Source organism: Rattus rattus, chromosome 11, assembly GCF_011064425.1.
Source record: "Rattus rattus isolate New Zealand chromosome 11, Rrattus_CSIRO_v1, whole genome shotgun sequence".
Lineage (NCBI taxonomy): Eukaryota > Metazoa > Chordata > Mammalia > Rodentia > Muridae > Rattus > Rattus rattus.
The window spans coordinates 12,255,340-12,327,428 of record NC_046164.1 but is presented as its reverse complement, the minus strand read 5'-3'; the positions used below and the strand labels follow the sequence as shown (position 1 = coordinate 12,327,428).

The 72,089-nt window shown below is 44.5% G+C and overlaps 1 pseudogene; it reads right to left on the bottom strand.

The window, feature by feature from the left end:
* Positions 1-26,726: 26,726 nt before the first annotated feature.
* LOC116912675 lies at positions 26,727-32,777 on the bottom strand (annotated as a pseudogene).
* Between the last annotated feature and the right edge of the window lie 39,312 nt (positions 32,778-72,089).

Below are 72,089 nucleotides of genomic sequence, written 5' to 3'. Positions count from 1 at the left end.
AGAATCACATACAGAAAGGAAAGAGTTGCTCGTGAAACCACGAGATTAAACTAAGAGAGGCCCATAGAACCATGAAACGTCAGAGATCATCCCATTCTACGTTCTTGGACTCTGTCAGTCCTCCTTTGTATGTTAAGATGGCAAAGTTAGCCCTTAAATATTGTGTTAACCATTAATACATTTCTCTGGGAACTTAGAACTGTTATATATATATATATATATAAAACGGTTACTACAGAACTGATGGTTTCTACCGAAATACCTAAGCGCTGTGAGGTTTAGGAAAATAACATTAGAAGGCATTGTTCTTTATTTTTTGTGTGTGATCATTTCTGAATTTATTATTGATGCCATACAAGAATAAACTGATCTTTTATACAATTAAGGAACACAAAACAAGCAAACAAAACAACAACAATAACAAAACCTCTAGTCCCCTAGGGGAATATAATGAATCGAGAAAGCATTGTTCTATTTCTACCACATGGCACAGTTATCACAAGCAAACAAAAAAGGGAAAATCTCCAGTCACGGCCTGGAATTACTCATCATGTTAAAGGAAATTCTCAGACTTTTAAACGTTTAAAGTGTGTGTGTGCACGCGTGCCTGCGTGCGTGCATGTGTGTGTGTGTGTGTGTGTGTGTGTACATGTTTGTATGGCTGTGTTCATGTATGATTGTGGTACAAAGGTTGTTGTGAGGTATTGTCTTAGCTACAGTTACTGTTGCTGTGATGAAACACCATGACCAAAAGCAACTTGGAGAAGAAAGGGTTTATTTGACTCTCAGTTCTACAGAATAGGTCATCATCAAAAGCAGTGAGGGCAGGAACCTGGAAGTAGGAAGTGACGCAGAGACCTCAGAGGGGTGCTGCTTACTGGCTTACTTATCACCGCTAGCTCAGCCTGCTTTCTTATTGGACCCAGGACCACCAGCCTCGGGGGTAGCCACACCCACAATGGGCGGGGCCCTCCCCTATTGATCGCCAATTAAGAAAATGACATACAGGCTTGCCTATAGCCTATCTTAGGGTGTCATTTTTTTTTTTTTTTTTTTTTTTCGGGCTGGGATCAACCCAGGACCTTGCGCTTCCTAGGTAAGCGCTCTACCACTGAGCCAAATCCCCAACCCCAGGGTGGCATTTTCTTAAGTGAGGCTCCCTCCTCGCAGATGACTTTAGCCCGTATCAAGTTAACATAAAACGATTCAGCGTCTTTGATATTCATCTTCAAAACAAAAACAAAAAAAACCCAGGATCTGCAGCTAAACTGGAGTTTATCAACTCAGCTAGGCTTCTAGACCAATGAGTTCCAGGGATCTGCTTGTCTCTACTTCCTGCCCCCTCAGTGCTGGGTCTACAGGTATGGGAGTCACCGCTACCAGCTTTTCCTCGTTTATTTTTCCCATGGGTACTGACGCTCTGAACTGAGGTCTTCATCCTGTGTCTCAAACACTTCACTGAGTCATCTCCAGTTCCTAGAAACGTGGAGTTTTCTTTCTTACCCAACAAAGGACTATCAAAATCTGTTAGGCTGTTCTGAATTACCCATCTTCACTTGGCTAGGGGGGTTTACAAGACATTGTCATCATTGCTTTTGTACAAGTCTTTTTCTGTCCTTTTTGCATTCTGTATTTTCTTGGAGATCCCCGGGTGGCCTCTATAGGAAAAGGCTATTTTTGCTTCTAGCAAGAAGACTGAAAGGTAGGATGTTCCTGAGGTTTTGAGTTTACATCAACTGTGCATTGGAATGTCATAATTAGTGTTAGTCGTCTGAGAAGGGAGTCTCAATCAAGAGATTGGATGCGTTTCGCCTGTGAGCCTGTCTACGGGGACTTGCTTGATTGACAGTTGATATAGGAAAGCCCAACCCACTTTGGGAGGTGCTGTTTCTTGGGCAGGTGGTCTGGGTTATAGTTTGGGCTACCTTTGAAAGCCACCAAGTTGTTTGAGTACAAATACGACTCCGGAATACCGTGAGATCGATCAACTGTAGAACCCTATTTTACAACAGGGCAGTCCCATTTTTCTTCCAAGCATTCTGTCTATAAGATTTGAGGTTCTTTTCAACCCATTTACTCTCTCATTGATTAAACAGCAGAGCGGGGAGCTATGCACAGCCTAAGCTATGACAAATTGCTTATTAATACCATCCAAATTAATGAGGTGTGTGTGTGTGTTTTTTCTCAGGGCAAAACGAATATTAAGAATTGAAATGCCCAAAGATGTGTAAAAGCGGTTTGCATTTAGCAATCAGAAAAGCAGATATCTCAAAACCATTTAATATTTTTCTTCCTGTTACCATGGAAATGCATTTGAGTCCCCTTAGACAAAAAAAAAAATCCTACCGCTGTGACAATAAATTTTTATAGTTTTAGAGTAGAAGTTTTAAAATTTCAAATCATCAGTGAATATCTTTTGCACAACGTAAAAATAACCGACTGAGTAGAACTTCGATTAAGAGACATAAATGAACAGCGTCCCTGGGCTTCTTTTGTGTATCCATCAAAGCTACCTCTGGGAAGCAGAGACCTTCACGATGTTACACTCATTTACCAAACCTACAAAGCAATGACAAGAACAAAGTGAAAGACGTCCCTCTCTTCTGCTAAGGAAGATGTAGTTGATCTCCTATGGGTGCAGATTTTGTCCTAAGCTAAGAGTGCATCCCGCTAAGAGTATGACTGTAATAATTCACCCATAACAACAACATTAATAACAGGACGCTGTTTATGAATGGGATTTTGTTTCCTCATAGGGCTTTTCCCTGTCCCACAAGTAACAAATGGTCCCCCAGGCCACCTAAAGTACGTGCTGGAGATGACAACGGTGGTAATGGAGGATTGAGGGTGAAGCTTGGCAGACTCCCTTTCCCCGGCAGTGTGTCCACACACAAAGAAAAGCGAAGCCCTAAAACAAAGCGGGCAAACTAGTGGAGGAAAACACTGGTTCCTGGGCGTGTGTAGCTGAACGCTTGGCTACCCACGCCAGCAGAGGGGCTTCTCTGAGGACAGAGTGAAGTGGCGGTGTGTTCAACACACAGGAGGAGAGAGAAACCAAATGCAGGGCCCCTGAGGCTCCTTGGGGTAGATGAGCATTATGGCAGCCCACCCGTGGGTCCCCTTCTTTCTCCTTTTGTGAGCTAGAAAAGCATCTGAGCAGAAGCAAGTGAAGGTGCCTCTTGCCTTGCTGCTAATTCGTTTGCAGGTTGGTAAGAGAAAGTCAAAAGGAGGTGGTGCCACCTCTTCCAGCCTTGACAGATGGGATCAATATTGATGGTTTTGTTGGCCACGGGCTGTTTGTCCAGCTGTTAATAACTGTTCCGTCCCCCATTCAAGTTCATGACTGCACCTAAAGCCTCTCCAACCAAACCCTTAGGTGGCTCTAAACTGGCTTTTGACTCTAGCTTTTGACTGACATAGTTAACTAAGAGTTAGGGCTAGGGATAGGATTAGGGTTAGGGATAGAATTAGGGCTAAGGCTAGGGCTAGGGTTAGGGTTAGGGCTAGGGCTAGAAATAGGGCTAGGACTAGGTCTAAGGTTAGGGCTATGTCTAGGGTTAGGACTAGTGTTAAGACTAGGGTTATGGTTAGGGGTAGGGCTAGGTCTCTGACTAGGATTAGGGGTAGGGCTAGGTCTTATGCTAGATTTACGACTAGCGTTAGGGTTAGGATTGCTTTCATCAAATCCTTGGGTTGGCTCTAAGCTTTCTTTTTAAAAAAAAAAAAGAGATTCATTTTTATGAGTACACTGTCACTTTTTTTCAAACACACCAGAAGAGGACATCAGATCCCGTTACAAATGGTTGTGAGCCACCGTGTTGCTACTGGGAATTGAACTCTACCTCTGGAAGAGCAGTCAATGCCCTTAACCGCTGAGCCATCTCTCCAGCCCTGCTCTGATCTTTCTTTTGCCTGACTTTGCAGAGTGACTTTCCAGGACCTCATAACCACTCAGAGTGAACCATCACTCTCTTCTTTGAAGGTGCCACCGTGACATCCACTTCTCTAACTGCTGATGTCCAAAGCTAAGCAGACTCTTTTTCTTTTGTAAGTGTAAGTGCTTATAATACATACAGGGAAACATACATGTGTGCTGTCCAATTATAATATATTTCTTTTTGAGTAAACGCAGACTTATGGGTGATCATTCGGTTTTACATGTGTTTTTAGGCAACATTTTCTAATTCTGAGGAATGATGAAAATTTTAGTTTTCTCTGTGAAAGAAGTCTTGAATTAAAACATGTTTGAATGGGATGTCATATGTTTCACTCCCAAACGTCATTTGCCAAGTATTCTCATAGTATTTGAGACACCCAAATAGGCACTTCCTGCAGCCAGGAAAAAAAATGGCAATACTCTCTCTTATTGGGTTTCAGTCTAGAAATATCACCATCTGCTATTTATTTTCCTTATTTTGAACGCAGCTCCACGGAGACACAACAAGTCTAGTTGGGTTTGAAAGACTCCGTAGTTTATAGATTCCATCTGGTGAGCTGGGAGAGATTTTAAGGGAGATGAGTCCTTTCCTCTCACTTACACTTGTGAGGAACGGCAGGACTCTGAGGACAGGCACAGTGAAGACCATCCCAGCTTGAGGGGAACTGAACCTAGGCACCCCAGTTAACTCTTCATTTTCCCATGCACAGAAGGAAATCAACAGGCATCCCTAGTGTTGTGTTTAAAGATGAAATGAGAAGCTGTGTATGAAGACCAGGATCCATGTAGCTATCATGGCACAGTAGTCATGATGCGTGAGCTGGGATACAGCCGCCAAGCTACACGCCAGCACCCCAGTGTTTGATCTACCCAGCCACTGTTTATATCAATCTATATATGGCTCAGTACAGTTGAAATCATTGAGATGTCAGTATGGCTTGGGGATGTTGCTCGGTTGGGAGGCACAAATCTGCGTTGGGTTGGAACTCCAGCCGTTCATAAACCACATACAGTGGCAGATGCATATAGGCCAGTACTCAGGAAGTAGAGGCATGAAGAATAAAAGTTCAAGGTTATCTTCCAAATAATACAGAGAGTAAGGCTAGCCTGGGCTACATGAGACCCTGTCTCAAAAATTATAGATAGATAGATAGATAGATAGATAGATAGATAGATAGATAGATAATGATGATGGATGGAGAGAGATGATGGATGGGTGGATGGATAGACAGACAGACAGATAGACAGATAGATGGAGATAGATAGATAGATAGATAGATAGATAGATAGATAGTGGGTAGATAGAGATAGATAGATAGATAGATAGATAGATAGATAGATAGATAGATGATGGATGGGTAGATAGGTAGATAGATGATGGATGGATAGATAGATGATGGATGGATGTATAGATAGATAGATAGATAGATAGATAGATAGATATAGATAGAGATAGATAGATAGACAGAGAGATGATATAGATAGAGATAGATAGATAGATAGATATAGATAGAGATAGATAGATAGATAGATAGATAGATAGATAGATAGAGATAGATAGATAGATAGATAGATAGATAGATAGATAGATAGATAGATGGATAGACAGACAGACAGAGGCTTCTGAAGCTGGTGATTCCTGTAGTGACCCATATACCAGAGAAGAAATGAGGTTGTTAGCTACTGGCACTCCAAAAGCATGAGAGTCATGGCAGACAAACAACAGAGCAAAGGGGATTCATGTCTCCCCACGTACAGTGAGAAGGATAGCCTGTGGTACATCCTGGGGAAGGGATAGCCTGTGATGAACCCTAGGAAAGGCTGCTTCCAGTGTGTTGGAAGACTACGACATCCAGGTTACTTCTTCCCACAGGTCCTGAGCTTGCTTCTGCCGTACTCTACCTGCGGCCACTTCTGCACCCAGCACCACATTGTCCCTGTCCTCATTGATGCCGCCTCACGACTCAGGTGCTGCCCCCCCATGTCTGTCACCCCAGTTGTGGGGTTAAAGAGAACTCAGTGGGCATGAGAGGAGGTGCTAGAACACAAAACCACAGATGTTTTCCCTTCCTTTACCACACTGTCTTCTGCAGGCTGACGTCATGATGCAGGTGAAGGCAGACGAGATAAAACGAGGCCTGTCATTGGATGAGAAGGAAGGGAGGCGGGAGTAGAGGTTTTAGAAGGGAGATCAGAGTGGGGGCCGGAGGGAGGAAGAAGCTGGGAGAACATGGCGGCGGATGTCAAGATTCTTCTCTGCACATAGTTACAGATTGTTATGACTATTTTTAAGGGATGGGTTTTTGTGTTGTCTAGATGGGCAAATTATGCCTTATCAATTGGATCAGAGGCTATTGTGTGGTGTGTTTTTTTCATGTGGTGACTTAATTGAGTTCAAGAGAGTGTATGGTGGTGGGATGCACTGGTCCGCCATAGAACTGGTGTGGGTATGCATGGCGTAGTAACAACCCGCCCAGGGAACTAGATGGGTAGAGAGATTGCTGCCTGGGTCACAGAGTACTTGGAGGCAGCATGGAGCTGCTGAGATGAATTAGCACTAATTCCAACGGCCCTCTGGAGCCTGAACTAGCGAGAGCGCCCCCGCCAGGTATGTGTGGGAACTGGTTCTGCCCTTTTTTTTATTTTTTACCTAAACAATCTTCTGTAACTGGAAAGCCAAAAAACCATACGACCCGTCCCAAACTCCAAGAAGAGGAGAAAGTACAAAATGGAGATCCTGGACCCAACATTGATTGGATTAAGATTCCCTGAACCAAAACCCAGATAGGTTTAAGTGCTATACCTGTTCCCTCTGTAATAAAAGCCATGGGGCTGGGGAGGTGGCTCAGAGGTTAAGAGCGCTAACTGGGGGTTGGGGATTTAGCTCAGCGGTAGAGCACTTGCCTAGGAAGCACAAGGCCCTGGGTTCGGTCCCCAGCTCCGAAAAAAAAAAAACCAAAAAAAAAAAAAAAAAAAAAAAAAAAAAAAAACAGAGCGCTAACTGCTTCCAAAGGACTCCGGTTCAGCTCCCAGCACCCACATAGCAGCTAACAACTCTGGGTAACTCTGGTCCCAGGGGATCTATTACCTTCCTCTGGCTTCCACAGGCATTCCACACACATGAAATAAAAGTGAGTCTCATGGAAAAGGAAGCTGTTCGTGTTTGGGGTTTATATTTTTCATAGCTTCTGCACCTATGATCGTAGGATGTTTTTCTCTTTCCACATTTTAAGATGTTTTTCACATAGAGTCAGTACAGCCGTCCTTGCTGGGAGCCGCTCTGCACCTTCTCCTGTTCTAGTACTGATAATTACCCAGAAGCCTCTCCGCTTCTCCCCTCACCAACAAAACCTCGCTGGAAGTGTGATGTTATTAGTGATATGTCCAGATTGAAAGAAAGGAAGGGAGAGAGAGAGAGAGAGAGAGAGAGAGAGAGAGAGAGAGAGAGGAAGGAGGAGGAGGAGGAGGAGGAGGAGGAGGAGGAGGAGGAGGGGGAGGACTCATTTCTAAGAATCCAAATCAGATGATAAGATATCAATGAGACAAAATTCTGGCCAATGAGCTACAGATGGAAGGCTTTGGTAAAGACAGAAATCTCCTTGGAAGGAGCAGGATTGTGCTGGTGTGGGGTTCCGCACTGGTTACAGAACACACGGAAGAGGGAGCATGGGGGAGGGGGATTCCTGGAAGCTGCCGCCCACGCAGTCTGGTGAGCCTCAGTTCAGTGAGAGACCGTATCTCAGCAAATAAAATGCAGGGAATAATTGAGAAATCTGACATTGACCTCTGGGCTCTGCACTCACACACACACACACACACACACACACACACACACACACACACACACACACCCCCTTACCTCACACCTCCCAAGGATGGTTCCAAGGGAGAGCAGAAAGAGTCAGGATGGCAGAGAGGTTCACTCATCTATCTGGAACGTCTCTTCCAACTATCCTTACATTAGCAGGTTACGGTCAAGCTCTTTTCTATTTAAACTCTACTTAGGGTTTCCATACACTGAGCTAATCTCAGTGTCTAACTGATATATGTGGGTGTCTTAGTCAGGGTTTCTGTTCCTGCACAAAACATCATGACCAAGAAGAAAGTTGGGGAGGAAAGGGTTGATTCAGCTTACACTTGCACATTGCTGTTCATCACCAAAGGAAGTCAGGACTGGAACTCAAGCAGGTCAGGAAGCAGGAGCTGATGCAGAGGCCATGGAGGGATGTTACTTACTGGCTTGCTTCCCCTGGCTTGCTCAGCTTGCTTTCTTATAGAACCCAGGACCACCAGCCCAGGGATGGCACCACCCACAATGGGCTGGGTCCTCCCACCTTGATCACTAGTTGAGAAAATGCCTTACAGCTGGGTCTCATGGAGGCATTTCCTCAAGGGAGGCTCCTTTCTCTGTAATAACTCCAGCTTGTGTCAAGTTGACACACAAAACCAGCCAGTGCAGTGAGTATCAGTGTCCCCAGTCACACATAAATGTAAGGGGCACCATGTAATGACACAGTCCAGCAGAGAGTACGATGTCTAAGCAGGCATGTTTAATTATATAGTATTTGCATCTTAAAAGAATACAGACGGAATTTGATCGGGGGAATAGTTCTTTTTCTCCGACATTCACACTCTTACCCTGCTGGACCATTCCCTTTAGACTCTCAACACACTGTACTGGACCAATGAGAAAGCACACTGAGAAGCTTAGCAATAATATCCTTCCTCGCCTTCAGAGAAATCCACAACTTCAGGGAAATGGATGCATCTATGCAGTCAAACGGTGCACATAGGAAAAACACGGCTATGTGGATGATACAAGAGACGTCATGGGAAAACAAAGAAGAAAGCTCCTCTACCAGTTCTCTGATTTCTTTTTAAAAAATCTTGACTAATTATCAAGACATACAGGAAAACAAACTCCAGGAAACAGAGCTACTGTGTTTGAGTCATCTAATCGATGATTTTCTCCTCTGGGAGTGGAGGGGGAGCCATACCAATGGCCTCTGGCAACCTGACCCTCTCTTGGTGTTCAGTATGCATCGAGCCTGTGCCTTGCTTATTATACTCCTGATGTACAGAGGCAAAGTCTATCCCCCAGGTATCATCCCTACATTTAGTCCCTTCTGTGTCTGCCCACAGTCCTGCTACTTACTCTCAGCGCTGGACACCATGCCTCTGAGTCCACTATGTAATGAGGCTGTCTCTGCAGCGCCCTTCTTCATTTCTGGCCCTCCTGGGTAGGATGGCAGTTAAACTGACACAGTGAGTCCTTCTACTTCTCCTGCGTGGACCCAGGAACAAAAAGTTCCTTCTCTCTAACTGCACTCGAGGGTCCACCTCCAATCTGTGAGCCTAAAACATGAAGACACCTTTTGTTATTGCCAACCAGAAGCTCAAGGAAGCGAATAAGCTGGTTTCTTTCGCTGGCTGCCTGGATGTCCTTTGCTTTCTGCGGAAGGCCATGTTTCCTGAGATTCTGAAAAGGAGAACACAATGGAGACTGGGAGACCACAGAACGCTGCCCTTGATCTTCTTTTAGCTGGCTAGTCGTTCACTCACCTTTCGCCTCCAACTTTGCATTATGGATCCATCTCCCTGCTCTTGGGAACATCAAGCCTTGCTTTGGTGCCTCCCACCAGTGACCATAGTCAATGCGGAATCACTTGACACCTGAAAAGGCCAAGACAGGTTTCCAAGAGGAGACACAGCACATAACAGTGACAAGAGAGGCAAAGCTACAGCTCGCTTTGCTCGTCCCCAGTGCCATTACATCGTAGTGTAGACTACGATGTTTCATGCACACATGATAGCCCCCTTTGTCTTCGTAACTTCCGCATCAAGGATTCCTACTCCTACCTCACTTCTCAACACAGCGTCTCCAGCTATCCCATTTGTCACCATAGCTATGTGACTTGAAGGTCACTAGTCTGTGGAAACAAAGGCTTCGAATTCCTATCCTGGCTAAGCCAATAACTTCTGATGTGACCTTGTAGGAATTAGCCAATCTCCACACGCTCACTTCTAGAACAGCAGAAGCCATCGCCCATCTTGTCCCCGTCGGAACAAGGACGGTTTTTCAAATAACGATGAAATGCTTTTAATAAACAAAGACGTGTGAAGCTGTGTGACTGCCCCCAGACATGCTGTATTTCCAATTACAGCGTGAGTCATTGATTAAGCACTGTGAGAGCAGCGGTGCCCTCCTGGGAAATGCAGCCGTGTGTCACTCTGGGATGAATGTGCACTGAACTCACACTCATATAACCTGATTCAAAGTTGCCATTCGATGTTTTCATCATCACGAAACAGGAGCTCTTGTGTCTGCACATTCAGAAGCTTGGTGGAGAGAGGGCAAGGGTGAGAACACAGGTCCCACCATTTTCCTGGCCGTGTTAGCGTCGAAGAATCACTGATGAGCCTGTCACTGATGTTGCCATCTCCTGTCCCATCCATCTGTGCTCAATGCCTAAGGTAGCGGGCTTAGCATGTTGTATAAGAAATCAGGTTCAAATGGCAAATGCCTGCTTGTCACAAGACCCCGGTGTGCTAGCAGTCTTCATTCTCATATGGCAGTCCTCGCTCATCCCCAAGAGACCAACTACACTTTTACGCACTATAGTTCAGGAGTGTTCAGCCTTCATGCAGCCTAGTGTAGCTTTGAATGCAGCCCGACACAGAGGCATAAACTCGCTTAAGCATTGTGAGATGGGTTTCCAGAACCTCATTGTCCAGTTCTTGGGAATAAACATTGTAGACTGCAATGTTATATGTCGACATTATATGGTGCTGTTTATGTGCATGTGTGGTATGGTATCTTGAATGGGAATGGCCTCCAAGGGCTCATATATTTGAATACTTGGTCCGCAGTTGCAGGAAGTGGGAAGGATTAGAAGATGTGGCCTTGTTTAAGGAGGTGTGTCAGTGGGGGTGGACTTTAGGATTATAGTATCCTCTCTCTCTCTCTCTCTCTCTCTCTCTCTCTCTCTCTCTCTCTCTCTCTCTCCTTCACGCACGTGGGTCGAGATGTAAGCTCTCAGGTACTGCTCTAGCACCATGCCCACCGACCCACTGCCATGTTTCCCACCATAATAGTCATGGACTCGTCCTCCTAAACTCTGATCCCAGCAAACTCTTTCTTCTATAAGTTGCCTTGGCTGCGGTTTCTCTTCACATCAATAGAAAAGTAACCAAGACACGAGGCCCCAGCTTTATGGCGGTACGTGGCTTCTAGCATGTTATCTTCCAAGGGCGAAGAATCAGGTTGGTACCACCAGACTTGATGTGCTCCTGTGAATGTTTATCAAGTAAAACCCGTGACTGTCAATAATATTCCAGCCTACGGTTGAGACAAGAGGTCCTAAATGTTATTTAGAACACAAGAGTTGGTTGTATTCTTTTTCTTTTTTTTTTTTTTAAGCTTCCATATGGTTGCTGGGAATTGAACTCGCGTCCCGTGGAAGAGCAGCCATTGCTGAGCCTTCTCTCCAGACCAACAGGTTGCATTCTTATTCCGTTGCTAAGGGTACCTCCACATGTTAGCCGTGCTTCAGCACTGCCCACTGTGCTTCACGGTCTACCTCTCGCTCCACACTGCACCGGCAGATGCGACGCAGAAGAGTCCGGACCCTGCTCTTTCCTTTTCACCTGTGACTCCCATAACAGAAAGAAGCATAGTCCCTTGTCTCGCGTTATTTTCTTAAGCCCAACACGGCTTCAGCAACATCTCAAAGGAAAGAAAATATAGGAAAAGTAAGGTTACGTGTCCGACGCGTGAACAGATGACTTTTTTCTTTTTTTCCAGAGCTGGGGCTGAACCCAGGGCCTTGCGCTTGCTAGGCAAGCGCTCTACCACTGAGCCAAATCCCCAACCCTAAGGCTTCAATTTCAGAAAGCATCCTATGCCTGCTGGTCGCCAATTAGGATGCTGGCAAACCCAGTGCATACCAAATGTTAAGTCATAGAACAAAACTTTTTAAAATGTACAACTTTTTAAAGTGGGGCATTTTTTTAGCCTAAACTTTGTAGATGGCGACGTCACGCTGCCGTGTCACGTGATGCTGTTTGCTCTTTGCATGACCTGTGGTCTGAACCACAACAATAAAAGACCCTTTAAAAAAAAAAAAATGGCGCCTATTGTAAAAGCCAGCTGTGTGCTTGCATATTTAATATCCTCCCTAAAAGCAAAGCTGCTATTGACTGTGAGTGTGTTGAGGAAATACGGAGACCGCCACAGATACAATACGCCCTGTAAAGGGTGGGGAGGAGGGTGTTTTAAATCAGTGTCTCAGCAGGCCAGGGACCGGCAAAGTGAAGAAGCTGGAAAATCTATCGAATCAATCCGGAGAGCGGAGCTGCTAATTTTAGCTGCCGCGCCTTGGCGATGGAAGCCAGCACAGATCTGCATCTGTGGCTCCGCTGACGTTTATATTAGAGGCACTGGTTACAAGTCCAGCGCCCCTGAAGGAATGGCTTCTTCCATCCATCCGCTAAAAGATAGAGCTGGATCAAAGGTTCAGACGAAGCGGCAGGAGAGCTGTGAACGTGGCTTTTCTCTGTCCATTATCAGCCTGTCTGGTGCAGCTACCGATGGATGATAGCGAAGAGAGACTTGCAAAATTAACAGAGGACGATAGCACCCCAGACTGAGGCCTAAGGAGGTGCTGCTGCATGGTACATCAAGAAAAGGCGAGCACCCACGCGATGAAAACCGCCGCCATGGAGAAAATCCCAGCAAGGCTGAATTTCCTAAGGACCACGTGATTAAACCATAGCCGGTTCCAGAAATCCCTTAGAGTGTTGATGCTTAATATGACCACATTATTGACGCATGAGGGTTGCTAAGTCCAGGCTGAATGATGAAAACACTTCTTGGTTTATGACCCGTCAGGTCATTTAATGGTGCCAGAACCAAAATTAACTTGATGATGGGAATCAGCTTGCATATCTCGCATGTATAGTAAACGTAACTGCTCATTTCGGCGAACTAATCGAGCCTTGAATACAGTGTCTCGAATCATTCCAGCTGGAACCAAAACTATGTCAGGATCAAAAGAAGGCACAAATATGCATCTTGACACACTGACCAAACGCACCCATCAGGAGGAGAAAAAAGGTAGTGTTGTCTTTCAATTCGGAATAAGACTTTGCAGACAAATGTCAAGATTTCGGTGAAAATAATAGTCTGAATATTCGCGACTACACTCTCGGTTGGTGTAAGCAGGTTACCTGCGCTTTTTCAACATGGAACGCGCAGGGCTCCAGGCTGACATTTAACCTGAAGAAATTTTGGTCACGTTGTCTTTACTACCTGGGGCCCTAGCTTCCCAGAGACAAACGTCCACGGTTGCTTTCTGTCAGTGTCCGCGCTTGCCAATGGTTGTTTTCAAGAAGGAAGCACAGTGAGATTTGTTGGGGCGAACCCAACAAAAACGGCGGCTCCTTCCGTCCAACCCAATACCAATGCACTGGTGTCTCCAACGCCCGTGCCTGTAGCCCACTAACTTTATGACACCCTCTTTTCTTTGCATATATAATGATCGTCTGTGGAGCTTTTGCTCCTGTGTGATGCTGGTTATCATGGAAACTGTATACAAACCTTTATTTTTTCGTCAGCTTTCATTAGCATGTTTAACGGAAGCCGAGACAATTCCTCTTTGCCTGATAGGGCCCAGAGAAGCCAAAAAGTTAAAGCCCCACCCCCACCCCCTCTGGAGCTTTTTTGCTTCTTGTGCTGTGCCCCGCCCCCCACAATCCAAAAATCTCAGCAGAGTTCCGCTTCTGATATCTTTATTGCTAACATTTCTGTGAGGCTTTAAATTTAACCCCTCAAGTATTCTCTCCTAAAGTTCCGTTGCTAATTTTCCTGCTTTTCTTGGCCCTGCCTATTTTGGTTCTCCCACAGTTACCTTCTTTCAATGTCCATAGTCCCTTCATGCTCTCCAGTGAAAGTGGTTATGGATGCAATAAAATATAAATATACATAGATAAGGCAGGTGGTCCCTGTTGTCTTCTCCCATCCCCTTCCCTCCCCCTCCCCTCCCCCTTCCTTCCCCCTTCCCCTCCCCCTCGTCCTCCTTGGGTCTCTTTCCCCGTTCGGCCAGCAGAGGGCGTTCGGAAAATGTGAATCAGATGCTAAGAACCCTGTGGCTCTTGGAATAAAAATGTGTATGCTCTGGAGACTAGCTACCTTCCAACCCGTTCCCAAAGCCTCTCTCTGTCCCGCCACGTTAGCAGCCACTCTGCCCTTCTTCCTCCCCGAGCACTGTCAGGAAACCGGGGTCTTTTCCCTCGCTCCCGTCTTCAGCTCTGTACTCAGACCTCGCCTCACATTGATGCTAACCCTGCCCATGCTATCACTCAGTCTTCTGAATCTCCGTTACTTTTCTGATGTGTCTCCACCACCACCATGAGCATCACTAATGTAGCCACGCATTTGTTCACTAGTTTGTAAACCTATTCAAATGACTCCGTGACTGATGGGAAACTAGGTCTTACTTTGTCCACCATGGCATGCATATATCCAGCAATTGATCAGCGCGTCACCCAAAGCAGGTGTTCAATAGGTACACGCTGCTAAATGATGAGGAAAGGAGAAGGAAGGTAGATTGGGGGACAAAGGCCTAAAAGCAGGAGAGAGAGCGGGAGGGAGGGAGAGAGGGGAAGATGTTAAAACAGAACTAGAAGGCAATAGCATGACATTTTCAGAAGCTTTTACAAGAAAATGGAGCAGATTCTGCCCACCATCCCCACTTCCTGTCCCTCCCCCTAGAACTTCAAAATCATGGACTCCTACAGTCTTCCCTTGGCAGAGATTTTCCAGGAAATGGAGTGCAATCTTCGGCTAAGCTTAGTAGCTCTTTGCCACCTGTTAACAATGGGAAGTGAAAGGCAGTCTTGAGAGCTCCTACGTCTTTTGTGGCAATTTCTGCTTCTGTGTTAGGAGGCAGTAAAAAAACATGCAACACTTGTAACAATGTCTACTGGCTCGAGGGAAGAAGCCCTCAGCATGGCTTTACCTCCTCAGATCTGTACCAGGAAAGACGCTGCAGTTCTTCCCCCTCTCAGGAGACAGTAACAGCCCCTCCCCAGCACCTTCTTGGCCATTCCTTGCCCAGGTACTTGCAGTCACCGTTCTTAAGCATTGAGAACAATCTTCCCTGGATATCACCCCTTGATTTTACAAGCAATGGAACACTTTTCAGAGTAGGAAAGCTAGTAAGTAGCCGTCTCAAGGTAGTGTGTGGGGCTTTCTTACTCAAAATAGCACAGAACAGTATGATAATTGAGCCTTCAAATTTTTCAAAGAAAATGACTCACATGTGAGCGGCTTAGATTTCTGCTGTGTTTCCTGCAAACTTCGGGAACTCCAAAGAGACATTCTAAAGTTTAAGAATCTCAATACTGGGGCTGGAGAGATGGCTCAGTGATTAAGAGCACTGGTTGCTTTTCCAGAGGCCCTGAGTTCAAGTCCCAGCACCCACATGGTGGCTCACAACCATCTGGAATGGGATTCGATGCCCTCTTCTGGTGTCTGAAGACAGCTATAGTGTACTTATATAGAATAAATAAATCTTTAAAAAAAAAATCTCAGTACTGGAGTCCCAGTTTCCTGATGCCCAAGCTCCAACCACTTGACCCTTTGCAAATGACTTCTCTGCTTGTAAGATAGCTGATAATACAGTTAAAACACCTAAGGCTTTATCCTTCACGGTTATGTGATATACCATTTCACATTAATTGTGGTGCAAATTAACATAATTAAAACAAGTTTGTGGGGGAGAGAGTAGTGGATACAGGGAAAGACATCATAAGACCTGAATTCAGCCCAGCCTTACTGTCTATTGACTGATTGCACAGGCTAACTAATATCCACTTCCTGTTCGTCCTGGGTAAAGAAAGGTGCTACTTTATGGTGAGTGAACATGAAGAAAAGAAAGGAATCAAGAAATAAAGATCTCAGTCACAGAGCAGTCCGCTCTGGCTGATTACATGACAGGAGACAGGGAAGACAGGAGCGTCCAGACAGGTGTGAGAAGCCCTGGGATGTCAGGTAATGGCACCCCAAGAAGAAACTGGATCAGAGGAGTCCCTCTGACCACCTATATCAAACTCCCTGATAGACAGAACATGGACAGGAGCTGAACCCTATATTTAGAACTGTGGGACCAACTGTACCTTGACAGGGATCCGTCCTGCAGTATGCTACAAGACCCATCCTGGTTGGACTCAAGCCCAAGACAGCTGGGGTGTCCAGCACCTGCCAAATGCCCCTCTTGTTTTGACATCTACGTCGAAGCTTCCCATTGTCTTGACTTTGTGACCAATCACAAAAGTTTCTAGTCTCATCGTTTCTTTGACAGCTTTCATTCACTTTACCTTTTACCACAGCACTGCCGGAAAGCCAAGTATTTTCTTCTCTGAGTCTACAACTGACCAGCTGAATGTGGCCGGGGGCAAAAGTTGCAAAGACCCAGTGACAGCTCTTCTGAGGAGTTCTGCAGCGAAGAAAATACATGGCAGGCAGTAGTCACCAATGAGAGAATGAAGCAAAGACTTGACTTTGCATGAGAGAAATAGCATTTTGTCTGCACGTCGGGGTGGGAGTAGCCTAGTGACGTGCTAAGGAAGTATGAATAAGACAGTGGAATGTCGTGATCTGTAGGTACAAGCTGCGAAACAGAGTGCACGTGAGGGCTTAGATATGGGTAGATGTGGGGTGGGAATGTTACAGAAGTTTCTTCTATCACTTCTGCTTTCCTGGCAAAGAGGTTGAAAGGAGGATGGGAAATGGGTCTGGTCCCTAGAGACTGCTCCTGTGGGGTTTACCAGGAGCAAAACATGGGAATGGTCAGTGTGCGAGACCAAGCTTTCTTCCAGAAGTGTCAAAGTGGACGGGCGTAGGCTGAGAAAAGGAAATTATTGGTGTAATAAGGATGTCAAAGGCAGGGTTGGTGTTTAAAGGTGCTGACCCCATAGCAGTGGGATGGGGGTGTCAAGAGAACTCAGGAACAAAGAATTAAGATGGCGGAGGCCACAATCTTCATGCTCAGTGGTCATCACAAAGTCTAGGATACAAAGCCTTGTGAGAGGCTAGAGGCAATCACTGAGAAGCTCAGAGAACTAATTAGGTCCAGCTTCTGGGAAGGCTTTGTGTCCACATTAAAATCAGCGAGAATCAGGAGTACACCGGATGTAACAGCAAGGAAGGCAACATGGAGGTAGGTAAGAGGAAATGACTGGGGAGTCACGTGACTGCAGGTAAGAGAAAACGAGAAATAAATGACAACCAAAGAGTAACGTTGAACATCGGAGGTGGAAGTGTTTTATGGAAACATCGTAAAGTCTTCCACCTAAGGGGTGGGTGGGCATGGGAGGGGGGTGATCCAGCATTTGAGGCAGCTAGAATCAGGAAGACTGAAGGAACCAGGTCTCCCTCCTACTGGAGAGAGGGGAAATGATTTCCAGGTAATAGGCTGAACAGGCAGGGGACTTTGCATCTAAGGGAGCTGGAAAACTGCAGGGAAATGCAGGCTTGTGGGGATTAGTGAAAGGGGAGGGAGAACAGAATGCAAGCATATGGTGCTCTGTGGGGGTTAGAGAACACAAGAGGAAGGCTGACCTGGATATCTAGGGCTTCTTTGAGAGCTGACAGAAATAGATACCAATGGAATGGTGGAGCAGACGCAATAGACTGGAGGCAGATGCAGCATGACTGTGGGTGTCAGAGGGGGAAGGAAGGATGCGTTTCTAGGGCTTCCTGACAACAAGGCTGGAAGACTCTCATGGGATACATGTGGTCCTGATGCAACAGTTTTCTTAATCTCTGTCAGTAGAGGAATGGTTTTCTTTTCAGCTTTTAGCCCCTGTAATGACTTCTAACGGTGGACTAAGAATCCTGGAATCAGCAGATACCATGTAAGCTGTTCCTTCTCTCGTCCCCATTCCAACATTGTCCCACCAAGGCGATGGCTATAGTAAGGACGATCTGGAAAGTTAGAACATAGAGCAACATCATGGAAGAGCAGCAAAAGTTGATGCCCCCCATCCCAGAAGGTTCTGCCTTGTCTATGTCTCTCCAATGCGATTATCTGAATAACCTAATGAATACATCCATGTAAAAGAAATTGTCACAGGCAACTGCATCATCCAAGTTCCTCTAACCACCTAAAACACTCGTGAAGGGGAGAGTACCATATAGAAAGAGACTCAACAAGGAACCAAATCGGGTGTGTGAAATGAATGTGTTCCTTGGGCAAATCCACAAACCAACGACACCTGTTAGGCCTAGAAGCAGCCATGGTCTTCTGCAGAGAAAGTGCGATTGTTGCCCATTTGTGTCTCAACAGGAAGCCTTCAAAATGAACTATACAGCACTTCCTCTTCCTTCCACCTCCTAAAAGCCTATTGATGGCATTCATTGTCCAAACTCAACCGAATACCAGAGAGTGCAGAAGCTCATTACTGTAGCCATTAAACTGCCTTCCTGGTGCTGACACAGGATAAAGAAGAGAGGAGAGGGGAGAAGGATCCGGAGAGACTAATACAGAGTGTCTACCACAGGAGCTGATGCACATGAGATACAACAACCATAGGGGACAGGAAATGGAGAGTAGTTATTGATGAACCAACAGGAAACAGGGGAGTGTTACTGGCTGGTTATGAAGTGCCTTCATAGGCTCATGTGAGTGAACACCTAGTCCCCAGATTGTGACCTTGTCTTGAGAGGTAGTTGAAAAATGGAAACACAAAATCTAGCTACCTGTTATAGGCAACAAGAGATGGGCCTTTGAGGACTACAGCCCAGACCCACTTCCAGGTTAATCTTCTTCGTTGCTGCTATGATGTGACCGACTACCTCACACTTCCACTGCACAGACAGAAGCAAGCCCAGCGCCAGGCCTTCCCATCATGGTGGACAATTCCTTATGAATTGTGATTCATAATAAGCCTTTCTTCCCTTGATCTGCTTCTGCTGGGTATTTATTCTGTCACAGTGATAAGAAAAGCAACTGGCACAGAGGACATCTGAGTCCCAAGAGGAAGACTGAAGCTCTGCTGACGGACAGCCGTGCCTCGGTTCTGCTTCCTAGCATCCCTGAAATTGGGAATCCTCATGAGACCAAGACTAACAAAGGAGATCCCAAATGGTTAGAACATTGAGGTTCATGTGAAGAGTGCTGGGTACCAGAACCTAATGACTCAATGCCTTCAAAGTTCTAAGAAAACGTTTAACCTATTAAATTCTAGTTTGTCAAATAATTAAAATGTGGACAAGGGGCTGATGATTTAGCATGTATGAACCCCTGGGTTCGAACCCCCCCGAGTCACATAAGCAGGTGTGTTAGTAAATACCTGAAATCCCAGCACTCTGGAAATGGCAGCCAGAGGATCAGAAGTGCAAAGAAAGCTTCAGCGATGTGGAAAGTTTGAGGCCAGTTTGAAACAAGAAACTCTGTCCAAAAGGGGGTGCACGCGTGAACCAGCTTGTTTACAGTACTCCCCTTTAAAACTATGTGTGCCTACTGTGACCCCCCTCTTTCTCCCCAGGGCCGTTGGCCAACATCCCACAAGGACAAAGGGGACACTGCTTCAGTAGGCCTGTGAGTACAATGGAAGTGGCGATGGCACTCTGAGGTGAGCTTCAGGGACACAGATCAGCTTTATTCTGGATTATCAAAGGTTATATAGTTTTAGGGAAGGAAGTAGGAATATCCAGGTTTGGCAAAGATCATTGGATAAGATACTGAGATGCCATGATGACAGCATGGGGAGGCACTCAGGGATCTCAGGTGCTTCACTCAACGTTTCTTACGAGGAGAAAGGAAGTTGGACCTGTAATCTCACAAAAGCCCCATGATACTCCACAGGTAGAAGATATGGGGGCTTCAAGGTCCCCAGACAAGGTCAGAAAAGGAGAAGCCCTGGTGGTAAAGGGAATCACTATTTTGCATCAAGCTCAGGGCTTTCCAGTAACGTCAGACTTTGACTTTAGCAAGGTCCAACACCTGCTTCCTATCCTCCAGCGTTAAGTCAGCTGGTCATAATTCAGACATTCCGAATGCATGTATAGCACACATAACACACACACACACACACACACACACACACACACACACACACACACACACACACACTACTGACTCTTTCTCTGACCAAAGGTTTATAAATCATCTCTCCTTTACTTTACCAGGGCCTTCCTTTCAGCTTTCATTATCATAATGGCCTCTTAGGTGGTCTCTCCCACTATTTCCCAACACACCAATCAATATTCACACTGCTGCCAAGGGGCATTCTCACAGTCCCCTTCATCTTCTCCGAAACTCATCAATGTATCATAAAACCCAGGTCCCTTAGCATGACGTAGAAAAACCTAAACGTATTCCCCCAGAGACATCTTATGTTCCAGTCACTCCAAACTTTACACATTTCTCCAACAGAGCAAGATTTTATGTTGGAAATTGTATCTGATAAATTCAATTAATTACAAATCCTAATTGCATTGTGTAAGCCATCATTGATTACAAGTCATTCTTCCTAGGGATTAATTGTTGACCAACAAAGGAGGAAGGAAAACAAGCCTCCCACAGACAAGCATCATAGCATGTGAGTGCCTTGAGCATATGGCTGTGGGCTCTGCCAGACGCACAAGTCTTTGGACTTCTATTCTTGGGTTCTGTTTCCCACTGACATCTATGGTCAATGCAAAGAGCACTCACATAAGGTCAGAGCTCAGGGACAGGAGAGTCAGAGGCTGTGTATGCCAAAAAAAGTAAAAACAAAGAAAATATTTAGTTTAGATTTCTCCCATCTTGATTTTTGTTTTGCTTATAATGTAAAACATACTCAGAACAATAGCTTGTGTGCTATTCAAATTTCTGCAAACAAGGAAAATGAATTTCATATTCAGATTTTGAAGCTCTCTGTCACGTAAGCTGTTTTTTTTCCATTGAAAACTTACAAGCTGACTTTTGATACTGAAGGAATCCTTTTTTTTTCTTTTTTTTCTTTTCCCTCCCCATCCTCCCCCCATTACCGCTCTCCCCCCAACAATCACGTTCACTGGGGGTTCAGTCTTAGCAGGACCAAGGGCTTCCCCTTCCACTGGTGCTCTTACTAGGCTATTCATTGCTACCTATGAGGTTGGAGCCCAGGGTCAGTCCATGTATAGTCTTTGGGTAGTAGCTTAGTCCCTGGAAGCTCTGGTTGCTTGGCATTGTTGTTCATATGGGGTCTTGAGCCCCTTCAAGCTCTTCCAGTCCTTTCTCTGATTCCTTCAACGGGAGTCCCGTTCTCAGTTCAGTGGTTTGCTGCTGGCATTTGCCTATGTATTTGCCATATTCTGGCTGTGTCTCTCAGGAGAGATCTACATCCGGTTCCTGTCAGCCTGCACGTCTTTGCTTCATCCATCTTGTCTAATTGGGTGGCTGTATATGTATGGGCCACATGTGGGGCAGGCTCTGAATGGGTGTTCCTTCTGCCTCTGTTTTAAACTTTGCCTCCCTATTCCCTGCCAAGGGTATTCATATCCCCCCCTTTTTTTTTTTGAACTGGGGACCTAACCCAGGGCCTTGCGCTCACTAGCAAGCGCTCTACCGCTGAGCTAAATCCCCAACCCCTAATGTTCCCCTTTTAAAGAAGGAGTGAAGCATTCACATTTTGGTCATCCTTCTTGAGTTTCATGTGTTCTGTGCATCTAGGGCAATTCAAGCATTTGGGCTAATAGCCATTTATCAATGAGTGCATACCATGTGTGTTTTTCTGTGATTGGGTTACCTCACTCAGGATGATATTTTCCAGTGCCCTCCATTTGCCTATGAATTTCATAAAGTCATTGTTTTTGATAGCTGAGTAATATTCCATTGTGTAGATGTACCACATTGTCTGATACTGAGAATCTTAGACATGCTACCAAGTACACTATACTTCCCTCTACCCAGTCAAGCAGCCGGTCCTCTGTGACTTAGTAAAAATACCATTACTTTTGGAAAGTTATTTCTTTCTGTATCTTTACGTCTGCCACTGTGACAGTCTAGGTTGAGTTCTTTCTTTAAGCTTGGCAGTTAGCAATCATATGTCATCCCCTGTCCTGTCAGAGAAGGAGCTGGGAGAAGCCTTTCTTCACCACTGCATCACCTTAGGGTCAGGTAACACTTCCTACAGGTTGCAATGTGCTTGTTAAAGGGAAGTGATAGAGAAGCTAGGTGTCTATAATACCAGAACTCTACAGGCTGAGGCAGGAGGATTGCCATGGGTTTGAGACCAGCCTATGCTGCAGAATGAGACTCTGTCTCAGAAGAAGAGGATGGAGAAGGAGGAGGAAGAGGAGGAGGAAGAAGGAAGAGGACGTTGCTGTGGGTAATTGTGTGATACCTACAGACCCTATGACTCTAATCCTTACTGAGTTTTTTTTTTTCTAGATTGTAAATGAAGCATCTTTATAAAGACAAATTCCAGGGCTCTACATTTCTGAGTTATAATCATTGTTTTTCAGTATCCATCGCGGTAATCCACATGCAACCTGGGGTAGCACACTGGAGAAAGCCACCCTGTTAACTTTATACTTGGGGAGCTTCTTCTGAGACTTTTCAGGGAAGACGTGAGAAAAACACCTACTCACCCCAGATGAGGCACCTAGAAGAAACCAAAGAAACAATCCTACCCCTGTCTAACTTGGTGACCTAACATGGGGGTGAGGGGTTTCTTATAGGAACATGGACAAAAGTAGCTACATTGCAGAAGAGCCTACCCCAGCCCAGATGATAGATTAGGAAACCCCAGCAGTTTCCTGAAGGACTTGAAGGCAGCTCCACCAGAGTCCCTCTCCCCAGCAACTGTCTTCTGCATATGTAACCTCAGAGGGTAGCCTTGACACTTGCAACTTCCTGAACTTCTTGAGTCTTGTAAGTTTCATGAGCTTCCTAAGCTTTGTCATTCCATTAGTTTCCTGAGTCTTTAGAGCCTCACTCCTCCCACCAGGGAGTAAGGCTTCAGTTTGGAATGAACTGCTACAAGCAGTGCTGATCTTCATGTCAACCATCATCCATCTTGCCTGATAAAAAGGATTATTGGCCATGTCCTCGAAAAATCGATTTTCTTGCCAAACTCAAAAGACATTTGGAAATCAAGAGCTCACAAAACAAGCTGAAAGCTTCAAATGAGCTTTTGTCGGGGGGGGGGAGGGGCGCTGCCATTAGTGCATAACACACAGCCTTTCCCCTTACCCCATGCACAGCGCATTAAGACAACCATGTGTGCCTCTTTGTGCCTTTGTTTATGAGTAGCTATACTCACAGACTTTAAAAAGAACTGTACCCATGTGAGCAGCTAAAAATATCATTAGTGCCTGAATTTCAGGGTCCTCACAGTCGATGGTATACTGTATCCGTTAATGGCAACTTTGACCAAAATGAGCAGTGTAAGTTTACATTGGTTTCCCACAAGGTCACAAGTGTATCGGGGTTGGGGATTTAGCTCAGTGGTAGAGCACTTGCCTAGGAAGCACAAGGCCCTGGTTGGTCCCCAGCTCCGAAAAAAAAAAAAAAAAAAAAAAAAAAAAAAAAAAACAAGTGTATCTCACAGTTTGTGGTCATAAAGCACGGGACTGCTCTCTTTGTGTGCCTAGATGTAGGAAAAGAAGAGGATTTTTCTAAACAATGCTTGGTTATATAACAGAATGATTTGTAAGTTTTCTAAAGTTGAATTATCATAGCTGACAAGTCAAAAGTGAACTGTGACAGGAGCATATGACACTACTGGGAAATTCAATTTAGAGCAGAGCACACTGAACACTAAAAATGGACCCCTTATCCTATATGTAAAGTAAGTCTCCCTGACTGAAAATATCGAATTATTTTGTGGGGCTGGAGAGTGGGGGGAATGACATAAAGGGGCATGAAGGAATTTTGGAGGTCGTGGAAATGTTATATATATTTTATTATGGTTGACGGTTATTTGGGCTGCCATATTTGTCAAAAGTATTCAAACATGAAAAGGAACTTACTTCATTTTCTCTGACTTACACCTCAGCACAGGAGTTTTTAAAAATCGACTGAAGTGAAGTGAAGCGAAGCTCTGATTTTGTTTTCAGGACCCATCGAGTTGCTCTTTTCCATATCGACATTCATCAAGGCTGGGATCTATGAGGTTGTCATGACTCCTCCTTCCTTCTGGATTAAAAAATAACATATGTAAGGTGAGAGATGATGAAATTCATTTCTGTATGAAGATAAACTGTGAGTGCCTAACAACTTCGTAAAATGGCTGGGCTTCCCGAGTATATTAATATGCACATCGAATTCCATATCTGTAAGAGTTTACCATCCAGTGCCAGGGTCTATTCAAAAGAAATGCAAATAGGAGATAAACTCATACATTCACAGTCCACCTAAGCTCTGTGCCACAGTTAGGAGGAGAAGCTGTCACGTGGAAATGAATGAACTTGGAAAAACAGACGAACTTTGATAATGACACTGGTTATCATCGAGATGATAATCCCCAAGGTAACAATTATTACTTGATGCTGCAACTGGTGAGTGATACCGTCCATGAAGGCCCTCGCTTGCATGACCTCACATCGTATTTTAAATCTTTTCCATGTCATCGTTTTTGTTCTTGAGCTTTGCCCTCTCAAGATAATAAAAAAAAAATGTTTTAAATAAGAATGGGGCTATTTCCCACCATTCTTAGCATCTCTCCATTGGATGCATCCACACAGGGCTTTGCACAGCGCACGACGTCTGGAAACAGACAGAGCACTGAGCATCTGTTTTTCTGGATTGTAGCTACTATGTGGAGGGGAACAGTTCTACAACAGGAGAATTCTTCAAGGTGCTTCCAGGGTTAGGTGGCTTGTTAACCAGGCTAGTCTGTAGTGGGCTCTGGTCGAGGTTCATTATTTCTATTCGATCCGGCTGTTATCTCTACCCCAGTCACTATACATGCTCTCTTTAATGCAGACATTGCCCGACTTGTTCATCACCATATGACTGAACCCAGAAGAGTGGAAAACAGTCCCATAGAGGTTAGAACACTTCTAAGGCTCAGAAAACACTGTAGCAGACAGGACAGGAAGACTTTTAAGAGCCAGAGGAGCTGTGTGGTGGTGCCACGGGCCTCCGTGTGTGTGTGTGTGTGTGTGTGTGTGTGTGTGTGTGTGTGTGTGTATTATCTGTTTTATTGCTTGTTTCTTACTTGTAGAGTCAGTGTTTTAGAACAGTAATAACATGTCCAAAATTCAACATTAAAGCATTCAAACAATAAAATACAATGTAGTAAGAAGCTGTCCACTATTACCCTCCTCCCCCTACCCCTGCTAGAACTAACTGGGACGGGTCCTATTGGTTTATGGAGAGAACTCTCTGACCCAAGACCATAAGGGAGTCTTCCATCCTTCCTGGCTGTTTCGTGTTCCTTTGAGAGGGCTAGGAGATCCCAAATGACCCCAACAGTGGTGATCTCTCCTTACACCCCAGGCTTGCAAGGCTCTTTTCCTACCACGAGAGCAGCAACAGACCTCCATGAGCAGGAGGCCAGTAGAGCACAAGGTAGGACCAATTCAAATATGCAGGAGCCCCCCACCCCACCCCCCACGCTGGTGGTTCTTCCCTAAGCCTCTGTTTGTATGTTTAAAAAAAATTCTTGGGGTTGGGGATTTAGCTCAGTGGTAGAGCGCTTGCCTAGCAAGCGCAAGGCCCTGGGTTCAGTCCCCAGCTCCAGAAAAAGAAAAAAGAAAAAAAAAATTCTTGTTGCACACACGGGTGATGCTCCACACAGGACCAGCTGGAAGCAGGGCGCCCGAGCGCTGCACTCCGCTTGAAGGCACAGGGTCCTCGCCATCCCAAGGAAGGAGTGCACGTGTTTGAGTGCTTTTCAAAACACACTTCCTACCTCTGAATAGCTGTCAGCTGCCACACATCTGACTGCAATTCCAGCCTGGTTTCTTTGGCAGCGTTTCAGAATCCTGGGAGCCCCTGGAAAGCTCGATGTGTTTTGTTCCTTCTATGAGGAATCAGATTTCCAAGAGGTCAAGGCTCAAAGGATGACATAGCTGTGGTACATACACCATTCGACAGACAAAAATAAATGTGTGACCCTATAGTGTGGATACGAAACAATCACAAAGAAGTAAATATGCCAGACCCCAGAGCCACAGGCCGCACACTGGCAATAACAAGGGATCTAGAAATTGTGATTTCTTGTGAGACATTTACTGCTGTGACACAGGTAAAGGGTAAGCAAAAACACAGTAAAAACACTGTGTTTGTAAACATGAGCTTCTTCCGTACCAGTGGGAGTGACTGTGCAGTCAGGAACGACCAAGACGTCCGATTTAAATAAACCCCTTGCATTCTTCCCCACGGTCACGTCAGGGCCCACTGTACCTCACGGTGACACCAAGGGCACGGTCACAGGAACCTTTCTTGCAGACTCACAAAGGGTCACACTTTTGCCTGAGGAATCATTCCAAGCCCTTCTAGCTTCTGGAACCCATGAATGCGCTTTTCACACGACGTGTCTCTGAAGGAGGAGGAACCAGAAAGGTAACGTATTCATGTCCACGCCATCTAAAGCTACAACAGCCAGGACTGGAAAGGGGATGGAGTAGAAACAAAAAGAACGATAACTCTGAGATTTTTGTCCTCCATTTCCAAGTCTGAGCTCAAAAGAATCTGCAGGCTGGTCAGCCAGTCTCCTCTGAGAAGCTCTCACGTTTCTGCCTCCAGCTTCTACCCCTTGATTAAGTCTGGGACACTGTGAGTGGCGCGTGCGCAGTCCTTCCTGGCAGCCATCAGTCAGTGTAGGGTCCTGCAGAGAGCAGGTCTGGCTCCGGAGTGCTGGGCTGGGCACTTTGCCTCCGCAGCTCCTCCACTGTCTGCAGCAGCGGGCAGAGCGCTCCACCTCCAGGGTCAGCACAGCCGGCTTCAGCCTACTCTCGCTGATAAGAAGCTTCTCCACCGTGGCTTCAAGGCTTTGGATCCTAGCATTTGCCACCTGCAATTGTTCCAGGAGGTCAAGGTTCTGTTTGCACACGCTACTGTTGGTTTTCTCCAATTTATCCATTCTTTGGTTGTCACTGAGAGGAAAGGAATCAGTAAGTTCTTCTTGGAGCACATGGTACTCAACCTCACAGGCTTGTAGCTGTTTGGCGATGTCCATTTCAAACACCTGACTGATGGTCTTCTCCATCTGCACCAAGCCCAGGTTGGGGAGTGTGTTCTTTGTGACGTCCACTACGGTTTCCAGGTTCGCGCCGCAGAATCAAGGGCTTATGCCTCCCCAAAAGACTGAAAGCTACTTTAAATATGACCTGTGATCCCTGAAGGAAGATCAGATCAAAGACTCTGGCTACGAAGCCGAGTGGGAACTGTGAGGCGAACACGGTGAGAAACCAGGGAGCCGCGTAGAGGCTGGGGCCGATCTCATGCTCTTCCGGGTGGCTGTAGAGGTCTCAGTGGTCATCATGGAGGAGCCTCGACAGCTGGTACATCTGGATGTATCTGACCGATACTGTTTCCGCAGCCCCTTGTCAAACATCAGGAAGTTGAACATCTTGAACGCTTCTTCCTCACTCGAATGAAGGCGCAAAATGCCCGCCACGAAGCTGAGACTTTGACCGAAGTGAGTAGGCCCTCAGAATGTCGGAAAGTGGCAGCTGACCTGCTCCAAACTGAGCAGAGAAGTGTGGATGTGTTGGAAAGGCTCGCCCGAGGTCAATGAGCCCAGCATGCTGCTGAGAGGGCGGCTTCTTCAAGAGTTCTTTGTAGGGCACATCTTTGGCTGCTGTTTACTGGGAAACGGGTGTTCAGGGTGGCGCTGCTCAGCTAGAAACTTCCAAATCTCACCGCGGTGATGGCGTGGCTCACCTTACCCGACAGCTGAGGGCACGTTTTCCACATCAAACTTAATTTAGGGTCTTCCGGAGCGCTAAGCATCTTTTCCCACACTGTAGTTACTTCTGTAAGACAGGGAGTGACTTCTTCATAATCAAGCTTCAGGCATTCGTTCAGTAAATCATTCTCAGAGGCTTGTAGCTTCTGATTCTCCTTCATCCTGAGCAGTAGATCTGCTGCAAGATGGCCCTTCTCCGCAGCTCTCGAAGCTCACGAGTGTCCTTTCCTTGTCTTCCTGTACCCGGCCAACGGTCCATCTTCACACACTGGTTCTAAAGGGGAGCTGTGGAGGGAGCTCTCCCAGCTCTGCAGTCCAACTAGTCCAGCAATGGGCAGCTGTGGAGGGGAAGTCCAAGAATCTAGCAGTTGCTCAGCCCCACGAGGCTGGTTATTTCAGCCAAGATCTGAAGGTTCCAACAGATGTGCTGGCAAGTAAGTGCAGGCAAGAGAAGACAAACCGGTGCCACATGCCCTTAAGGCCAGCATTTAGGAGGCAGAGGCAGGTAGATCTCTGAGCTTGAGGTCAGCTTGGTCTAGGATGGCCAGGGCTACGCAGAGAAACTGTCTCAGAAAAGAAAGAAAAAAATAAACAGCCAGAGGATGAGTAAATTTACAGTGAGATTGTATCTCCTGGGAATGTCAGGTGCTATGTCCAAAGTCTCACTAACAAGATTGTGTAACCAGGAGCTGAAGGAGGGCAACAGACACATCACAGTGGACTGTGGAAAGTCCAGGAGGCCTCCATCTTTCACAGAGAATGACAGCAACTAAGGGATACCAAGATGGGGAGAGATCATCCCAGGCAAGAGCATGTCAACTGGTTATCCAATACCTAATGGTCGGCCCTGAAAAACAAACTTAAAGGTAGCATTATACAGGCTAAGCAGGTTATATTTAGGGGTGTGTGTGTGTGTGTGTGTGTGTGTGTGTGTGTGTGTGTGTGTGTTTACCTTCAAGTAAAGACGATAAGACAGGAGTGCATGGATTTGAAAGACAGAAGGGAGGATATAGTGAGGGCATGGACGGAGGAAAGTAAGAGATGTGATATGATTATGTTAGAATCTTAAAGATAAAAGAAAGAAGCTGGGCAGTGGAGGCACAGGCTTTAAATCCCAGTACTCGGGAGGCAGAGTCAGGGGGATCTCTGTGAGTTGAGGCCAGCCTGGTCTACAGAGCTAGTTCCAGGATAGCCAGGGCTACATACAGAGAAACCCTATCTCAAAGAAAATCAAAACAATACAAATTAATAATAATAATAATAGTAGTAGTAAAGAAATAAAAATAAAGACTCACCAAACTCATGAGTTGGCATTTGGGGGACAATTAGCCAATAAAGTTCTCTCATGTCTCTCAAGTGCAGACGGCTCTAGTGCCATAATGAAGAAGGTCTGTTTGCGGCCTAGAGATTTATATGATTAAATAACAATGAAATTGTGTTGTCAATTAATTTGGTATACATAGAAAAAGCTACACTTTTATACAATTTCTAGATTGTTATCGTAAGGTCAGAAAGAGGTCAATGAAAAAAATTATTAATATATAATGTTATTAGTAAATATCATTTGCTAATCAGTAAACGCTAACAGCAATGCTATCTTAGTAAATATCCTTGCTCACATGGGCTCCGTGCCACATATGCCGGCGTGCATTTACGTCATCGGAAATTTACCATAGTCCTTGGGATGAACTCCGCTTGCCCGGACGGTTTTAGAGAGTTCGTGGTGACAGCTCAGGCTGTGGTTATAGAAGTGGAGGTGTCGAAGTACTAAACTTTAACCTCTGGAGTTTTAAAAAGGGAGTCAAGAACCGCGAGCACTGAAAGGACCGGAAGGGAAAGTTGTGTGGAGGTTTATGATCACGCGGCTGCAAAGCCAGACACGAACGTGAGCAGGAGCTGCTCAGTTAGTGAGGGAAGTCTGAGAAGTCTTAAAGGAACACGTCGGCTAGAAGCCTTGACGCTGTGGAAAATGACAGGACAGGCGCAAGAGATTAAGCTGAACACGGAGTGCGAAGTCGCACACAGGTGGATTTATAACTCAACCAAACGAATGTCTTTTTAGACATCTAAATATTGCCTTCGTCTCGTTGTTTATTTCAAAAACCGTTCTCATAATGAGTTTACATTTCTTTTAGGGTAAGGCGCCAAAGCCAGCTAGCTTGAGAGACCCGTGCTGTAGGTAATACCGTACAAATATGGAGGGACAAGAACTGTGTAGAACCTCAGACAATGGTCTCACAGACATGCACTCATGCATTAAACCAGAGATGGCGCTTAAATCCGCGCCCGCGCCCAGCCGAACAGCGCCCGGAACCCTCACACAGCCCTGGACCAGTCAATCCAATGCCTGAGCGCCTTTTCTCCAGAGTTCAGGCTTGCAACCGGAAATCCAAAGTATTCTGCTCTTGCTCTGCCCGCTGCTTCTGTCTCCTTCATTAAGGTTTCCCCACTGTCTCCCACTCTGGGGACTTCATTTCATGCTTGCATTCCCATCCAGTTAGACGCTAATTGTTCCCTGATATCACCGTTCCGATCTCCTTCCCTATGTTATGACAGCACCGCGCTAGGGGACAGACAAGTAAGGCGGCAGAGGCTTGACGCACAGACTAAAGATAAAGAGTACGTTTTGCTGAATGTGGCTTCCTGTTAGGCCTCTTAGAGCAGAACTCGGGAGCTTGATTTGAATACGTTAGATTTTCATTTAGTTCTTGGTTTGGCCTTTTCATCATTAGCTGACATAACAAGTGTGAGAATGCACCTATACATGTGCGAGAACGCGCATGCGCGCGCGCGCACGCGCGCACACACACACACACACACACACACACACACACGACATGCTTTTAGCATTCACCCTTGCATTCATTCGTCTAGTCAGCCTTTGCCCGAGCACGCCCTCTGTACAACTGCACTGACTGCTAAGAAAACTTCATTTTCCCCTTTATGAGCAGCTAATGTAAAGTTAATCATCGTCCAATATTCTTCTAGGATATCTTCCCCAAACTAGTTTTACTACTAAAAATGAGAATATTAAGACATTAATTTAGCTGTGATTCTCGGTGCTGACTTGATTACAACTTTATTGCCTTGCCTGAGTCTGCTGCTCTTCAAGGTTTAATAAGCATGTGCTACAGGCTAGACACCGTCTCTGGGGCAGGTTAACGTCGGAGTGTGAGATAGTCAGCACATACAGTATCACTTCCCTCACAAGGCTCGCATGAGAGACCCATTATAAATAGTCCAATCTTCCTTTCGGCCACATGTTTATGTTATGCGTTTTTGGATTATATTCTGGTTATATTAAACTACTTCCCAAATAAGGTTAGACTTGAGTCTTGGATCTTGTATTCTACAGTTTCCATATGTGATTCCAATTTTGAAATATTGATATCTAAGAACTCCCACATACCCCAGGAAGAAAGTGTAAAACAGTCACAGACAGGGTGATGTGTGTGTTTGTGTGCACGCACGTGAGCCAATGAGGGCTTTCAGGGTCACGCAATCACACAACCATGGGCTCCTACCTGTATCTACACCACTTTTCTCTACCTCTGCTAAGAATCCTTAGTTACCTATGAAGGCTCAGGAGGGTCAGGGGCTCCCTGGGCTTCCTTTCTCCCTAATACAACTTCGAAGACCAGTTCTGTAGTTCCAGCCAGTGAGAGTTCGAGTGTGTGATAGCCACAGTGTCCCATAGCATTTCACCCTTTCCTCTGTCTCATACCTTCCTCATGCTCCTCTTCCAAGATGCACCCTGAGCCTAGGAGGAGTGACGCAGACGTCCCCTTTAAGGGTGAGCATTTAACAGTCGTCTATCCTCACTGCTCTGACCAGTTATGAATCCCTGCAGTAACCATTGCGGAGGGAGGGGGGAGCTCTGACCAAAGCTGATAGCAGAATAAATCTACAGTAATAAACATGAATATTTAGAAGAAAATTTGGCAGGTGCACAATTTCCATCTAGTAGAACAGCAGTAGTAACTTCTCCACCAGGGCCCATGGCATGCCCAGCCACAAGAGCTTCTGACCAGGCTTACCGTACCTGGTGTGAATTCCCTCCTAGAAAACGGGTCAATCCAATTAGAACGCAACTGTTTGCCTCCACAATAGTCATGAGGCGATTGCTCTAACAGGCACGGAAGGGCTATTTTGTGTAGACATTTAAGCAGGGAGACTGTACAGGGTTTTTCTTCTTTTCCCAATCTCTTAACCTGGCTGGTGCCAGACTTAGAGTGAGCACTAGCGAATAGCGTGTAACTGAAGTGCGTATATTTGAAGGGAGAGTGCGCGTCCAGTACGTTCATGCTAACCTATGTATGTCACAGAGACTGAAGCGCATAGTGAACGGAAGCCTACAAGGCCCAAGAAAGTGTCCTGGGGCTCTCCAGCACTAGATGCTCCTCCTCTCAAATCCCCAGTTCCCCAATCTGTGAGGCGCGGTTAGCCACAGTGCTGTGGTGAAAGCTGAAGAAGAGGTCAACCACGATAGATTTTCTTGTTTCCCTAACGCTTTTTACTTTTCTATCTTCAAAAGCAGTGTTTAAGGTTAGCTAAGCCAACCCGAGGTCGAGATCCTGCAGCGGCAGAGATTGTCCCTTACAACTGAACAACGCCAAGAGCTTTTCTTTAGAGAAGGGGGAGCAGCAATGTCTTGTCGGGAAATGGGGGGGGGGGCTTTTCTAAAATAAGGTGAATCAGAATTAGAAGCATGCATCTCGGAATTCCAAGCTTTCCCTTGGCTATATCGGACAGAACGATGGAGCGTTTGTCCTCCGGCACAGCCGCGGTTCTTGCGGAGCCTCACCAGCCGTGAAGAGAATGGGTGAGGGCAGTCTCCCCGGTCCCTGTACTGAACACGCCAGTTGCTGCACTTTCCCATGCTGACCTTCTTCTTACCTTTTGCTTTCAAACCCTTATCTGTCCTCCATGCTGCTGACTCGTCCGTCACCATGACAACGGTCCCACTAAAGTTCAGAGAAGCTCCTTCTTGGAGTAGATTTAGCACAGAGACCCACAACTAGACAAAGTGAGAAACTTTGGAGCACCCAGTCATAAATGGGGTGTCTTGATCAAACGCCCCCCGTCAGGGCTCGGAGAGCTACAAGGGAAAGGAACAGGAACGATCAACCATAAGAGCCAGAGGTGGTGGATGGCTCCAAGGAAACTGTGTCTTCCAGACACAGCAGGACTGGTGCACACAGACTGAGCTCGCAGACTGTGGCAGCATCACAGGGCGCGCACAGGTTCGGGCTAGACAGGGTCCCAGCTCTAAGCTGGAGAAGTGGACCTGGTGGTTCTGCCCCTAACCAAGAAGCTGTCTGGAATTCTTAGCTACTAGTAAAGGGAAAATCAGTTTTCCCCAAGAGAGACTCACTGGGTAAATCAACCATTCTCTAGGGCAGGCCCATGCCCAGGAGTCGTTGGCTAATACACAATGAACTCAAAATGGTAATTTGTTTCATTTTGTTTTGTTCTGGGCTTTTTTTTTTTTTGTCTTAGTGTGGGTTTTGTGTTTTTTTGTTTTTTGTTTTTTGTTTTTTTAAAGAGAAAAAAAGAAAATTGAGTGGGGAGACAGGAGGATCTTGGAGGAATTAGGGTAGGGGGACGACATGGTTAAAATATATTGCATGAAAAGTGTTTTTAGCTAAAGAAAAATGCTCAGTAAAGGCTTTGAACAAATGATCAGTAGTTAACTGACTTAGGGGGCATTGCGTGGGGGTGTGTTTGCGTGTAATTGCATCTGTGTGAACAGGTGCACATACGGACACACGTCTGAAGACCAGGTGACATGGGTGTCCTCCACCTCATATTTGGAGACAGTCTCTCAGCAGCCTGCAGCTTGACACCGGCTAACGCCCGAGAGTTCCACAGACCCATCTGTCTCCAGAGCTCCCAGTGCCGGGCTTTCAGGTACACAGCACTGCCTGTGGGTGCCAAGGATCTGAGCTCCGCTTTTTTTGCCTGCACAGCAAGCACCTGATTGACACAGCCAACTCTCCAGGCCTTAATTAAATAATGAATTAAACCAAATGCTGGGAGAGTGAGGGTCACGAAGGAGAAACAGTGATATTTTTGTGAATATTCTTCTCAGTTCATTAAAAGGGTCAGATCATTGTGATTCCCTATTTCACTGATTTTAATGCCTTCCTCTGCTGGCAACGCTACTTATGACCTCTGCAATTAAATTAAAGGCGGCAAGACGTCAGATTAGCATTTTACACCGTTCAAGGGATTAAAGTTAATTGACTCCATTATTTAAGTCAGCTTAACAATACTTCCACCTGGAGACCTTTCTTCCTCTCGAGTGTCTCAAGGTAGTTTATAAATCCTCAGTTTATAAACCTTACTTTCCACTTTAAACAGTAAGACACAGAGACACAATTAGTTTTAATGAAATTTCCCAGTGAAAAAAGATTCACTCTGAGTTGAATATGTCAGAATGCAGTTCCCAGGGCATCTCAAGACAGTGTCAAATGAGACATTGTAAACAGTGGGAAATCATCCTTTCTCAGACATTGCAGGGCGCTCGCTCTTTCCACCCCTCCCTCTCCAAGAGCCTCTCTTAAAGGGAAATGAAAAGAAAACTTGCAAAAGAAAGTACTAAACCAGCTACGTTTGGGAAGCTTTGTAATGTAGGCACTAAGCATATGAGACAGGAAGCCCTGGGTGCAAACGCAGAACCAACCTATTAGCTGTGTGACATCAAGCTGCCTAACCTCTATAGTTTTTATTTCCCTTGTGTGCACGATGAAGAGAACAACAGTGTTCCCCACGTGGGACTGAGGTGAGATTGAAGGCTCCATAAACTGAGGGACATTGTGTCTTCTTTTTTTTTTTTGGTTCTTTTTTTCGGAGCTGGGGACTGAACCCAGGGCCTTGCGCTTCCTAGGCAAGCGCTCTACCAGTGAGCTAAATCCCCAACCCCGACATTGTGTCTTCTGCACAGTAAGCAACCAGCATATACTCTACATCATCATATGGACCACCTGTGGTGGTCAATGGTTTGCTCAACATAGAGAATGTTTTCTAAGTCTGTGATCTTTGAGTAAGTGGATCACCATCTGTAATGAAGATGGGTCTCATCTAGTCAGCAGAAGAACTAAATGGTTGTCCAATAGCTAATAACAAACTAATAGTCTTTCTAAGAAAGACTATTTCTAAGCATGCCTTGAGTCTCAACTGTCACCACAACGTTTCCATGGTCTCTAGGCTGTGGACCTCAGATTGGAACTAAAAAGGGGGGTCATCTGAATCTCACATCAGCTAGCCCCCAATGCAGATATGGACTTCTATAAGCACATGAGCTAATTCCAATACGAAGACAGACAGTCAGACAGAAGGAAGATAGATGGTAAGTAGGTAAATGATAGATGGATGGATGAATGGATGGATGGATAGATAGATAGATAGATAGATAGATAGATAGATAGATAGATAGATAGATAGATGGATGATGGGTTGGTGGATGGATAGATAGATGGATCTGTAGACAGGTAGACAAGCATAGGTAATAAGTAGATAGGTAGATGATAGAAGATAGATAATAATAGGTAGATACATAGATAGTATATACATAATATTGGTATGGTTCTCTTGAAATCTCTGAAACAGAACCAGATACAAGCATGGAAACCTAAATTACTAAAAACAAATTTGACGATTAAACACACCCGGACATAAGACTCTTAAAAGCACGCAACCTGGAGGCATCAGTCATGCGATACATATCCACTAAATACTTCAAGATTCTCCCCATAAATATATTTTAGCGCAGCCATGCAAATATTATGACATTTTTTAAAGGAACATGTGAACTGAAATGCGTGAGACACAGCCTTACAAACATCATGTTAAAAAGGCGCGAGATGAAGAAGCCTTCAAGTTACCAGCTCTGCCAGATGGCTGGGAGAGCGAGTGAGCTTCCCCAAATGTCAGCCTAGGGAACAGAGTGTCCCAAAGGAACTGAAAGCTAGGGAGTAGATGAATCACATCTGCTGTCGTCATGGATACCGTTCATCTTCTCCGCGTGAACTTGAAAACCGAAAGCACTCTAGAATAGAGTGGCTAGCTCCTTAATTGAGGCCTCATCTGTTACCAAAGACTTTGGCTGATAGAACATCCTTAATGTTTAATAAGCACAGAGGGAGGACTCGGCCTCTCGCAAAACGTGCCAGATGTGCACAGGCAGTCTTTCTTCTGTTTGGATGTTCTCTCTGCCAGGAACCAATGGGGACATTTTAAAACATCTTCAATGCATCCCCGCACAAGATATTCTGACTTAGAAGCTTGAGGTGGCTATTCGAAGGACCCTCTGTGTAAAGCTGATATCACAAGGAGGACCAGGAACTGTAGTGAAGGTTCCCATAGGGAGTCTGTGGCGTCCTCAGAAACACACTTCAATGCCCAATCCCCTCCTCCCTTCACACATTGCACAATCTTCGTCTATTCTGCTGAAATAGTCAGAGACGTTTCTGCTGTAACGATGATTCTGTCTTCGCGCCTGGATTCTTCCATGTTTCGTAATCACCTCAGTGCTCCTCATCTCCTTACGCAGGGAGCCTAAAGAGGCAGGACAGCAGGTAACAGGAGATTACAGGCTGTGCATTGGTAAGAAAGCGGGATAGAGAAAGGACTTGAAGCTCACGGTTAAAAGCAACATTTCTACCAAGTCCCAAATCTAGGACAAGTACGGGGGTAAAAAGGATTAACTCAATTAGAGACAAAATTGAATTTTGAGTTTTTGTTGTTGTTGTTGTTGGTTTTGGTTTGTTTTCATTTGTTGGCTTTATTTTGTTGTTTTTTTTTTTTTTCCAGACAGGGCCTCCCTGTGTAGCCTTGGCTGTCCTAGAACTCACTTTGTAGACAAGGCTGGCCTCGAACTCACAGTAACCCAGGTTATGTGTGGAGAGGAACTCACAGAGAGTGCTCAGCCTCTGCCTTCCAAGAGCTTCAATTAAAGGGGTTGTGCCACTGCCACCCTGACAGATTGTGTGCGTTTTAAAGTAGCAACGTGTCTAAAAATAAGTGGAGTTTATGAGCAAATATTGTTATTCTCTAAAACATCTGTTTTTGTACAAGTAACTGAGTTCTCAATTCTGATCAATGTTTTTCTCAGCTGCATCTTTTGTTGGTGGAAAGTGAAAATAAAAACTCAGGGCTGGGGCTGGGGATTTAGCTCAGTGGTAGAGCGCTTACCTTGGAAGCGCAAGGCCCTGGGTTCGGTCCCCAGCTCCAAAAAAAAGAACCAAAAAAAAAAAAAAAAAACTCAGGGCTGTCGTTCTCCTTTTTCTTTTAGCCAAACTAGTGTCTCCCGTGCTTTTACTGCGGGAGACAGAGGAAATGGATGATTAGAAACAGAGACAGGCGTTTCCTAGATCAAGTTTGGCCAAATGAATATTTGACAGGGTATTAGAGTGTTTTGGTCTTCCAACAGCATCGGGAGCTCTTAGGCAGCATATGTGGCTGTGTTTAGAATATCAAAAGTCTCCAGGTCCCACATAGTAAAGACCCTGCCTCCAGCTTGTCACTCTCAGAGGTTTTCCCATCGGCAGGGTGTTTGGTGTTGGAACCCTGTTTTCCTTTTCTTCCTCTCCACACATAACCTGGGTCATTGGGCTTCCCTGGCTGTTGTCTCCCTTCACCCACGTTCTAAACCAAGCAGGGTTGTCTAATCCTGAACTGAAACCTCCAAAATCAAGAGCCGAAGTAAGCCTTGTCTGTCCCTGGTACTTTATGATGGTGATGTTTGATGGTTTGTATATACTTGGCCCAGGGAGTGGCACTATTAGAAGGTGTGGCCTTGTTGGAGTAGGTGTGTCACTAGATGTGGGCTTTAAGACCCTCAACCTAGCTGTCTGGTAGCCAGCATTCTGCTAGCAGCCTTCAGATGAAGATGTAGAACTCTCAGCTCCTCCTGCACCATGACTACCTGGATGCTGCCATGTTCCCACCTTGATGATACTGGATTGAACTTCTAAACCTGCCAGCCCCAATTAAATGTTGTCCTTTATAAGACTTGCCTTGGTCATGGTGTCTCTTCACAGCAATAAAACCCTAACTAAGACAGAATTGTGGTGAACAGACACCATGACCAAGGCAACTCTTATAAGGACATTTAATTGGAGATGGCCTACAGGTTCAGAGGTTCAGTCCATTATCATCAAGGTGGGAGCATGGCAGCATCCAGGCAGGCATGGTGCAGGAGGAGTCGAGAGTTCTACATCTTCATCTGTTGGCTGCTAGCAGAATACTGGCTTCTAGGCAGCTAGGATGAAGGTCTAAAAGCCCATGCCCACAGTGACACACCTACTCCAACATGGCTGTACCTCCCAATAGTGCCACTCCCTGGGCCAAGCATACACAAACATAATGGAAAACGAGTAGCCCATAGTCAACGCAACAGACAAGTCTCCCCACTCACAGATGCTGTAATTACATAAACAAACATGGAGCTGGACCCCTACTGTCACCGTCAAATCATGAGCTAACTCAGTTCAGAGCATCCCTGATCCCAAATCTCTCAGGAACCTGGGGTGTGGCCTTATAGTTATTCTCCTCCCTTGGCAAAACTCTGCGGCAGATGGCAGACTGAATGAGCCACTGCTGGTAACAAAGAAAAGAGATTCACTCTGGTTGGTTTTGAGAGTACATATGGATATTTTTAAAGACAGAAATATTTCAAATATCTGCCAATCGAAACTGTGGACTGCATCAACAACACTTAATAAGCATCGCCTCTTTCTCCAATCTTGTTACATGAATATTATTATGTGTAATATATATATATATATATGTGTGTGTGTGTGTGCGTGTGTGATGATAATATTATATACTATATTTTTACATTTGTCCTATCCCTCACACATTATTCATAATCTATTTCTATTTGATAAACCAAAGCAAAATTCAGATATGTAAAATGTGCCAACAGGGGCTGGAGACATGGCTCAGTAGCTAAAAGCACTGACTGTTCTCTCAGAGGACCCAGTTCAGTTCCCAGGACCCACATCAGTCGGCTCACAACCAGCTGTAACTCCAGGTCCAGGAGATCCAACGCCCTCTTCTGACCTCCACAGATCCCTGCATGCGTGTGTTACACACATATGCAGTTAGGCACACATACACATACACATAGACACATAAAATAACACAATAAGTATGAAATAAGTTTTTAAAATGCTAACTGGATTTTGTGACCATTCTTGAATAGGACACTAAAATATAAGGCAATGATAGTAAGTTGAAAAGGTGGTTTGGACTACAGCAAGGTTTAAAGTTCTGTGCATGAAAGGGTAAACCCGTTAGATGGGAGAAAAGATTCATAGTTGCATCCACAAGCTTGAGAATGGTGTGAAGAAATGACCGGTAGGTACCCGGGAATCTCAGCATGACTTACCTAGAAAGAAAATAAACAAGACCTCCACGACACACTGCTTCACCTCTATTCAGATGGCTACGTAAAACTAGCAAGCATTAGTAAGGATGTGGAGAAATTAAAATTTTCTATGCTGCTGGATGGAATACATGATGATGTAGTTAGTGGATAAGTGTGTGTGTGTGTGTGTGTGTGTGTGTGTGTGTGAAAAAGAGAGTGGAGAGAGTGGAGTGTGTGTAAAAGAGAGTGGAGTGTGTGTGTGTGTGTGTGTAAAAGAGAGTGGAGTGTGTGTAAAAGAGAGTGGAGTGTGTGTAAAAGAGAGTGGAGTGTGTGTATGTGTGTGTGTGTGAGAGAGAGAGCAGAGTGTGTGTGTGTGTGTGTGAAAAAAGAGAAGACTGTGTGTGTGTGTAAAAAAGAGTGGAGTGTGTGTAAAAGAGAATGGAGTGTGTGTGTGTGTGTGTGTGAAAAAGAGAGTGGAGTGTGTGTGCGTGTAAAAGAGAGTGGTGTGGTGTGTGTGTAAAAGAGAGTGGAGTGTGTGTGTGTGTGTGTAAAAGAGAGTGGAGTGTGGAGAGAGTGTGTGTGTGTGTGTGAGAGAGAGAGAGAGAAAGAGAGCAGAGTGTGTGTGTGTGTGTGTGTGTGTGTGTGTGTGTGTGTGTGTGTGTAAAAGAGAGAGGACTGTGTGTGCAATTCAACCTTTAAAGGGAAAGTGATTCTTATGCATACCGCCCCATGAATGATGAAATTGTACACAAATGAAATAAGATGAGTATTAAAAAATGCTGTATTACCCCATGGATGCCTAGACTAATCAAATCATGTAGGTAGAAAGCTAGAATGGAGGGTGCTATGGAGAGGGAGCCACCTAATGGCCTCAGAAGTTGAGTTTTGTCTGATTGCATGAGTTGTAGAGACAAGTGGTGACCACGGTCGTGTAGCAATGGGGATGTACATGAATGTCACGCAGCTATATGTTGAAAAGTTTTAAAGCAAGGTGTGATAATGCACACCTGTAACCCCAGGGCTTTGTAGGAGCCCAAGGGAAGAGAAACTTGGTTTGAGGCCAGCCTGTGCTACTAAGTGAGTTCCTGACTAATCTGGGCTACATAATGAGCTACGCCGTTGTGGGATGAGGAGGGATGTAAGCTAAAATGTAAGGTGTTCTATGTATATTTTGCCACAATAAAAAAATAAATAGAATGAAATCAAATCAATAACTGTCGCTTATTTTCCTCATGAACCCATAATTTGGGCAAGGCTGATAGCGTGGTCAGATTCTATCGAGGTTGCCGTTGAAGATCCAGTTCCAAGATGTCGCACACACAGCTATGAAGCTGGTGCTCCTGGTGGCCAGGCTTCCAGCCCAGGCTGTCAGATAAGAGCTTTAGTTCTCTGTGTGGATAACAGCAGGAGCCTTCTGCATGGCAGTAGTCTATGCCTTGTTTCTTAGAACAATATTCAAAGATCCAGGAATAGAAAATTTACAGTCTCTTCAGATCACACCTACAGTGTCCTATGGGTAAAATAGTCAAATAATAACAAACAAGCAAGGAACACACCCATTAGAGGGATGAACCTAGACCTTACCTCTGAGTAAGGAAACTTGACATAGTACATGGTTGTGCACACCTTTAATCCCAGCACCGGGGAGGCAAAGGCAGGAGGATGGGACCAGTCTGATCTACATAGTGAGTTCCAGGATAACCAGAACTACATTGTGAGACCCTGTCTTGAAAAGGAAAGAGAAAGAGAGAGACAGAGAGATATACAGACAGAGAGAGACAAAGACAGAGAGAGAGATAGAGACAGAAACAGAGAAAGAGAGACAGAGAGAGAGAAGAAGGAGGAGGAGGAGGGGGGGGAGGAGAAGGAGGAGGAGGAGGAGGAGGAGGAGGAGAAGGAGGAGGAGGTGGAGGAGGTGGAGGAGGAGGAAGAGGGAGGTGGAGGAGGAGGAAGAGGAGGAGGAGGAGGAGGAGGAGGAGGCTGGCCAGGAACACCTGGGGAGAGATGGGGGAGGGGGAAGGGGAAAGAGGGAAAAAGGAGAAAGGGGTCAGAGAGAAGAAAGAAAAGGAAGGAAGAAAGAAAGAAGAAAGAAGAAGGAAGGAAAGGAAGAAAGAAGGAAAGAAGGAAAGAAAGAAAGAAAGAAAAGAAGGAAGGAAGAAAGGAAGGAAGGAAGGAAGGAAGAAAGAAAGATTGTCAACAGATTTGTAGCCATCTTTGGTCAGACACGCCAATTAGCTTATTCCAGAACTTTCCTCCTGCTGACATCTTGTCTTCATGACTCATTGTATGCCCCTTTCACAGAGCTAAGTTCCTTGTGCATAGCTGCCATTGTGAATATATGGTGCAGCCTCAAAGCCACTATTAACTGCCCGACTCTGTCTTTTTTTAGTTTGTATAAATAACAATGAAGTTGTAATTGGCTCAGATTTCTATTTCACGTTAAACTATGCAGGACATAGGTGACCAAAAAATGCCTGGCTGCCTTTATACCCAGTACTCATATCTAGTACCAGTCCATCACACCCAGTGTTCATAGCTAGCACCAGTAGCCAATGGGGCTGTGCCACATGATACAAGGTATGGGCGTATTGCTTCTCCTTATGCATACACAGTGAGCATGAAGGTCAGAGCCATGGGTGTGTCTGTGTAATGTCTGTGAATACAGCAGGCACCATCTGTTCCCCAAATACAGTAGTTGCTGGAAATGTTTATATAGATAACAACTGCTACATAAGTCATCACTATGTTAAAAAAAAAAAATAGTGATTGATTCTCCCCTTTCTTGTGAGAGTTAATCTTGATTCCCAAGTTGACGTACCTGTTGGGAGACAATCTCGATTGAGAAATTGCCTCCTACAGATTGATCTGTGAGCATGTCTATGATTGCTAATGTAGACGGGCCAAACCCATTACATGGGCGATCCGTCCTACACAGGTGGGCCTGGGCTGTCTAAGACAGGAGCAAGCGCCTCTCTCTCTCTCTCTCTCTCTCTCTCTCTCTCTCTCTCTCTCTCTCTCTCTCTCTCTCTCTCCTCTTTGAGCAGGGTCTCTCACTGAACCTGGAGCTCACCAAATTTGCTAGACTAGCTGGTCAGCCAGACTCTAGGACCTGGGACCTTCCCGTGTCCCTCCCAGCCCAGGTATCACAGGTACATGGGTACACCATGCCGGATCTCACAAGCTCTTAGCAGATATGTGCTGGGTGCTTGTGTGATGAATAATGTCATTCACAAATATCCAGCTTTCTGCTAGGAAGCTCTTCCTCTCAGTGTACCAAAACCCTAAAGACATGTACACCCATGATTGACCTCGTCTGTCCTCCAGGAGTTGGAAGGCTGCCCCATCTGGAAAGTCAGAAAGACTCAATAGGGATGGAGAAATTAACCCTTAGGAATATGGACGGTGGCAGTTCAACTATGAACAATGCAACTCGAGAGAATTCGAACACTCTTCCTTTCTTATTAGCTGTTGTATCCAGATGTAGTTTTAAAAGCTGAGGTAAGAACTTGCCGTTATCCATTAATCTGTCCTGATATCAGAACGATGAAAAAATAAGGATATAGAAAATAAAACTGATTAAAATTGCAAAGTTCAGATACACAGTCCCTCAACAACATTTTCGCATTTCCAATTTATGGATCAGGCCCTCAAAGTTATAATAGGAAGTCAGGTAAAAGTACAAAATATTAGCTATCTGCTTTAAAAAACGGACAGACAGGGTAGGCTTTTAAGGAGCTCTAAAAGGAAACGTCACAGGGAGAGCCTTGCATCTTGCCAGCCAGCGCTGTCTTGCACACGTGTTTATCACACTGACACTAAGCGTTGCCCACCAGAATGAACTTCCACATCACAACCTAATCTTCAACACAGGTGGCAAGATGGATAAAATTAGCTCGTAGCACCTGCTGCCAACATTTGGCATTCATGGCTTCTGCCGGAGCCCCGGGTCATTAGAGCTGAAATATTATAGTATATGAATGTCTTTTTGTTGTGACAAATTGCAAACACCAAAACTTTATAGTTAGCAAAGATAAACAATTATAAAAGCAGCAGATACAGAGATAAAGATTAATAAAGCCTCACCGCTAATTCTATCTCCAAGGAGAAGCTAACAATCGCAATGGCGGTTGTCTATTCTGAATATCTCTGTCTTTCTGCCCTGATAAGTTTCAAAATCAAAACTTCATAGCTAGGAAAATTATCAAGATCAAGATATGTAAGAACAAATTTAACTCCCTGTGCTGTCATCCTAATTGAAAATAAAATAGCAATTGAAACAATCTTGTTTCTATGACTATGAGGTCAAGAGAAATTATCGTTTTCCATTTTTAAAACATAATTTGTTGGATCTCTTAGAAAGTCGCAGCAGAAGCTGGACCGTGAGGCCACGGCGACGGGAGCTGCTGGGTTTACAGTCATTGCCTAGCAACCAGAATTTCTCCAGACTACAGAAGTGACTAAACTCAGAAAACCAGGAGAGCAGCTGGGACGGTTTTCTCTGGGAGTCTCAGGTCTACACTGCTACTGTTCTCCACTGTGGTCCAGACTTCAAAGTCATCTCATTCATCAGCTTGTCAACAAATATCTGGGTATCTACTAAACTCCAAACGTGCATAAACAATGGTCCTAGGGAGCTTACGTTCTTGGCAGGAGATACGGCGAATAATCAAGTAAGCGGTAGTACGTGTCCTGTGATGGGTCCGCGTGTGTCTACGGTTGAGGAGAGAAAAGGCAAACAACAGAAGCGGGTGCTTAAACAGGATGGCCTGAGTCGTGCTCATCGGCAAACGGACCTTTAAAATGCTAAAGGTAATAAGGGGTGTAGCTGGGCGGTAACTGTGATCCGTGAGTTCTAGGCAGAGGCACACATGCCTCGAGAGTTCTAGAAGTAAAGGTCAGTGTGACCGGAGCAATGGGAGGTGGAGACGTTCTAAGAACCAGATCACGGCGCTGGAGGGGTAGCGGCATGGTTGAGTTCTTCCTGATGCCCCAGAGTTCCAGAGCTTGGGTCCCAGCACCCACACTGTGCGGTTTCCAGCTGCCTGTAACTCCAGCTCCAGGATTTGACAGCCTTCTCTGTCCTTCACATGTACCTGGACATATGCGCAAACCTTCCCACACACCTACGCACATGCAAAGCTAAATTTTTTTTCCTCCATCTTTATTAAGTTGGGTATTTCTTATTTACATTTCAATTGTTATTCCCTTTCCCGTTTTCCAGGCCAACATTCCCCTAACCCCTCCCCCTCCCCTTCTATATGGGTGTTCCCCTCCCCCTCCTCCCCCCCTTTCCCCCCTCCCCCCCACAAACTACATTCACTGGGGGGTCCGTCTTAGCAGGACCCAGGGCTTTCCCTTCCACTGGTGCTCTTACTAGGATATTCATTGCTACCTATGAGGTCAGAGTCCAGGGTCAGTCCATGTATAGTCCTTAGGTAGTGGCTTAGTCCCTGGAAGCTCTGGTTGCTTGGCATTGTTGTTCATATGGGGTCTCGAGCCCCTTCAAGCTCTTCCAGTTCTTTCTCTGATTCCTTCAACGGGGGTCCTATTCTCAATTCAGTGGTTTGCTGCTGGCATTCGCCTCTGTGTTTGCTGTATTCTGGCTGTGTCTCTCAGGAGCTATCTACATCCGGCTCCTGTCCGCCTGCACTTCTTTGCTTCATCCATCTTGTCTAATTGGATGGCTGTATATGCATGGGCCACATGTGGGGCAGGCTCTGAATGGGTGTTCCTTCTGTGTCTGTTTTAATCTTTGCCGCTCTATTCCCTGCCAAGGGTATTCTTGTTCCCCTTTTAAAGAAGGAGTGAAGCATTCACATTTTGATCATCTGTCTTGAGTTTCATTTGTTCTAGGCATCTAGGGTAATTCAAGCATTTGGGCTAATAGCCACTTATCAATGAGTGCATACCATGTGTGTTTTTCTGTGATTGGGTTAGCTCACTCAGGATGATATTTTCCAGTTCCAACCATTTGCCTCTGAATTTCATAAAGTCATTGTTTTTGATAGCTGAGTAATATTCCATTGTGTAGATGTACCACATTTTCTGTATCCATTCCTCTGTTGAAGGGCATCTGGGTTCTTTCCAGCTTCTGGCTATTATAAATAAGGCTGGATGAACATAGTGGAGCACGTGTCTTTTTTTTATATGTTGGGGCATCTTTTGGGTATATGCCCAAGAGAGGTATAGCTGGATCCTCAGGCAGTTCAATGTCCAATTTTCTGAGGAACCTCCAGACTGATTTCCAGAATGGTTGTACCAGTCTGCAATCCCACCAACAATGGAGGAGTGTTCCTCTTTCTCCACATCCTCGCCAGCATCTGCTGTCACCTGAGTTTTTGATCTTAGCCATTCTCACTGGTGTGAGGTGAAATCTCAGGTTGTTTTTGATTTGCATTTCCCTTATGACTAAAGATGTTGAACATTTCTTTAGGTGTTTCTCAGTCATTCGGCATTCCTCAGCTGTGAATTCTTTGTTTAGCTCTGAACCCCATTTTTAATAGGGTTATTTGTCTCCCTGTGGTCTAACTTCTTGAGTTCTTTGTATATTTTGTATATAAGCCCTCTATCTGTTGTAGGATTGGTAAAGATCTTTTTCCCAATCTGTTGGTTGCCGTTTGTCCTAACTACAGTGTCCTTTTGCCTTACAGAAGCTTTGCAGTTTTATGAGATCCCATTTGTCGATTCTTGATCTTAGAGCATAAGCCATTGGTGTTTTGTTCAGGAAATTTTTTCCAGTGCCCATGTGTTCAGATGCTTCCCTAGTTTTTCTCTTCTATTAGTTTGAGTGTATCTGGTTTGATGTGGAGGTCCTTGATCCACTTGGACTTAAGCTTTGTACAGGGTGATAAGCATGGATCGATCTGCATTCTTCTACATGTTGACCTCCAGTTGAACCAGCACCATTTGCTGAAAGTGCTATCTTTTTTCCATTTGATGGTTTTGGCTCCTTTGTCAAAAAATCAAGTGCCCATAGGTGTGTGGGTTCATTTCTGGGTCTTCAATTCTGTTCCATTGGTCTATCTGTCTGTCTCTGTACCAATACCATGCAGTTTTTATCACTATTGCTCTGTAATACTGCTTGAGTTCAGGGATAGTGATTCCCCTGAAGTCCTTTTTTATTGTTGAGGATAGTTTTAGCTATCCTGGGTTTTTTGTTATTCCAGATGAAACAAAGCTAAATTTTTAAAAAGGAATCAGGTTATGTGTGCTCTTGGAGTCCAATATTAAATGCAGGTAGCTGGTAGCGGGGTTAGCAGAAGGCTTGAGATACCTGTTAAAGAGGCCCTGTTCTCTCTTAGGAGAGGGCTGCATTAGAATCTCTATTGTACTCCTGGACTGAGAGAAGTCTGAAGGTGATCAGGGCATCCCTGTAAACACAGGGGCGGGGCCCGAAGAGTAACCCCTGCAGCTATTGGTCAGCTGCACTCCCTACAGGAGGAAGCCTGGGGACTCCATTTTCTTGAGCACAAATAAAGCCAGAAAGAAGGGAGTAGTCAGACAACATTGTATCTGGTGTGCAGTGCTACAAAGCTTTGCATGTGCCCCAGTGATCTTCCAGTGTGAGCGCTTGAGGGAAGAAAAGAAACAAAAGCGGTCAGGAGAGAGCTGTGAGGTAGGATTAACTGGACAGACTGGAAAATTAGACCCGACAAGACAGCAGAGCTTTGACTCCCAGATTCCTGTCATTGGAAATGTATGTGTTGCATGAAGTTAATATTTGGGGGAGGGGGGGGAGATGACCTGACATTCACTTCTTACTACCAGGGGAACTAATGCATTCTCCCGTCAGTCACGCTTAAAACGTTGCCTTGTTTCTAACTCGATCCGGCATTATTAAATACTTACATAAATAATGCACCACCTTCTGCCTTGCAGGAGCTGTTCCCTCGGCCCTGAGGTTCCCTCAGCCCTGAGGTGATAGCTCTCGGGCTTAGCACTGGAGTTATGCTAATAGGAAAAAAATCTAAATTCTCCATGCTGAAAATAGATCAATTTTTAGAAGAAAGCTGGGAGAGGTACAATATTCCGTGCTGAGGCAAGGACAGGAAGGAGAGGATTGTTGCTGTTAGAACTCCTGCAGAAAAGGAAGCCAACAACTGTAGAGAGGCTGAGGAGAGCAGATCCACCGGTCGCCCTCTACAAACCGAAAGCCCTCGGGAAGCAGCAGATGCCTGGCTTGCCCAATCTGTGGCAGGAAAACTGAAAGGAAGGCCAAAATGCCCAGGACTTGGGGTCACAGGCCACGGATCACGGGAAAGACAGTGGATTCCTTAGCAATGCTTAGGGCTTAAGAAAGGAAACAGAGTGGACCCCCTAGGGAAGACAGAGACCTCAGTGGAGAAAGAGAGCAGAGTCAGGGCTCTCCTCCCAGAGCTCCAAATCTATGGATTCACCAACTCAGGGCTGAAAAATATTTGCGGAAAAACTAACGTCTCTACTAAACCTGTGTAGACTTTTCCCTATCACCCCACCCCACCCCCCGAAATAGCAAAGTACAGGGGCTGGAGAGATGGCTCAGCAGTTAAGAGCACTGGCTGCTCTTCCAGAGGCCGTGAGCAACCACATGGTGGCTCACAGTCTGAAACCCTCTTCTGGTCCGCAGGCATTCATGCAGACAAAGCATCCATATGCATAAAAAGAAATCCTTAGGAAAAAATAAAAAATAAAGTACTACAAATATTCTCGTGGCTTTTATTGTCTTAGCTGTTTTAGGTCATCTAGGAATGACTTCAAGTACACCGCAAGGATGTGCTTTAGTTCTATGCGAATATTAAATCGTTTTACATAAGGGACTTGAACATTATCAGATTTTGGCATCCTTGGAGTCCTGGAAGAAATGCCCCACAGATATGACAAGGGAGTAAGGGACAGGCAGAGAAAGAACAGACTGTGAGTGAAGGTAAGAATAGCGTTCAATGCAAGGCTTGCTTCTCTATAAACATGGGGGAAATTCGATTACTGAGAGCATGAACCTCTCTTCATAGACCTTTGCACCAGTTTAAGGTGTCTGTCTGAACAGCAAATTTTTAAAAGAACTGATTAGCTATAGTTCAAAGCAGCATAGGAATGGGTGCGTGTGCGTGTGTGCGTTCATGTGTGTGTGTCGGGGGGTCATCACTCAAGAAGACAGACTTCTGCCATCGTGAGATATGCCCTAGTCCTGTGACATTAGTAGGTTTATAGACTTACTTTCTGAAGACAGTATCAAGGGATAACTTCCACACTTCTACAGTTCATACTGAAAAATTACAAATTTCAATCAAAATTAAGCCGCAATATTTGTAGTAAATAATAACAACTACTAACTAGTAAAGAAAGAGCTAACCAGACAGAAGTAGGTGTTTTCAAGTTGGACATAGTGCCTATGCCTGTAATCCCAGCATTAATGGTAGAGCGCTTGCCTAGCAAGCACAAGGCCCTGGGTTCGGTCCCCAGCTCCGAAAAAAAGAAAAAGAAAAAGAAAAAAAAAAAAAAAGCTCGTTTGAATTAGAGATTTGGTTTTATTGTAAAGTTAAGAAGGTTTTTTTGTTTGGGACGAAAAACTTACTTTTTTTCACACTTGACAATAGTCTTGCGTATCCTAGACTGGCCTCTTATTGGTTACATCTGACTGACCTTGAACTCCTGGTCCTTGAAATTTTACTTCCCAGGTGTTGAAATCACAGGTGTGCCCCAGCACACCTGGATCAACATTGAACTTTTAACGCTGAACCCAACCATCACTCGATTTGTTTTTTAAAAAGGTTAAAAATTGGGAGGCAAAGTTTTAGAACAGAGGCAGAAGGAACACCCATTCAGAGCCTGCCCCACATGTGGCCCATACATATGCAGCCACCAAACTAGATAAGATGGATGAAGCAAAGAAGTGCAGGCTGACAGGAACCGGATGTAGATCTCTCCTTAGGGACACAGCTAGAATATGGCAAATACATAGGCGAATGCCAGCAGCAAACCACTGAACTGAGAACAGGACCCCCGTTGAAGAAATCTTAGAAAGGACTGAAAGAGCTTGAAAGGACTTGAGACCCCACATGAACAGCAATGCCAAGCAACCAGAGCTTCCTAAGCCACTACCCAAAGACTATACATGGACGGACCCCAGGCTCCAACCACATAGGTAGCAATGAATAACCTAGTAAGAGCACCAGTGGAAGGGGAAGCCCTTGGTCCTGCCAAGACTGAACCCCAGTGAACGTGATTGTTGGGGGGAGGGTGGTAATGGGGGAAGAATGGGGAAGGGAACACCCATAGAGAAGGGGAGGGAGAGGGGTTAGGGGGATGTTGGCCTGGAAACCGGGAAAGGGAATAACAATTGAAATGTAAATAAGAAATATCCAATTTAATAAAGATGGAGAAAAATGTTAAAAATTATCTGTAACTTTTCTAGAGATTGAAGTAAAACATTTGGCTTTGTCTTCATAACAAAAATATTTACATCAGATTATAACTTAGCAAACTACTGAGTTTTTTAACCTCAAATAATTGCACTATTTCCGTTATTTCTAAAGGTATTAATTTCTTACATTCTAGCAACTTTCTATCTCCACATTGTAAACCCCATGGGAGACAAAATTAATGTGTCATCTTGGCAATTTTCCCATTCCCTGCAAAGCCTAGAAATATCAGACATTAATTAAATAATGATGGAACAAGTCAATGATAATGTTGATCTGTGAGTGTGTGTGTGTGTGTGTGTGTGTGTGTGTGTGTGTGTGTGTGTATACCTGTGTGGGGGTGGGGCGCACTCGCCTATGGAAGCACATGTCTAAGCCAGAGGGTGACGGTTCAGGTGCCTTCCTTTATCTTACCCTGTATTTTTGTTTGGGGGGATTTTGTTTGCCTGCCTGCCTGTTTACTTCCTTGCTTGCTTGTCTGTGTTTTGCTCTGACAAATGGCTCTATTCAGGAAAGTCTAACAGAAAGTATGAAATTTGCTTAGAGATCTTCAGAAAGAACCTTGAAGACAGATTTCCCTGTGCAGTAACTGAGTCTGACGTAGAGAGCACTCTTCAGGAACTGGGGGACGCAAGCTATGTTTATTTTAAAAGCGCCAGCTAGAAATAGCCACGCCACAAGAGGAAAGGATGTCTAATGGGAGCTCTAGTTAAAAGTCACAAGGACAGACATTCTAAAATGAAGACGTGGACGCGCATCTTTTCGAAGCTTCTCACGTGAGCAACTCTAGACAAGGCGAGCCTGCTGGGGCGCAGGACCCATCTTCAGTCCTCAGGAGAACATTAGCGGTGATCAGTGACTCCTGCACACCACACTGAGCTCTAGAAGCCCGAGGAAGCCACGAGGAACGCAAGGGCTGCTGGGTAGCAATGACGCCCTTGCGTTAGTCAGAATGACCGAAAAACGGTGAAGAATGAGGTCATAGCTACGTTCTGTTTGTATATTAACCAGGGACTTTCAAGGAGTGACTTTTAAGTGATGTTTTAGAACTGAATATACATGGCTGGGAACATCACTCAGTGGTACTCAAGGGCATATCCCGAAAATGCAGTTCAGTTCTCAGCACTGCAAGAATTATCATCACGGTAAAAAGAATGGAGTAGATCACTATGGCCCAGCATTCTGTGGAACATACACTAACACCAGGCACCTCATCATCTTACACTGATCCCACCGTGGTAGGATCACAGGTGGGACGTGGGTCCACCTCCTCCTTCCCCGACATGATAAAGACGAGGAGCAAAGAGCTCAACTCATAACACAAACTCCAGCCACTCAAAAGGCATAACTAAATTCACTTCAGGAGAAGGTATGTGCTGTATAAGTTACAGCACCCACAGTTCCCCCACATTTGTGCTGTAGAAAATCCGGGGCAGCTCTGATGACATCATCTGCTCCCAATCACACAGTTTATTCTTAGCAAATGGCCACTCTGTGCTTATAATTAAGGTCTCATAATGACGCCTAGGAAGTCATAGGAAGGTGCAGTGCACAAGTTTACATAATATGTTTATGTAGCAGAAAAGCTAAATATAGAGATAGGTGATAAATAGGTAGGTACATAGATGGATGGATGGATAGATAGTAGATAGATAGATAGATAGATAGATAGATAGATAGATAGATGATAGATAGTAGATAGATAGATAGATGATAGATAGATGATAGATAGTAGATAGATAGATAGATAGATAGATAGATAGATAGATAGACAGACAGACAGTTAGACAGACCTATGAACACATACATAGATATATAGGTAGACAGACCACAGCAGATAACAGAAAAGACTTTAGATAATTATGATGCCAAAAGTCATTAATCAAACCTAACACATGTATTAATTTCACAATATAGGAATTCATTTAAAGAAGTTACTATAAATGTGTCAAGATAACAGAACAGCAAGTCATCTAAAATCAAGAAAAAAGACATTTTGGGCTGAAGAATTCATAGTTCGCCAACATTTTTATGCAGTCTAAACCTGGTGCAGATCAAAGTTTAGAGGCCAAAGGTCTAACACAGTTTCTTGGCACGAGCGCTGTGGCTGCCAGTGCCAAACGCTGTGGACGTCTGAAAAGTTTTCCTCTAAAACTTAATCATTATCATTCTAGTTGACGTCTGATTCAAAGTCCATCCTATCCCCTTGCCTGCCTCCTTACCCCTAAGTCTCACAGTTTAAGAAACCAAACCGGATTAAGATTTAGAGATACTCAGTATAATAATGATTTCAACTAAGCCATGAACCATGGGTCCTCTGGTCTTCTAAGTGGCAATGTCTCAGCTGCTGTGACATAGGCTCTGTCTGAGCCTCTCCTGAGAATGATTCCCAGGACCAGGAACTGGCTGATACACCAATCAATGTTCCATCACTGACCTTCGTAATAAATAAATAAATAAATAAATACATAAATAAATACATAAATAAATAATCACAGTCACTGTAGCCATCTCAGAGAGGAGAAGTGAGTAGAATAGAGAGACTAAGACCCGGCTCTTCACCTACCAGCCAGAGAGCCACGCCGATATCAACTGAGTCAAATTTCCTTTCACTTTGTGCCTTTTAAAGTGGGGTTGTGTTGTAGGTACCATTTTATGCACAGCCTTATCACTCAGATAACGCAGAGCATTCCTTTTGGTTAGAATCACTGAGTTTCAAGACACAGGAGCTCATCAAAGAATCTTGGATCAAAAATAGGATCGGTGCGGGAATCCCTGGAGGAGGGGCGTCCGGCAGACCCTGCACCGTCATGCATACACAATGTCAACACAACATAACTATACTCTCTGTGTCTCACTGCAAACTAATTGTCGAGAATTTAATTAATATTTCCCTTGACTCGAAAGCTACAGTGGTTCCAGCAGCCCTAGTGGATGGGAGAACGGTTACTTCAGCCCACCCTTAAGTGAATCCAGTAATTCAAATCTAAAATAGTTACGAGGGGCCAAACATCTCCACTGTAACTTCAAGTCCTTTTCTTCTTTTGAGACAAGGGCTCAAACAGCCTGCTCTGGCCACCACGTCATCATGAGGTGAACTTGACCTTTTGAGTGTCCTGTCTGTACAAGCCTGGACCACCGTACACTGCTGTCCACCCTGAATTTCTTGCATTCAAGCATTCACAGTATCATCTCTCCCGTGCTCTGCGGATCGAGTTCAGGGTCTTGTTTGCAGTGGGCACTCGTGTCTCCACACTGCCCCCAGCACCTCTATCACGTCGAGAAAAAGCTTGGTGATACGTAAGGATGTTACATGCAAGTGACACTTAATTTCTGATATTTGTATAGGCTCCGGCCATTTTCTTTTGTTTTGCTTTCCAAGATATACAAAAGGCTGTGATGTTTGTCAGCATGTCTCTGGAGACATCGAAAATTCAAAAATGAAACTCTTGGAAGGAATATCAGAGGTACTTGGATGCTAGAGCCCACTAGCTATCCAATAAAATCTCTTTCCTTCTACCTAAACATAACCAATCTGCATCACCCGGGGTTCTTGGCACGTAAGTGTGCCCTTGTAACTAAACTTTCATGTAGATTATCGTAACATGGGAATGAGTGTCAGACCCTAGCTTGAGGACATTGGCATGCTTCCTTTTGGTACTGAGTCTGTAAGGCCTCCCTGCTAACCATCCCCAAAAGAGACAGAGCAGAGAGAGAGAGCAGTAAATGTCTGCTACTCATGCCACTACACCCTAGAGACTATGTGCTCCCTCAGAGAACGGTGTTTATGCATATGATGTTCACAAAGCTCTCATTGGCCTGCGCTCCCTTTGGTGTTATAGGAAATTCTGTTTTTCTACAACTGACTCAACAGAGTCATTTTAAACCTTTATTTTTTTTTTTAAACTGCTAGGTAGATTCCCCAGTTAAGATCACTGGCTGCTCGGGCTGGAGAGATGGCTCAGTGGTTAAGAGCACTGACTGCTCTTCCAGAGGTCATGAGTTCAAATCCCAGCAACCACATGGTGGCTCACAACCATCTGTAACAAGATCTGATGCCCTCTTCTGGTGTGTCTGAAGACAGTGACAGTGTACTCATCATATATAAAATGAATAAATAAAATCTTTAAAAAAAAAAAAATCACTGGCTGCTCTTTCAGAGGTCCTGAGTTCAATTCCCAGCAATCACATGGTGGCTCACAACCATCTGTAATGGCATTGGGCGCCCTCTTCTGACCTGCACGTGTACATGCAGGTAGAGCCCTCACACATAAAATAAATTTTTGTAGAACTGCTGTGTGATTTGAGCATCTGGGGTTTGCGATCATTTGTGGTTCTTCGTTTATGGATTTCCAGTTTCTATTTTTCGATGTCTTTTCTGTCGTGAATTTGTAAGAACTTTTCATAGAAAATGCAAGAAAAAGATGAAATAAGACGAGAAAAGCCTTTCTCTCTGTGAAACTGGAAGATAGCACACGAGAGGTTCATTATGTGACTGTCTCTATTTTTGCACACTCAAAATTGTCTATAAGAAGCGAAGTTGCATGACAAATGCAGTGCCATACGCTTGTAATCCTAGCACATGAGAGCCAAGGAATCGAGAGTTCAAGACCCTCCTGTCCTAGGGATGTGACAAGACCTAGTATCAAAAAATAAATTTTTATGAAGAAATAATTTTTAAAGTCTTTATTAAATTATTTTATGTATTTAAAGTCCAAGAGTTGCCCCCCTTTCTGGTCCCCCATACCAGAGTTCTTCACCCCACCCCCACCTCTGAGGGGTTGCTCCCCACCCACCCACCCCCACCTCACCCTCCTCTTCCCTGGGGAGTCACATTCCCTCAGAGTTGAGCGCATCTTCTCCCACTGAGGACAAACATTGTGTAGTCCTCTGCTACACGTGTGCCCAGGGCTGAGAACCAGGACATGTGTGCTCTTTGGTTGGTGGCTCAGTCTCTGGAGGCTCTGAGGGGGCTGGGTCAGTCGACTCAGTTATTCTTCTATGGGGCTGTGCCGTCCCCTTCAGTTCCTTTGATCCTTCCTCTAACTCTTCCACAGAGGTCCCCGACAGTTGGCTGTGGGTATCTGTGTCTCGTCTGTCTCAGTCAGCTTGCTGGTAGAACCTCTCCGAGGACAGCCATGCCAGGCTCCTGTCTGCATGCACAATATGGCCTCAGTAATAGTGTCAGGATTTGGTGTCCACACACAGGGTGGATCCCACGTTGGGCTGGTCACTGAATGGCCTTTCTTTCAGTCCCAGCTCCATTTTTGTCCCTGCATTGCCTTTAGACAGAACAACTCTGAGTTACAATTTTTGAAGATGGGTGGGTGGCCCCCTACCTGGGCTGGGAGCCATGTCTATCTACTGGAGGTAGTCTCTTCTGGTTCTATCTCTCCACTATTGGGCATTAATGTCATCCCCATTGAGTCCTGGTAGCCTCTCGCATCCCAGGAATCTGGGACTTTCTACAAGTTCCCCATGCCCCTAAGACCTATTTTGAATCATTCTCCTGGCCCTTTGGGCATCCCTCCTATCTCTCCCCATGGTTGATCTGCCCCTCCTTTTCTCTTTCCTGCTCCCTTCTGCCTCCCATGATTATTCCGTTCCCCTTCTAAGTAGTTACAGGTATCCACACTTGGGCCCTCCTTCTTGTTAAGTTTCCTATGATATGTGAGTTGTATCATCGGTATTCTGAACTTTTTTGCTAATATCCACATTTCATTGAGTATATACCATGCATGATGTCCTTTTGGGTTACCTCACTCAGGATATTTTCTAGTTCCATCCATTTGCCTGAAAAATTCATGATATCCTCATTTTAAATAGCAGAATAGTATTTTGCTGTGTAAATGAACCACGTTTCTGTAACCAATTTTTGGTTGAGGGACATCTGGGTTGTTTCCAGGTTCTAGATATTACAAATATGGCTGCTATGAACATAGCAGACCATGTGTCCTTGTGGTATGGTGGAGCATCTTTTGGGTATATGCCCAGGTATAGCTGGGTCTTCAGGTAGAGCTATTTCCAATTTTCTGAAGAACCACCAAAATAAGGATCCCACCAGAAGCAATCTACAGATTCAATGCAATCGCCATCAAAATCTCAACACGATTCTTCACAGACATGGAAAGAGCAATTAGCAGCCTCATACGGAAAAAAAAAAAAAACCAAGATAGTCAAAACCATTCTCAACAGTAAAAGAACTTCCAGGGGAATCACCATCCCTGACCTCAAGTTGTACTACAGAGCAATATTGATAAAAACCACATGGTATTGGTACAGACACAGACAGGACAATCAATGGAATAGAATTGAAGACCCAGAAATAAATCCACACACCTATGGACACTTGATCTTTGACAAAGAAGCCAAAACCATATAGTGGGACAAAGAAAGCATCTTCAACAAATGGTGCTGGTCTAATTGTCGGTCTGCATATAGAATTATTTATCTCCTTGTACAAAGCTCAAGTCCAAGTGGATCAAGGACCTCCACATAACACCAGATATGCTGGATCTAATAGAAAAGAAAGTGGGAAAGAGCCTCGAGCACATGAGCACAGGGGAAAATTTCCTGAACAGAACACCAGTGGCTTATGCTCTAAGATCAACAATTGACAAATGGGACCTCATAAAACTGCAAAGCTTCTGTAAGGCAAAAGACACTGTCATTAGGACAAAAGAGCAACCAACAGATTAGGAAAAGATCTTCGCTAATCCTACATCTGATAGAGGGCTAATATCCAAAATATACAAAGAACTCCAGAAGTTAAACTGCGGAAAATCAAATAACCTGATTTAAAAATAAGGTACAGAGCTAAACAGGGAATTATCAACAGAGGAATCTCAAATGGCTGAGAAGCACTTAAAGAAATGTTCCACATCCTTAGTCATTTGTATTTTCTAGTTCCATCCATACAAATCAAATACAAATACAATCAAATCAAATCAAATACAAATCAAAAGGACCCTGAGATTGCACCTCACACCCATCAGAATGGCTAAGATCAAACACTCAAGGGACAGCACATGCTGGCAAATATGTGGAGAAAGAGGGACAAACACTCTTCCATTGTTGGTGGGGCTGCAACCTGGTACAACCACTCTGGAAATCAGTCTGGAGGTTCCTCAGAAAACTGAAAAGAGATAAAAATTTTAAACACATTATTTCTCAGAACTTACTGAAAAGACCTAAAAGCAATAACCAAACTCAATGTCATGTTATTTTTGTATAATTAATACTGAATCTTCTTTTGAAGGCTAGCCTTGAACTTGCTATGTTACCCAGGATAGCCCTTGTAACTTCATTAATTCCTATAGGTCTCATCTCTTACCACTGTTGCATTGAATTTTGGGGATATCAGGACTCAGACATTTAAACCATAGCTTAATACCGGTCATTGTAAGAAAGTTATTAGAGGAAAACTGTAGATGATGAATGAAAAGCCTTGATTGAACAAACTAGAATGATCAAGAAAAAGCTAAAAGAGAAACTTTAGTTGGAGGAGGACCAGGAGTAGTGGCACACACCTTTAACCCCAGTACTTGGGAAACAGAGTCAGGTAGATCTCTAAGTTCTGGGCCAGCCTGGTCTACAGAGCTAGTTCCAGAGCAGCCAAGGTTACACAAAGAAACTCAGTCTCAAAATAAAACCAATCAATCAATCAATCAATCAATCAATCAATCAATAAACAACAAAAACAAAGCAAAAAAATGGGCCAATGTGTCACCAGCAGGTGACTAAGTCTGACCAAGTAGTCCCAGTACTCAAGAGGCAGATGAACTCTTAAGTTTAAGGCCAGCCTGACCAAAATAGTGAGCTCCAGGCTAGCCAGAGCTACATGGAGAAACCCAGTCTCAAAAAACAAAACAAAACAAAACAAAACAAAACAAAACAAAACAAAACAAAACAAAGCCAACCAGGGATGAAAACTGTCAATCCATGCTGTGAGCTGTTAGGAACGAGGGATAGAAAACACCACACTTTCATCAAACAAAAAGTGCAAACGCAGTCCAAACAAAGCTTTCAATGTGCTGGAGCTAAGAAATCCAGAGCGGACGCGTTAGACACATCCCCATGAGAGCAACTGGGTAACAGCGCTGTTGATATCCTGAAGGTGCACGAATCAGTTTGCTGTTGTTTTAATAACAATGCTAAATTTAAAGAGAAGAGAAATGAGACTATTTAGGTTAAACGAGAGCACACAATGTAAGTGTGAATCTCTATGCATCCAATCAGTGGGCCGTGTGTAAATTTTGTTTGCCTCCTAAGTTAAATAAACAGCCATAGAAAGACTTTTGGGGGGGGGGCAACGGGAAATTTCAATATAGATTATGTATTAACTAATAATAAGGAAATAATCATATTTGATGTAACAATTATGTTTATATTAAGAAAAAATGAAATGCTTGCTTGCTAGTGATATTAAACCATCTGTGGACAACATGACCTACTATGAGAAGTTTATCTTTAATATTATATAGAGAAGGCAGGAAAGATGGCTTGGTGGGTAAAGTCCTTGCTTCAGGACCTGAGTTTGAATCCCCGGTACCCCTGTAAAATCCAGGCATGGTTTGCACATGACTGTTATGGAGGATTAAGGATAAGCAGATCCTGGGGTCTCATTGGTCATCCACTCAACTAAAATCAATGACCTTCCGGTTCAGTCAAAGATGCTATGTCCAGAAAATGGGGGTTGGGGAGCCGAGAGCGAGTCTGCACTTCCTTTAAGCTCTGCATGTGCTGACATGAACCTACACCACATGCACACAGACCCCGGGTTTTTAAAAAGTAAGAATCAAGGAGTAAAGGGGTGTGAACACAGACCGCAAACACTGAATGGAACCCACAATGGAAATGCGAGCGTTCCCCACGCAATCCTCCACTTTGGGTAATTTAAAAAAAAAACCACTACGTTTTGTTCTCTTTATCTGATTCCAAATTTGGTCTTTTGAAGCTCGATTAGATTCAACGTCTAGTACTGCTCAGTTCTCCACGAACATGCAGATGCACTAGGGACTTCCAAGAGTGTAGTTTAAGGAAGAGTACGGAAGAAAGGGCAGAATTCAGCCTCGCTTGGGAGCATCCCCCATGCCTCTACCCCCAACCCTCACCCCAGGGTGGGGGTGGAGGGTGGGGAGTGGATGGGCGGGGGGTGGGAGGGTGGGCGGAGGAAAAGTGGGAGGGAGGCGGAGGGGGGAGGGGGGGTAGGCTTTACCATCGAGCAGTAAACTGTTCTATGCAGAGGATAAGGAAGGGAGATAGGAAGACCTGGAAATGTTGAAACTTCGGTGCTTATACCATGAAGGGGTTGTCTGGTACTGCTTGTCCTCAAACCTTGAATTCTGTATCCCAAGATCCAGGCTCCAAGAAGAGCGAATCCTCATGCGTACCAATTTTTGTCCTGTAAACCTCGTCCCCCAAGGTATTCCCTGATTGGTTAATAAAGATGCCTATAGCCTATAGCTGGGCAGAAGAAAGGTGGGCGGGGCTTCGGGTCCTAGGTGTGGGTTCTCAGGCAGAGACCACGAAGAAAAGGAAGTCACCCTGGGGTAGGTGGATCGTGAGTTCATGGCCACGAGGGCAGGCCTGTTGGAGTAGGAACAGCCTAGGCTGAACATAGCAAAGTGATGTGGTAGGATTTTTCGACAGGAAGTAGACAAAATAGCATAGAGGGTTGATATCTGTCCAGCCATAGTCCTTTTAAGCTTATTGTGTATATGAAGGCTTTTTTGTGTCTTTTCTTTGGGGATTGTATGGTCTAAGTGGGGGAAACACCGAAAATACTATTCACTACAACAATACCATGTTTCTACCTTGCTTTTCTTATTCAGATGTGGCTTGGAACAGCGGCTGGAAAACTGATAAAGTTCCGGAGCGGGCCGCCCATCTGTTTCCGTCATGACATTTTGCTCACTTGTGTTTTCATGTTATAGGCTGTTTTTATGGTACAATGACAGAACTGAGTACTGTCCTCATACCTTAGACATTCTTCGGATAAATACAGCACCTCAATAAAGTACTCCTTTTCAATTATATACCAATAAAATATACTTCAAAGATAAATAGTATATTAGATAAACTATGGTGGATGTCACTTATTAAGCATACAGTTCTCTCTCTCTCTCTCTCTCTCTCTCTCTCTCTCTCTCTCTCTCTCTCAGTGGTGTCAGTCTTCTGAGGTTGCGCTAACAAAATTCTGCAGGATGAGGTGTTCAGTATCTTGGTTCGCAGGTCTTTGGTGCCCTCAGATGACAGGAGGGACTAAAGCACTGTGGGCCCCTTGCATGATAAGGACACTGATCCCAGTCAGGGCTCTCAATCTCCTCCCAAGGATGTGTCTCAAGTTCTAGAACCCTGAGAACTGGGTTTCCTAATCAGGAGGATGCAAACGCCGGCATACGGCAGCAGTGTTTGCAATATGTGGTGAGATTAACATGTCTAGAAAGAAATTGTGACTACTTTATTCTACTATTTTTAATATAGTCATTTTGACAAATTTGATCTAACTTTATCCAGCTACATATACTTTTTTTGTGAAGACTGTATAGCATCTTCCAAAATATGTGCTTTAATACAAAGGCTCCATTATTTACTGCCTGTTAAAAGTGACTTCACGGGGCTGGAGCAATGGCTCAGTGGTTAAGAGCACTTACTGCTTTTCCGGAGGTCCTGAGTTCAATTCCCAGCAACCACATGGTGGCTCACAACCATCTGTAATGGGATCTGATGCCCTCTTCTGGTGTGTCTGAAGACAGCTACAGTGTACTCATATACATAAAATAAATAAATCTTTAAAAATTAAATTAAAAAAATTCTTTCCCTTTTCTTTTTTTCGGAGCTGGGGACCGAACCCAGGGCCTTGCGCTTGCTAGGCAAGCGCTCTACCACTGAGCTAATATCCCCAACCCCTAAAAAATTTTTTTAAAAAGTGATTTCAGTTCAGTCTACTCTTTAGGCAGAGAATTGTTGAAATTTGGAGGGTTTTTTTTTTGTGTGTGTTTCATGATTTTAGATACATTTGAATACCTTACAAATCTATTGTTAATTTTTGGAGTATTTTGGAAATTAGTTCAAAGCCATGGGAACTTATTAAATGAATTTTTTTTCGAGACAGGGTTTCTCTGCATAGCCCTTGCTGGTCTAGATCTTACTCTGGAGACCAAGCTGGCCTCGAACTCAGAGATTCCCCCAGCCTTTGCCTCCCAAGTGCTGAGATTAAAGTCACGCACCATCACTGCCCAGTCCAGAAGGAATATTTTTAAGCTAAGAAAACCCATTTCCAAATGTTTAAGTACACAGAGTTTTGGGAGGTAATATATTTCACAGCTTAAACTCTCAGACGGCAGACATTGTTGCATTTATTGGAAAGACGTGTGTCAGGGACCGAAGTCCACAAGGGAAATGGGTAGAGAGGGCAAAAGAAGCAAAGTCTGCTGGGCCAGCAGTGCCGTACTACCCCACCACCCGTCTGAAGCAAGTGTGTGTGTGGAAGAAAAGGCCTGAGCCTTATACAGTTTCCCATCACAGGACAACCCTGCCTCAATGGAAGGCTGTGAGCTCTGCAGCTCAGACTGATCTGGAAGGAGGTGACCGACCGCAGGCTGCTGACCTTGAGAGCTGAGCTTCAAATCCTTTCTGACCTGGGCATCTTGACTCACTATGTCCCATGCATCTCATAAAGACAGAAAAGTTCCCACAAATCCTGTTTTGTGATACTAGAGGTTAAAACCGGAACTTTGCCCATGTTAGGCAAACATTCTACCTCCGAGCTCCATCCTCAGTCCCCCGGATATTGTCCATTTCAAGGTTCTCTTCACAATTTGACTTCCTTGGAGACTGGGGTTGATGGAACACACCTAGAATCCCAGCACTAGATCTAGGCAGAAGCAGAGGAATCAGGAGTGCACGGTCATCCTTGGCTACATGTAATGACTTTGGGGCCACTGGGGGGCTGCGTGAGACCCTGCCTCAAAATAACGACATCAACAGACTCCTAGGAGATAGGTATAGTCCCTTTCTTATCGTTTAAAGGAACCCCACATTTCCCTTGGACAAGCACACATTTAAGTTTCTACTATCTGACAGGTTTTGGGGGGCTCTGCAGCCACCCCACTCAACAGAGTAATGAACCACAGGAGTGGTTCAGGTCAACACGACTCGGTACGAGTCATTTATTACGGGCATATTTAAGCACAGCACAGCTTGGTGAAAAATTTTCCTGGTGTTAACTCAGTGTTGTGTGCACTAGGACATAACTATGTCTGAACTCTTTGTACAGTACATGTGACATTTCCCATAAAGATGGGAATTTCTAGAAACTTAGAAAAACAAGTGCTTATAAGGGTCAAGGGAGGATCTGTTGTGGTTTCTGTCATACAGCACTAAGGTCACTAGGCTATTAACCCTCTGCTCCAAGCCTTCTGGGCAGAAAACAGACAACCATTCTCTTGAAGAGACAACTCTGTGTGTTTAACATTCCAGTCACCCCCATCCCTGTCCGGTCCCCATCCCCCACCCCATTGTCTATGAGCACAGGAATCTCCATGCCTCCCACAGCAGGTGGCACAAAGTGAGACATAAGGCAGTTACATTTGTTACATTGTTGCCTTGAAGGGAAAATAGGTGTCAGTTGCTGATGTTTGGATCTTGAATGTCCTCAGAGGTTCTTGTGTCAAAAGTCTAGTTCCTATCTGGTGCTATTACCAAATGCCCTGAAGCTTTAAGAGGTAGAGCCTGGTGGGAGGTCTGTGGGTCACTGAGGAAGGGGATTATATAACCCCCACCCCTCTTCTTTCTTTCCCCTTCTGGTCCTGAGGTGCGTTTTCCTCTGCCACAAGTTCCCCCCTTGATACGCTGCCTCGCTACGGGCCAGGAAGGAATGGACTAACCTATCATGTTCTGGACCCTCCAAAGCTGAGAACCAAGGTCAACCTTTAATCTTTATAAGCTGACTTACTGAGGTCTTTTGCTACAGTGATGAGTACTGACAAATTCAGTTTCTTTGACACCTAGTACAGTCTCACTGATACTGTAAAAGATTTCATGCTTATAGCATGTATTTAATACTTAAAGCTTTATCATACATTTTAATTGTATGACATTAACCATGTTGTTGATATTGTTTAGCACTTTGTTTTGTGGGCTTTGTTGCTCGCTTGCTTGGTTACTTAGTGTTTTCCTGTAGAGGAAACTCAAGGCTTTACCTATGTAAGGCAAGCAGCTCTCACTGAGCTATGTATGCTCCTGGCCCAAATCCCTATGCACTTTGTGTACAAATGACTTCAGTCTTGCTTTTTGTATTGATGACTGACGGAATACTTAAATTGCAGTGAATTTATTGTTGTCTAAATCCATCTTTGACCTTTTTAACTCTGCAATTTAACTTGGATAATATATGTAATTTTTCTAGGAAACATTGTTTCTATTAATAAAGTTATAATTTTTTTAAAGCTACCCTATCCAGGCTCATTTTTTAAATTTCTTTATTATCTTTTTCATTACTACTACTGTTGTTATTGTTTTCATATAGTCTAAGCTAGCCTCAAACTTACCTAAGACTGGCCTCAAACTCTTGCTCCTACAGTCGCTACCTCCTGACTACTGAGATTATAGGTCTGAACCATGCCCAGCCCTGCCTGACTTATAGTCTTTCTTCCCATATGATTTATTCTTTTTTATGATTATGAGTGTTAAGTCTATGTGTATTCCTGGTGACTGCGTATGCCAGAAAAAAAAAACCAAATCCCCCTGGAACTGGAGTTACAAACAGTTATGAGTCCCCCAACCACCAGGAGAAGGATACGGGGAACTCTACCCAAGTCCTCTGTTAACCACTAAGCCATCTCTACAGCCTATGTTCCATTTTTAAATTTAACAGCTACTGATTTTACTTTAACCTTAAGGGCATTCTCATATGAATTTATGTGTATATAATATAAGCATATTATATATAATGATGAATTTACATATATGCTTATATATTGAATTCTGTTTATATTCTATATTCTTCTTATCCATATAGTAATCTAGTCTAAAAAAATCACAGCAGAGTAACCAATTTTAGATTGTAGACTCCCTAAATTGTCCTTCTAAACCAAATGTGCAAAGCTACTCCCACTCCTGTGTTTGCCTCGCGGAGCTTTAAATTCCTGTATATGGGAATCTATTTTTAACAAAGCTAAACCCCTTAAAATGTGCACTTAGGGAATCCTGTTCAGAAAAGGCCAATGGAACAGCAAGACCTAAGCCAGCAAGTAAGAAAGTGACACATGATCCACTCCTCCTGCCCGAGTGTCAGGTTTTAACTGATAATGAAAAATTAATTGATAATTTAATTGATACATGGAAATATGAGAGGCAGCCAAATTTTGTCAATAAAGACAACCAAGGTATTGATGCGCACTGCGGCAGCTCAGGAAGTGAGCGTTCTCCCTCAAGATACTGGCTAAACTGAAAGACACAGCCAGAATACAGCAAATATATAGGCGAATGCCAGCAGCAAACCACTGAACTGAGAATAGGACCCCGTTGAAGGAATCAGAGAAAGGACTGAAAGAGCTTGAAGGGGCTTGAGACCCCATATGAACAACAATGCCAAGCAACCAGAGCTTCCAGGGACTAAGCCACTACCCAAAGACTATACATGGACTGACCCTGGGCTCCAACTGCATAGGTAGCATTGAATATCCTAGTAAGAGCACCAGGGGAAGGGGAAGCCCTTGGTCCTGCCAAGACTGAACCCCCAGTGAACGTGATTGTTGGGGGGAGGGCGGTAATGGGGGGAGGATAGGGAGGGGAACACCCATATAGAAGGGAAAGGGGAGGGGTTAGGGGGATGTTGGCCCAGAAACCAGGAAAGGGAATAACAATCGAAATGTAAATAAGAAACACCCAAGTTAGTAAAGATAAAAAAAAAAAAAAAAGATACTGGCTAAAGATTAGAATGCCGTTTTGACACTGAGCATCTAGAACACAAATGAAGACAAATGTTATTACTACTTCAGTCGTGTCTGACAGCACAGTCACCTCAGGATTTCACAAGGCTTCCCTAGAATTTAATAAAATTACTGAGCATCTTCTTCAGCTTTTCTTAATAATTCATTAAAGGCAAAGCTGATGTTCTTTACCTTGTCAGCAAAATGGCTGAAATGATACATCTCTTTTAGTCAGGTTCTCTAGAGGAACAGAATCTAGAGGAACGTTACACACACACACACACACACACACACACACACACACACACACACACACACACACACACACACACACACACACACACACACACACAGTGGGCTTTAAAATACTGAGAGAGAGCTGAGAACCCTACACTGGGCCCCGGAGGGGACGCCTGGCAGTCCCATTAGTCCCACAATAGCCGACTCATACAGGGGCCAATGACCAATCTGGATGGCCCAGGCCTCTGCAGTCCCAGTCTGGCACTGGAGTCCCAGAAAACTCCTGGAGTCACTGGTCAATGGTCAAAGCTTGGAAACGCTCGTTCGGATATCTGCAAAGGAACCGGCAGCAGCTGCAGGACAGATGAACAGGGCGGTAGAAGCGAAGGCCACGAAAGGAGTAGGCGAGAAGATCCTCCTCCTGAAATAGCCTCCTCATCTGGGCTGCCACCCACGTGAGAAGCTGCCTCCCTGACTGATCAAGGCAATCAGGACAGTTCTGCAGCGGGTGAGGCTCCCTACTCAGGTGGCAAGTTCACATTAAAAGAACTGTAATACCAGCTAATGTAGCGGTGAGCCAGCAGGCAGAAGGCGTTAAATGATGCAGCGGTTCCTGTGGCTGTGAGAACTCCTTACTACAGCTTGCCTGTATGGGTCCTGCCTGCCCGAGCATCGGAGCATCGCTGCTTCACCAAGCAGGAATCTGTCAGCATTTGCTTGACTCCGCCCCCTCCCTGTACTTTTCCATGCGTTTTATAACATTATCGATTAAAACCTTACATTCTGGCAGGAGGAGTGGATCGTGTGTCACTTCCTTACTTGCTGGCTTAGGTCTTGCTGTTCCATTGGCCTTTTCTGAACAGGATTCCCTAAGTGCGCATTTTAAGGGGTTTAGCTTTGTTAAAAATAGATCCCATATACAGGAATTTAAAGCTCCTCGAGGCAAACACAGGAGTGGGAGTAGCTTTGCACATTTGGTTGAGAAGGACAATTTAGGGAGTCTACAATCTAAAATTGGTTACTCTGCTGTGATTTTTAGACTAAATCACTACCTAGAGAAGAGGAATATAGAATATGAACAGAATTAAAAAGAAAATATAAATTCAACATTTATATATACACATGTATATGAAGATACCATTATCCGTGCTTGAAACGATTAGGGAATAGTTGAAGTTTAAAGAAAGAAAGAAAAACAGACCAGAAGCTGGAGAGATGGCTCAATCTTCCAAGCAACGACCACTACTCCAGAGGACCCAGGCTCAGTTCTCAGCGCCTACAGACAGCTCACAGTCATCTGCAACTCTGTTTCAGGATATCTGATGGTCTCTTCTGCCTTCTGAGGATACCTATCAGGTACAAACAGGGTAATCAGACATACGTATATACAGCCTCTCTCTCTCTCTCTCTCTCTCTCTATATATATATATATATATATATATAAAATAAATAAAAGTTTCTACAAAACTGGATCATCATCATCATCTCTTCTCAGTCTTTTGGCTAAAATCAAGTGCAGCATTCATTCTTATCAGTTCAAAAACTGGAACATCAGATCAAAGCAGGAGAGGCAAACACCAAATCTGAGCACTGCTGTAGAGGCAAGAGGGTCAAGAGTTCAAGGTCATGTTTGGCTGCATAATGACCTTGAGGCCAGCCCAAGTTACCTGAGACCCTGTCTCAAAAATAAGCAAACACTCTGGATTAAAAAAACAAAAACCTGGAACATCTAATTTATAAGTTCTTATAGGTGGCCATGTACACTGAAGGTGAGAAAGCCCGAGACGCCCCCTGGGAAACCGTCTGCACTGCCACGCTCCCACAGGGCCTTTGAACTGAACAGGGCAAGGTGCTGGACCACCTGACACAGAGACTGCTCCACATTGGGCATTGTGCTGCTAAGCATTCACTGATTTCCGACCTAACAGGATCTAGAGTCATCTAAGGAGAGAGTCTTTAGGTTGTTTATAAAGATGTTTTTAGATCAGGTTCACTGAGGTAGAAAGACCCACACTCGCTGTGGGTGCCACCATTCCATGGGCTGGGGTCTCCTACCAAATGAAGGGAGAGAGCAAGCTGAGAACCAGCATGCACAGCTCTCTGCCTCCCTCCCGGCTGTGGCTGCATCGCTCTCCAGCGGCCGTGTCTTCCCTACATGACTGACTGTAATCCTTCAAACCGCCAGCCACAGGAAACGCGTCTCTCCTTACGTTGCTTCCTGTTGAGTACTTTGGCCACAACAAGCAAGGAAAATAATCATTACAGGGGATTTACTTGTATGTCTGACAGCAGCAAATTTAGCTTCCGTCTTATTTTTAAATCTCAAAATTACATGTGGGAGCTGGATAGATAGCTCAGTTAGAAGACTGTGCTTGCCTAGCGTGCAAGAAGTCCTGGGTTCCATCCTCAGCACAACATAAAGTCAGGCACTGCGGCAACGCCTCTAATCCCAGCAAACAGGAGGTGCCTGCTGGGCAATAGAAGCCAAGGTCTTCCTTGCCTACCCAGAAAGTCCAAGGACAATTTGGAGTAACAAGACCTGTTCTCAAAAAACAGTAACAATTTCACAGATGACTAGTGTTGGGATGGAAATTGCAGCTCGGGTCGAGACAAACCACACCAGGCCAACACGGTCTCACGTGGAGGAGGTTTATTGAGATGGCGGAAATGGGGGTTGGGGTTGGGGGGTGGGGGGTGGGGAGTAGGGGAGGGCTAGGAGGTGGTAAGAGAGGGAGAAGAGAGAGAGAAAAGGGTAGGGGGCAGGAAAGGTCTGCCTTTTATTTGAAATGCGATGTAGCTGCTCCCAGGTGAAGGTGGGAGCTGAACCAAAGAGATGCTGGGAACTTATGACCGTTGCCATGGCAACAGATGCGCAGGTGAGGTGACGTCATTGCTTGCTGGAGATGAAAGCAGTTCCTGAGACAACAACTAGTTCCTCACATCCAGTAAAGTTCTTTATGAGTTCCTGGATCCCACTAACAAGCCCTGTAAGCCTTTGTCTTTAAAGATTTGCTTTTATTCATGTGTGCATTCGTACGTGCGTGCGTGCGTGCGTGTGTGCGTGCGTGCGTGCGTGTTTACCACACGTATGAGGGCACCTGTGGCAGCCAGAAGAGGGTATCAGACCTCCTGGACCTGGAATTACAAGCAGTTGAACAGCCCAACATAGGTTCTGGGACCAGGGTCCTTCAGAAGAGCAGCGAGAGCTCTTAATTGCTGAGCCATCTCTCCATGCTACCTTTCCGCTTTTAAAATGTTTTAAAAATACGTTATATGTGGGCTAAGATGCTCAACCTCTGAGTCTCGTTTTACTCGTCGTCAAGGTGGTAATAGTCACAATGCTATTTCGGCAGATTGGCTATGATCGTCAACCTGAGTGTTATGTAAACAAGCATTGTTAGACATTCTTTAACTGCTGGTTAATAGGAATAACCAGTTGAGCAGGATTTGTCAGCCTGTAGGGTACAGAGATCAGGCACGAATGAAGGAGTGTAGAAGGTGGACTGTACAGTGCTATTTGTATAGAAATCTTGGTTTCTAAGACTTTAAAGAATTGGCAGTGGCCAGGTACAGTGGGTGCAAACCTCTGATCCCAGCATTCAGGAGGCAGTCAGGATCTCAGTGAGTTCCAGGCTAGATCTACATAGCAGGCTGTGGTCTACATAGCAAGATCCAGACTAGAGCTACAGAGTGAAACCCTGTCTCAAAACACAAACAAACAAACAACAACAACACTAACAATTCTTTATATGACAGTAAGGTACCCTGATAATATACCATGATGATATGCCCCAAACTTGAAAATTAACAAATTTTCTCAAACAATGTTACCTTGAAATATCCAGATAATGTATGCATCGGAGCAGGGGGAAGTACTAAATAATATCACAATCATATTCAGGTTCAAAGTATCACCCACTCCACAATTATTATGAGCTATGCCTTTAATCTTAGTACCAACTTTAATTTAAATCAATTTAAAACTCTTGTTTAAAGAGGTTACACCCAGATTAACTTGTCTGCTAATATGAGAGACTATTATAAACACTAGTTGGATAACCTTGCACAGTGCCTGCAAATGACCAAATTTAACAGCTCCAGGGATTTATTTGTTGATTTACCTGTTCTTGGCGACTTTATTTTTTAAGGCTGGAGACTGACTGTACAGACTCATGCAACGTCACAAACTCCACCACTAAGACACCCAGCCTCCAAGACTAAACCTTTATTTCTACTGCTTTTCCTGATGTCTGTAAGAGTTCTTCCTTTCTCACTAGAATACTACTTATACATAGATTACTGCTAAATAATCTTTGGTTCAATTTTCTGTTCAGAATTGTAGTTCTCCCCCACTTTAATCTCCTTGTTTGTGTGTGTTGGGGCGGGGCATACTTAGACTCCAATCTTCTGAGAATGAAGTTTCCACACTCTACAATCAACCCCATGCCCATTCAGTTGCCAAGGCCCAGACACCCTGACAGTGAAACTAACTGTGTGCTTGGAAGCCTAGTGACAGGAAAGTTGTCTTTCAATAGCTTCCCTTTTCTCTTCAAATTCACACAAAGCAAAAATCGTCATGAGTTTTCCACTAGAAGATTTATCATCTCTACCTTAGGATTCTGGTATTGTCACTCCAAACCAGGGCTTGGGATCTCCACACATAAGCCCTGCCACTCATGTGCAGACCTCCAACCCTCTCCAATGTTCAAACCTCCCAGTGTCTATTGACACAGCTCAGATTCCTAAATCTGCCGTTCAGATTTGATCACATTTTCCTCACACAGACAATGCAACCATCACTCACTCACACTGGGGTGCTTCTCCACATCTTGTGAAGTCACAGATGCAAGGAAAGGCCTTTCTCCTCCTGTTTCCTACTTTTCCATCCATCACCATTCAGTGATTCATTCATCAAGCATGTATTGAGTACCACCAGAGTACCAGGACCATGACAACAGAGGAGAACAAGCCAGGGCCTTGTAATCACAAGACACTAGGGCCTGGAGAGATGGCTCAGTGGTTAAGAACAGTGACTGCTCTTCCAGAAGTTCTGAGTTCAATTCCCAGCAACCACATGGTGACTCACAACCATCTGTAATGGGATCCAATGCCTTCTTCTGATGTGTCTGAAGACAGTGACAGTGTATATACATAAAAATAAATAAATCATAAGACACTAAAACAATTTATATATGTGTATCGATTACCTTCCTTTTACTGTGATAGAACACCATAACTGAGGCAAGTTATAGAAGAAGGAGTTTGCTTGCCTTGTCGTTCCAGGGACAGAAGAGCTGGCTTAGCAGCAGGCACAGGAAGAGGAGAGCTCACATCTTGAACCAGAAACAGCAAGCAGAGAGAGCAAACTGGAAGTGTCAGAGAGGACTTTTTTCCTTAAAGCTTTTCCCCAGTAAGGTTCATTCCTCCAGGAAGCCAAACAACCTAAAGTTCCACAATGGCTCCCCTACTGGAGATCAAGTGTTCGAATGCCTGGGACTGTAGGAGACACTTCTCATTCAAACCACCACAGCATGTGGTGGTGAATATTGACTGTCAGTGTGACTGAAATCGGTTAGAAGGCAAACCTCTAACATGATGGCCTCGAGGGATTATATTGATTATCCTTATTGAGGTGCGAAGAGCCACCTTAAAATTGGGTGGTGTCATTCCCTAGGCTGGGGTCCTGGACTGCACAAAATGGAGAAAACTATCTGAATGTGTGCAATCATCTCTTGAAGCCTCTTGATGGCAGATGTGATGTGACCAGATGCCTTGAATTCCTGCCAAGTTTTCTCGACCCTTGAACTGCGAGCCAAAATAGACCCTTAAATTACGTTTAAATTACATTACGTCTCTTAAATTACGTTTGTCACAGATTTTTATCACAGCAACAAGAAAAAGACACTAACACACAGTAATGGGAGGGAGGCATAAAACAGGACTAATGCATACTTAAAATCAGCTAAGGGTTAGTCTAATTTTTTTCCTAAAATTTGAGAGGAATGTCTCATATTTTGAGTAGGAAAAAAGTTCACTTTGGCAATCATGAAGCCAGGATGAAAGATGTGAAACATAGTTTAGCAAGTGGGTAATTGCTAAGAAAGACAAAACACATTAAAGCTAATGAAGATTCCAAGGCATGCTTGAAACATTGTTTTAGCTCATCTTCTACCTACTTGTTAGCCAGCGATTGGGATACAGGGTAATGTGGCTTTCCACTAGATGCTACTGTTTCTACTAGATCATGTCCTGCTGGAGGCCAGCAGTACCTAGACTTTAATGTATTTGCAACCACTGCAAAAAGCGAGGGTTAGGCTAAATGATATATCATTGATCCAATGAGCGTTTGTCCTGCTCTCTTAGAACAAGATATTAATTTCAAAGACAACTACAAAAAATTATTCTAAACATAATGACTGTTGCAAATCTCGGTAGTGTTTATTATTTAATTGGCGGTGATCTGTCACTTGTTACATTGGCAACCCAGTGGAAACAATCCATTAAGATAAAACTGTTTGTTTTCTTAGTTTGTCATGGGAACATTTATCTGCTCCCTGCTTGTGCTTGCGGGAAGACACAATTCTCATAACTGGAGTCAGTAGCCCTTCTGTATTATGTGGAAGCAAACAGCCAGTCGATATTCAGAGAGCAAGTGCAATATGTCTGCACCAATAAGGAATGAGGAAACCAGAGGTCGAGACAAGATAAGAGCAGTGAAGCAGATGCAGAATAAAAACAGATCTTTCACACGGGCCAAAGGAAGCCGAGAGGGAAGGAAGCAGACAGACGGAGAAGTAAGCAACATTTAGATGTGGGGGCCAGGTGCAGGTATCTTCACAAGAAGAGTACTGCCGAAAGATCGTAGATTGATGAAGTTCATCGATCAGGAAGGATACAGCAGCTGGGAATATGGGTAGTGGGGAGACTGGCCTACAGACGCTGCTAACAGGTAAAAATCTTCTCCCTACACTCCCTGAGGAGAGAGAGGCAGTTGCCATGCTTCCTCACCTGAACCAGCTACATAATTCTATCTCTGGAGCCTTGTTGGGGAGTTTCTGCCAACCATACACCACACACAATGAGCTATAAATATTTATCCCTGAGCCTCAGGGAGTCCACAGCTGGGTGAGATGAACTGTCCCTGTTTATGTGAAGAAAAATATTCAGTGCCTCAAGACGCTGAAGTCCTTGGGTTCAAGTTCACTGTGTAGAAGTTTCTGTAAACTCAGTTTACTTCTGCTTAATTATTGGCAACAGTTTTTATCTCCATCTTAGACTGTTTCTTGAGGCAAACTTTGTATTGGTCATGGTGGTGA